Below are 72,089 nucleotides of genomic sequence, written 5' to 3'. Positions count from 1 at the left end.
TCTAAATGGCACTGCATCCAAACTTTCTGCAAGGCTCTGCAGATTTTTATGCATTATTCAATCCATTAAAAAAAAACACCTTAGAATAAAAAGCAAACACAATAGAAACTAAATGAGATAGTCGCAAAGAACATCAAAAATAGTAATTTAAGCTCCCATATGATAGCAAGCTTGTTCAGAGTCTAATTTTGGTTCTTTGGGTTCTCTTTAGAATCTAATTCAGTTTATATATGCATATGTCTGTAGGGAGTGAGGGATAGAATTAATTATCCCAAACACTGGGCACCCACTCCTCTAATATTTATGTTAACACACAAACCTGTTCTCTTCATTACTATTATACTGCATTCAAATTACAACACAATTAGAGATCATTAACTCTCTCCTTTATAATCAGCAGTTTTCACAGGCTTCAGATAGACATGCACTTCTAATATATTCCTATTCATCTTACACTTTCATTTACCAGAATGTCAAAACAACTTTTTTTACATCATTGCTATTTGTTTTAGTTTTTGTAAGCTGGCTGGTAGAAGACAATTATTTCTCCTAAATATCTCTTCCCCTCAATCTTGTTATTTACGAAAAAAAAAAAAAAAGAAAGAAAGAAAGAAAGAAAGAAAGAAAGAAAGAAAGAAACAAGAAGAAAGAAAAAAAACACTGTAAAAATCAGACACTTTGGTTCTGTAACTTTTATTTTATGCACAAAGAGGTTTATTTATGTATTCTAAAATGTCACACTAAGGAGGAAGACATGCTTGCTTTTTATTATTTCTTCTGCATTTTATAAAGGAAAAGTGTAGAGAACAGATTTTTTCTGAAGCATTATACTCATGCACTTTAAAGATTAAGAATACTCAGTCTGCCAAACAATTGCTGTTCACAAAAACATGTTTTATTGATTAATTTACCTAAATTCAGTTAAAGTTTCTTTCATCTTAATGTGCTTGTAAATTTGTGTGTTTACATTTTGTGGTAATGTGTTTAATCTGGTGCCACAATTCTAGTGTCCAATAGGTTTTATTCTGTTTCAATTTATTTGTTTTATGGTTTGCCAGAATGTGCTTATGGAAGGCGCTCTGAGTCATGAAAATGAAATTATAAGCAGGCTAGCACATAACTATTTTTTAAATTATAAACTTCCTGAGTTTTAGGAGACTGTGTTCTCTTTCTCTTCCACTCACCCAACTACAAGAACACAGAGGGCACTCATCGTCCCGCATGGAAAGGCAGTTAAGCGAATGATGGCCCCTTTTTCTGTCTCGTGCAGGGAATAAGCTCTCTCTGGTCTCTCAGTCACCTGAATTCTCCTCTCTCATCTATTTTGCACAAGGCAGCGAGAGCACTCCTCACAAACACACATCTGAACATGTCAGCTCCCTGCTTTAAAGAATCACTTTCACTTGTCATGAGCACGTTGTTTTGAACAGAATATAGGATCAAAAATAATCTGCTGAATATTGAATGCCCTCAGGATAAAGTCCAAACTTTAATCTATCTTCCCTTACCAGGGTTTGGTGACCTTTTAACTTCATTACTGATCATCACCACTGTCACTAAGGTGACGTTAGGCGTCTTCCACAGTATTTAACAGGAGAAGACAGGAAGGGGTGAGATAATTGCTTCAGCATTTAAATGTCTCAACTCAGAAGGGACACATGTCACTTCTGGTTATATGTCATTGCCCACTACAAGTCACATGACTGCCCAGTTACAAGGCAGATGGGGGGACAGAAGTGCCCAATACCAGGGAACACCAGACCTATGTGTTACAGTGACCGAAACACAATGAAACTTCATAAAAAATACTTAATGATTAGTAATCAGGACTCACTTGACTGCAAGACACAGACACAAACAGTTCGGCAAACAAGAATTAATTTTTTTTTGCAAAACCTTAAGAAAGTCAGGGGTACTGCTTGACTTTATGTTTCACCGAAAGATGGACTTCTCATTTTTAGATGAGTTTTCTACTGCCTCTCCAGGATCTCTGTCTTACCTCTCACACCCGCCTCTGCTGCAGCCATTGAGGGAGAATTGTTGCCACATTCAAGTTTCACATTCTCCTCTATTTTTCTAATTGAATCTTATTGTCTCTCTGTTCCAAGTTCAAGTAATAACTGCAGGGCTCTGGTTCCCCGTTTAGCCTCCTGGACCTAATACATTTATGGAAGTTGGGATAATTTGATTGATGCAGCTTGAATGAAGAACGGTTCTTTGGACGAATCGCCACATCCAGGAAGCAGAGATTAAGCACTATGTGATGTGACTAAAATCCTTATCACCTGGAATGCTGAGGCAGTTTCTGTCCTTCTAGAATGAGAAACTAAATATACAAATGGTCACTGGCCATGCCATATGTAAAAATAGAACACTGGCCTGCAACTGCAGAAACCTGTTTGAACCACAGCGTCAGTAGCATGTGGCCGCAGATGGTAAGGAATTGCTTGATAACTAACAGCTTCCCTGATTTTTGCCACTTCGCTCCAATTTAGGACCAACCACAAAAAGCCAATTATATGCCCTCACTGATTGTATAGAATGCTCCACTTCTGATTAGCCCACCTTCTGTTTCCCCGTGCCAACAGTCTCCAATCAGGCGCTACAGGAAGGTTTCCATTTTTTCTGCTACAAATCTTTCCCATTCCCCTGCTTGTCTTTTAGTCTCTGCCAAATGCAAGTAATGGTTGCTGGTTCCCTGGCTGCATCAAGATCAGGTCAATATATTTTGCTTGTTCTCGTTTGGGAAATTTTGAATTATTTTTACACTATTAAGGAGAACACCCTTTACAGTAAATGCACCTAATTATGCAATGTCTTTACTTTTCATGTAAATAAACATTGTTTTGGTCCCTATTACTAAAGAATGCCCCCTTTGACTTGAAACCTTGGATCGCTGCTAAATTAGTAGAAACTTCTGCCTTCCTCATTAATTTTCCTTTTCTCATTTGTGTACTATCTTACAGATTCCCTATATGGCAGAAACATTATTCTCCAAAGTAACACAGTGTATTTAAACCCATGATATTACTACATATGATGTTCTTTTTGATCTGTATGTCATATTATTAGCAAAAATGCGTTACTCTTAACCTGATCTCGTTTTCTCCCTTTAGGGATGAATTACAACCACATATTTACCTGGTAGTTATTTAAACTCTCATCTTCCAGACACAGCCGACTTGAATGGCATACCTTCGATTAATCCCTATTTCATATTATTTGTTGACAGTTTCTACCTTGGGTGGTGGGAGGGAAGGTAACCTTGATTTGGATATGCTGTTACTTCTGAACACTCAATCGCCTAGATAGTTGAATTATTTCATGTAATTGGAACATGCAGCCTAGCCTGAGGCAGCAGAGAGAGAGAGAGAGGGAGAGAGGAGAGAGATATGGACTTTTATACAGTACTAGGGTAGTATTAGTATGGTAAATACTAGGAGTTGTTGATTTTGTAATGTAGGCCCTTCATTTTTCACTCAATAAATAGCTGCAGGTAAAGATTTTTTTTTAAATTAAGAATGTACTTGATTCTTTAAGAATTACGTTATTAAGTTAAAAACACACCAGTTAAAAACACGCTATTAAAATTGAATAGAATCTAAAGTTAACTCTCTGGCATATTTCCTGCAGGAAATGCTGCCCTTTGTACAATGCTTCCCAAGGAAACAAAATGCCCTCTTTACTTGTCAGCATTTCTTCTCCTTTATGTAAAGTTACTTATCTGAAAGAATTGTAACAATGCAAATATTCTTATCTACTTGTAAAGCATTAAACCGTACTCTGAAATTATTTACCTGTTACAATTTCTATGACAGTTCAATGGTTGCCAACTGAGGGTGCCAAAATTCGTATAAAGAACTTCAGCAACTACACTACAGAGACATAACTAAAATACTAAAAATGACTTGGAATCAATGTTACCAAAATATCAGTGTGAGAGTTTGTGTGGAGAGGCACAAAGTGCCTTATTGGCAACCTCTGTCACTACCACAGCTCTGTTAAGTCTGTAAGTGTGGGGAAAACTGTAAACCAGTATCTCAGGCCCATTTAAAGCCTTATAAATGAACACTATACAAACACCTTGTCCCAAAGCTAATATATTCCTAGATTACTTGTAAACGACTAGCCATAGAAGAACATAGAAGGGAAGATGGAAATTTTTTTTTCATCCCTACAAGCCGTATCAAGTGGTGGAAAAACTCTTTTCATAAGAAAATCCTTTCAATGATTTTCACGATTGTCCTCTTTTCTGAAGTGTGATTATCCTTCTAGTCTGAAAGTATTGAAAAGGTAGAGAAATCAAATCATGTGTTCAAACAAATGTTATCTGACCTTTCAGAAAAATTTTGTCTCCCTTGGTCTATGGTGCTTCTTGTAGGTGCTTCTCTTTCCCTGCAGGTTTTTCCTCATGAGGTTGTTTCTGGGTGACCAGTTCTTCAGCACTGTGTTCAGTTTCTAAAATGCAGCCAGAGATGGATATAACAACTTCTCAATGTAACTCTCTGCGTAGCTCTCTTAGAATTAGAATTCAGGGGGTGCCTGGGTGGCACAGCGGTTAAGCGTCTGCCTTCGGCTCAGGGCGTGATCCTGACGTTATGGGATTGAGCCCCACATCAGGCTCCTCCGCTGGGAGCCTGCTTCTTCCTCTCCCACTCCCCCTGCTTGTGTTCCCTCTCTCGCTGGCTGTCTCTATCTCTGTCAAATAAATAAATAAAATCTTTAAAAAAAAAAAAGAATTAGAATTCAATATTGAGATGGTTGTTATCGGGACACCTCAAAACAGATTCAATTGAATTTTAAAATGAATTTGGAGATTTTACTTTACAGAAAAGAAAACTGGTTTGGTTGATTTGCCGCCTAGGTTCCTAATTTCAGTCTGAAGTCGGCTAACCCCTGGATGAAGGGAGGAGGATTCTGGCCAGGCAGGTAATTTCAAGCGTTTTTCAAGGGTCAAATTTGAATAACTGTGTCCCAATTCTTCCTCTTCCTTTTTCCATTCTTCCTTTCAAAGAATCTTTCTCCCACAAGATTTTTCTTATTTTTCAAAAGAGAAGTATATCTCAAACTCCTTGAACTTTACTTTGATGCTTTGCCTCTGGGTGTCGAAATATCCAGGATGGAAAACAAAGAGGGGATTCAAAATATTCATCTCCATTAAAAAAAAAAAAAAAAAAAAAAAAAAAGGTGCCTGTGTGGCTCAGTTGGCAAAGTGTCTGACACTTGATTTCAAGTCAGGTCATGATCTCAGTGTTGTGAGATCAAGCCCCACGTCAGGTTAGGTGCTCAGTGAAGAGTCTGCTTGAGGATTCTCTTTCTCCCTCTGTCCCTCCCGTGTTCACACTTTCTCTCTCTCTCTCTCAAAATAAATAAATAAAATTTAAGAAAAAAAGCAGATGATTCTAATGACCAGGTAACCAAACCTTTTACAAGTGATTGTTTAGATTTTTACATTAAATTCTTTCAAAATCTTGAAGATATAACTAATTGAGGTATCAATGGACACATAATTATAAATTAGTTTGTATGGTAAGTCACTGTAATTTTTGTTATAATTCTTTGAAGGAGTTCACAGAATTGAGTGACGTTGTCATAATAAAGCCTCTCTACTCCCATATACTTAATTCTGAGACTAAGAATTCTCAGAGCTTAAATATGTAAAAATGAGACTATAGGAATAGGTGTAATGCTGACCCAGTCACATTCTACCAAAAAGCAAGATTCATGTATAGAGATGCAAACTTATAGGGGAAACATTTTTTAAGAGATTAATTTTCCCCAAAAGCCTTTTTAAATTAATTATACTTCGAAATCTGCTATGTGTTCATATTTTGGTTCAAGCTTTTAATAAATAATAATTAAATTAATAAGCCAAAAGAAAAAAACACATAAAACTGTATGGCAACAGAAAATTGAAATCATGAATTATCTTATTATCCTTATTATCAATACATGGCTTTCAAGCACTAAAAAAATCAATTTAATCGGTAAACATTTTGTAGAGAAAGTGCAATGCCATGAACTCTGGAGCTGATTGCTTTTGAATGGCCCATGAAGGCCTGAGTGGTGGCAATCTCGGGAATCAGAAACAAAAGGCAAAATTTCCAGGGTTTTTATAATACTGAAGGAAGGGAAAGGGACCTTTAAAGGAGTAGGTATTTAATCTCTTCACAAATTAATTTAGGTAGGGGTAGAGCCATATTTAATTTTATTTAGAAAAGTAAGCAAATGTGGCCTTTCGCACCTGAGCACTGTGAAGAAACTGCACTTTTAACACTAGAGGTGCCAGCTTTTCCGCGTCCTGAGGATAGTGAATTCCTCATCTTAGAATTCCTACGTGTTGACGAATCACAGGCATCTCCTTCGTCACTCTCCCTAATGAGTCAATAGGAAGACTGTTCAGTGGTGAGGAAGGACCATCCCTTGGAGAGGCAGGGGTTAGAATCCATGTGTCCTCACGGAAGATATCATCTCCCTGACATCTTTTTCTGAGAGCCCTTTCTCTCTGAAACTTCACTTGCTTTCAAATGGTTAAATGGACAGTAATTTTACAAGTGTCCTCTTTCTTGTCTTTTCAGTTGAAAAACTTTGAAAGTAGTCTGAGCAGACATTGTAGAATTTTATATTTTCTTAATAGAAATATTTCCTGGCATGAGATTTTAAGTGTCTTTTTAAACAAAAACTGAAAAGCATTGTCTGTAGTTATAAATTTCTACCAGTTATCTCATTGAGAGCATTTGGAGGCGGCATGCTCTTCCTGTGTTAATTTTTATTTAATATAGCTGTCTGGAAGGATAGACTGTCATTTTCAGGAAGTGAAAAATTGGATATTGATTTGTACTACTGCTGTATCAATGCATTAGTTTCAATTAGCTGTAATTGTGCCTTGGCTAAACCTCACTGTCTACTGTACTGCCCGTGTACGAAGCTTCAGTGCATTAGATCGTGGGGAAAGCAATGGGTATAGGACCAAGAACAAGGACTTTGCATATGAATAGTACCAGATTTGAATCCTGATTTCTTCACCTTTTTTTGTTGTTTTGTTTTGTTCTGTTTTTATGTTTATTTTTTATTTAAATTCAATTTTTTTAAAAAGATTTTTTATTTATTTATTCGACAGAGATAGAGACAGCCAGCGAGAGAGGGAACACAAGCAGGGGGAGTGGGAGAGGAAGAAGCAGGCTCATAGTGGAGGAGCCTGATGTGGGGCTCGATCCCATAACACCGGGATCACGCCCTGAGCCGAAGGCAGACGCTTAACCGCTGTGCCACCCAGGCGCCCCTATTTTTTATTTAAATTCAATTAATTAACATATAATGTATTATTAGCTTCAGAGGTAGAGGTCAGTGATTCATCAGTCTTACATAATACCCAGTGCTTATTACATCACGTGCCCTCCTTAACGTCCATCACCCAGTTACCCCATTCCTCCACCGCCCCCTTCCAGCAATCCTCAGTTTGTTTCCTATGATTGAGAGTCTCTTATGCTTTGTCTCCCTCTCTGACTTTGTCTTATTTTTCCCTCTCCATCACCTTTTTTTCAACCATTTATTTTAGATAGTTAGTTAATAGTTATGTAATTGACACTTCATAATTTAAAAAAAATCAAACATTGCTGAGTTGTGAAGATTAAATAATTTATATTTATATAAACACATATGTATCTTATTAACTTATATATTCCAGAAATAGGTCATCAAAGGGGTGGGAATCAATATTAAAATGTAATAGTTTTCAAATTTAATCATTATTTTTAAAAAGATTTATTTATTGATTTTAGAGAAAGAAAGAGAGAGAGAGCACTCACAAATGAGTGCAGGGGTGGAGGGAGAGAAATCCTCAAGCAGGCTCACCACTGAGCCTGGAGCCCAACAGGGGGCTTGATCCCAGGCCCTGAGATCATGCCTAGAGCCAAAATCAAGAGTTGAAGCTTAACCAACTGAGCCACCCAGGCGTCCTGAAATTTAATTATTTTATAATAATAATAATAGATTGACAAAAATAATTTATTTCACATTATAAGAAATAGTATAATAGAAAAGAGCTTGGACAATTCACAGGGTTCTCTACCTCCTTTCTTTGTTCTTGTTCTTGTCTCTTTTAAATAGCTGAGTTGGATTTCTTCAAATTATTTTTGAATCTAACATTTGGTATTCCTCACCACAGGAATCAATTTATTCTTAATCTCATGAGATGTATTTTCTTTGATAGAAAATCTAAGAAAACACTTATTAGAGCTCTAATTCTTCCTTATAGTATAGGTCTCCTTTATTCTGAGTCACATTTATAAACCTTTCTCTTCTTTTTAAAATTTGTGTTGATTTAGTACTTTTAGGTATTAAATATGAGTAAAATGATACAACATCAAGGGAAGAATTATATTACACCAAATTCATTATAATGGTAACCTTTTAAAACAAGAACATTAATTCTATCCTTTATCTTTTTTTTTCCTTTTTTAAAACGTTTTTCTTTTTTTTAATTCTGGTTTGTTAACATACAGTGTAATATTAGTCTCAGGTGTACAATATAGTGATTAAACACTTCCATACAACACCCCATGCTCATCATAACAAGTACCCTCCTTAATATCCATCACCCATTCAACCCAGTCCCCCACCTACCTCCCTCTGGTAACCATCAGTTTGTTCCATAAAATTAAGAGTCTGTTTCTTAGTTTGCCTCTCGCTCGCTCTCTCTCTTTCTCTTTTTCCCCTCTGCTTGTTTGTTTTTTAAATTGCATATGTGAGAGAAATCATATATTTTGTCTTCCAAAATATATGACTGACTTATTTCACTTAGCATAATACTCTAGCTCCACCCATGTTGTTGCAAATGGCAAGGTTTCATTATTTTTGATGGCTGAGTAATATTCCATTGTTCATGTTTTTGTGTGCTTGTGTGTGTGTATGTGTGTGTATCTTCGTTATCCATTCATCAATAAATGGACACTAAGGCTGTTTCCATAATTCGGCTATTGTAGATAAAGCTGCTATAAACATCACGGGCCATGTATCCCTTTGAATTAGTATTTTTGTATTCTTTGGGTAAATACCTAGTAGTGCAATTGCTAGATCAGTATCCTTTATGTTAGATATGTTTTGGCATCTTTTAGGTTCACCTACTTTGAATGAATAGGTTACAAAAGCAGGTGTTAATTTAGAATGTCCATATCCTTATGCTCCAGGTTAACAGCGTGATTTCCTTTGGGAAATACGCAGTTTTCCAACCACGAAAAGTGCATTTTAACTCTCTATACCTTACCAGTATCCCTTTGAGCTTGAATACACAGTGTGAAATTCTCAGTGCCTTTCTAGACGTGGTTCAGGGATCAAATCCAGACTAAGTAGAGGAATTGCTGTGCTATTACTAAGTTATAGTCACAGATGTTGACTTTAGGTCTGATTGAAATTAAAATGATGCATCTTCATAATTATAAAGTTCTAGGAGAATAAAGTAGCATTTCAGATACAGAGATACAGATATAGACAGCAATATCATCTTGTAAAATAAATGCTGTCATTTAGTTAATGTGCTTGTCATTACCTAGTGCTAATTATGTTTCAGAAGTTAAAATTGTAAACGTTGCTTTTTTACCTTTACACATTCCTTCTTCAAACACACGTGCACATGCATACACACACAATTACGTGGTTGCTACGGTAAAATGATTTCCCTGAAAAAAAATGTTTGCTTCAATTTGGTATAATCAAATTTATTATATTCTCAACAAGATTTGTGCTTTTTAGCAGATAAATTTTAACTCATGTGGGGATGATTGTTATTCAACTGACATACAAAAAATCCAGCATAAAGGCTTTTTTGTCTTCAGTAACAGTTATGAGATCCTTGCCAAATGCAAAGAAATCTTTTCTATGTTACTAAATGTTGTTTTAACACTTGAAGATGTTTATCCTATATATTTATAATTTACCAAAAGTTGTTTAAACTTAAATTATCTTCTACTTGGCTAATGTTCCTGGAATTCAGATATAAAGCTGTCTTTATAATTTGATAGCCTACCCTATTATTAAAATGGAAATTGAAATTAAAATCTAAATAGCCTAATTTTGTATGTTGATTTTTAAAAAAATAATCAATGAATTTCTCTGTGATTTGAAAATTAAATTAAAAAAACGTATATTTTTGTAATTAACCCTATTAATTCCTTTGGCTGACCATATATGGGTCAATGGAAAGAAATATTTCAGAAATAGGCAACACCTAGGCTTTTAAAATGAACCTATTTGAAAAAGACAATAACAATAAATATAACTCTCTCTCTTACCATGTCAATGAAATTTTAATTTTGTAATAATTTATTAAATTTTGAGTAGATTCTATGCTAGGAATAGAAATTAAAACTATTTTCTCAAGGAAATGCATGACTTATTGTAGTCTTTCAAATACATAAAACATTCACACCACTTATACTATTATTTATTTAGTATTTTAATGAGTCATTAAAACTAACACTGAAATGTAATAAGGAAGTTTAAGTTTTACTAAACAGAAGAAAACATAAAAATAAATCACAGTTTTTAATTTATAAATATACAGTTAGTTACTGAAATTCTACTGAATCAGATCATATATGGAAATTGGCTTTTAAATTTGACTAGTAAAAAGCTGTCAAAATTCCTCTTAAAATCTCTTCAGGAAAAAAAAATCTCTTTGGACTATTCCTCATAGGAAATTTCTATACTGTGTGTAATATGTCTATTAATTTTTTCCTTCTATGTCAGAATATTTTTTCTTTAGATAAGCATCAGTTGAGTAGTTGTTTCGCTTAGAGTCAACATTCCACTTAAAATACGTGCTGCTAACAATAGAATCACACTCAGATTGATAAGATGCTAATATAACAAAAGCCTGAGAGGATTTTAGACCAACTGAGTGAGCATCAGGTGTAAGTGGCCTTTTTCACCCATCTTATATTCTTTTCTGAGACGAGACAGGATATGAATTTACAATTTATATTTTATTTTCCCTCCTTTTTTTTATATTTTTGACTGAGTTGACTTATATTTCAATTTCTCTAAGTTAAATATATATACATATATGCACTCATATATATACATATATATAAAATAAGACTCCCATTATAAAAATTTTTCTATTTACAAAACAAATAACTGATCATATGTTTCTTAACAAAAATATTGAAAATATTATCAAACAATGTAGTTTAGGTTAACATGTATACAAGTTTGTACAAAAATTTTTAAAAATATATTATTTTAACATACTGCTATTTTTTGTATGAAGTTAGAAAAAGTAAAGATACTCTTACCAACTGAGTTGGCAACAACTGAGAATATATTTCTAAATCAAATGCAATATATATCTTGTTCAAAATGTTTTCTTTGCAGTTAAAGTGAATCTGTATAATGTCTTCTGAATATGTTAAATGATTTCTCAATGTCAGCCGTGTGATGCAAAATGTATTTTTTTTATCTGCTCATCACTACTTTCTTTTTTGGAAAAATATTTAATCATATCTTTTATAATTTCTGAGATAGCTTCAGTGTGGTACTCAAATGAATTACCAAGTTTTTTTTTCAAATAATATAAAGGATTTTGCTTTTTGTCAGTTGTTGATCAAATCAGTAGGCTTAGAAGTCTATAGGAGACATAGTCTAAAGACAGCCACCATCCTTTCCTTCCCATCCTGTGTTTACATGCAAGTATATTCAGTCAAAAACTAGAGTCTGTTTCACTTCTTAAAGCTGGGCTGGCCTTGTTACTTGTTTTGTTTGGCAGAATGCAAGGTACTGATGCCGTACAGTTTTCAGATCTGGTTATTTATTTGTTTGTTTATTTATTTTAAATTGAAATACATTTGATATATAACACTGTATAAATTTAAGGTGTACATGTTAGTTTGGTACATTTATATATTGTAAAGTGATTGCCATTATAGGGAGAGTTAGCACCTCTATCACGTCACACAATTATCATTTCTTTTTTGTGGTCAGAGTAATTAAGATCTAGTATCTCTTATCAAGTTTAGTTATTATAATACAATATTGTTTTTTATATTCACTTTACTGTGTATTAGATCTCCAGGACTTATTTATCTACCAGTTGCAAGTTTGTGCCCTTAACGTTATTTCACGTGGTAGTCGAAGTGTAAGAAGCCCAGCAGTTTCTGTAGAAAGCCACCTACCATGTAGGAAATTCCACTTTCCCAAGACTACCACATTGTGAGGAAGCTCAATCAAACTACACAGAGATGCAACATGGACCAGAATTGAGGAACCTAGACAACAGTGAGAACTGAGACTCTGACTTAGACCCCAAATGAGTCTTGAGACCTCAGCTGCCAACAGCCATTCCAGCCATCCTAACCAATATCTCAGATACTATAGAGAAGACATAGCCCTTGCTGCCCTGCCCTATCTGGATTCCTAATCCAAAAAAAATCATAAGGAACTAAAATAATTGTTCTTTGGGGGTAGCTCACTATGCAGCCATAGATAAACGTAGAACCAGATCTGATAAGCGATAATAATGGTAAAAATAATTACTATTTCTTGATTTCTTACTTTGTTTCAATAAAGAGTTGATATATAAAATCACATACAATTCTTATAATAACCCTCAGAGGTAGATGCTATTACTCACCTCACTAAACTGAGACTTAGAGAAATGAGTGGCACAGAATGTATGAGAGGTATCATGAGGAGAAGTTTCCAGAACTCCCACCCTATTCTCCTGAAAGAGAAGTGAATGCAAGGATTTTTGGTGACAGAAAAGACTAAGGCTCACAATTTATAATCTTGAATTTGCTTTTTAGAATAACTCCATTGAGAGAAGCCAGAGGCTGCGGCTGCCACATAACTTCTTAAAATATCAAAATCTAAGTACTTATTTTCTACATGAGTAAACCATAAACCCTTTCCAAGAGCTTTCAGTGTTCTCAGGCAACCCTTAATTTAGAAAGATGAAACTTCATGACCTGAAGGAGAGAAGAGAAGTCATAGTAGTCATAAATTGGCAAACTTCAAAAAGACTCCTTAAAAGGGTACTGAAAACTTACATTTGAAGATCACAGGTTTTATACAGAAAAACCCATATGATATACAAAGTACTATTTTTTTCCTTGTGGATTAAATATTGAAAATCTATTCAATCACCACCATGTCTGGAAAACTGAAATAAAAAGAATCTTTTTGTTGCCCAAGATGTAGAAGTTTAGAATATATCATGTGGTCCTGGTGATTATAGAAACTGATTTCCTCCACAGAATCTTTCTATCTCAACAATGGCAAGTCCTGGTACATCCAATTTCAGCTATTTTAGGAACCCGACGGAACTGCTCTTCTCTTTGGGCTTTGGCACATGCTGATTTCAGGTTAACAGTACTTGAGAGAGTAACAGAAACTTCAGAAATACAGCAAATGTCATAAAAAGAGAATTTCTTATGGGATAAAAATCCACAGAATATATGCTGTCAAACTTCAGAACCAAGTATGAAGCTCTGTTAAATCGAGGAACTATTTTCTCTCTCATCTACTCCATGCTCAAGATGTTAATCTCATGTTCATCCTCTTATACAATAGTAAATCTGCTGACAATGAAACAGAGTAACTAAACCAAGTCTGAAGTCTGTAAAGAGAACAAGAAATGGTAGTATAGTTAGAAAAGGCTGTTGGAATTTGGAAGAGGGGTGATTTCCCTTCTAATCAGATGAGGAGTGTTTAGAGCAGCTTTTTTAGAGATGAGTCTACTGATGAATTTGGAAATGAATTAGTAAAATTAAGGTCATCTAAAATTATCTAACTCTTGGGGTGCATGGGTGGTTCAGCTGGTCGGGCATCTGCCTTTGGCTCGAGGCATGATCCCAGAGTGCTGGGATCAAGCCCCACATCAGGTTCCCTGCTTAGCGGGGAGCCTACTTCTCCCTCTCCCCACTGCTCATGTTCTCTCTCTCTCTCTCTCTCCCTCCCAAATAAATAAACAAATCTATAAAAAAAATTATCTGACTCTTCTGGAATTTTTGTGTTCAGAATTGCATTACTTAATTGTGGAGAAAGAGACTATCATTATTATTATTTGGATTAATATGGGATAGAGTTTGAATTCCAAGTCTATCATATTTTTAATCTGTGGCTTAACTCTCTAAGCTAGTATTTTCACCTTTGTCATAAAGGTCATAATTTCCAAGTGTCTAATTAATTTGAGATTGTTTCTAAATATAATCAATCACTTAGATTATAAAATAAACTTTATCCAAAATGAAAGACTGAGTATATGGTTTCACTGATTTAAGTAATTTGTCACATTTGAACCATTTTAGTTTGAATATTTAGGCATTATGTAATTATTTTTATAGATTTACTTGAAAACCTGTACTTTTTATCCTTTCCTTGAGGTGACTTCATGTTATGACCTTCCAAAAATAGCCAATGTTTATGGTAGTGTTTTTAGCAAAAAGCATCATCCTCAAACCCTCAGCTATAGTCTTGGGATTGGAATAGGGGTGGAGGTTGGGGCAGAGACAAGTTGTTTAGGATACCTGCAAATGTTCCTACTTCATAACCATTAAGAACCTAATAAAACTTTTATTTTTCCCTCTCTGCATTCATCAAGATGGTGCCAAAAAAATTCCTCAAACAAGCAAACAACAGCATCCAAAAAACCAGGTCTGGTCCTGCAGTAGAAAGTGGTATTCAGTGGGCCCAACAATTCAGTAGGAAACTCATGCCAGCTAATTCAACCTTTCATCTGAAGATTGAATACTACCAGTGCTATTTCCAGCACCTGTGGCAGATGGTCAGTGGAGGAGAAACTGTCCCAGTCAGCACATCGCCATCTTTAAATCCCCACATACAAGTCACAGATGGCAGTGGGAGTGCCGCTCGGTGCAGCAAGGGTTCTGAAAACAGACCTCAGCCCACCTGAGACAAGTCGTTAAAGATATGCCTGCCTTGACGGAAAATGAGCCAAATCCAGACTCTGCTCTGGGATAATCAGAGCACTGAACAAAAGACAGTGTAAACTCTAAGTGTACATCTTCAGACTGAGTACTTATACACACACAATATATTTAAATCTCTACTCCAATATATGTAAAAATCATAAGAGACACAAAAAGCTAACTTTCTTAATTTCTTTTTGAATCTAGTAAGAAAAAAACCTTACAGACAAAAAAGGAAACAAATGTGTTCTCACTCTACCCTCCTCCACACCCCTTTATTGTTAATTAGAGTTTACAGTAGGATGGAACTGTCCTGTAAGCATGTTTTATTTGGTCAGCCAACAATTCTTAGAATTCGCTACCAACATTTAAAATTCACAAAATAGGGATGCCTGGGTGGCTTGGTGGGTAAAGCTTCTGCCTTCAGCTCAGGTAGTGATCCCAGGGTCCTGGGATTGAGTCCTACTTTGGGCTTCTTGCTCAGCGATGAGCCGGCTTCTCCCTCTGCCTTCCACTCCTGCTTGTGCTCTCTTTCTCTCTCTCTCTCTCTGACATATAAATAAAATCTTAAAAAACAAAATTCATGAAATATCCATCTACAAATCCATTTTGCTTGTATACCTTAGAAAAATAAAGACCATTTCATATTAGCTAGTGGGATTGTCTGGCCTTGTATCAGTGGAGATATATGCCTTCTCTAGTTTGCTAAGATGCCTGACTTTTCCTGTTGACTTAAACCTGGGAGGCATCACTCATGGATGTCACATGCCTGGTCCCTAGTTCAGAACATTTGAAACACTTGTTCTCAAACTTAAATGTGTCTCGGATCACCTGGAGAGCTTGCTGAACAGACTGCTGTATCCCATCCCCAGAGTTTCTGATTCTGTAGTGTCTTGAACTCAAAAATGTGCATTTCTAAAATGTTTCCAGATGATACTGATGATGCTGGTCTGGAGATGATAACTGAGAACTAGTCCTCTAGAACTAAATTTAATCAACTAGTATTTATAGTATGTGCTTAGTCCAATATCACATTCTATGGGGCACAGGAGAAGAAAAAGTTCCCTCAACAGATTTCCTTAACAGAATTTTTTTTTTTAACAGTTTGGAGGAAGGAAATTGAAGATCAAAGTGCCAGTAGAGTTGTGTTCTTCTCAGGCCTCTCTTCTTGGCTGGCAGATGGCAGCCCTCTGGCTGTCTGTCTCTTCACATGGTCTGCTCTGTGTGTGCACCTCCCTGCGTTGCCAAGTGAACTAAAGAGACCCTGGGCCCTGGGGCCTTAACCAAGCCCATCCCAAAGGTATTGCTGAAGGTTCTTGGTCTTATCACAAGAAAGAATTCAAGGATGGACACGCAACACAGTGGACTAGCACTGGACTAGCACAGAAACAGGAAAATTCATTAAAGTGAAAGTGTGCTGTAGAGATTTGAGAGAGAGAGAGCTGTGCACCCTGAGGGCTGAGTTTCTATCTTTTATTGATAGTTGTTAACTAGAAGATGGAATATTTACTACTTGAGGTGGAGATGAAGGGTTTCTTGCTTTTTCTTCCTTATTTGGTCAGCGGTTTCCAATCATGGCACCCACCGTTTTTGCCCTGTCTGGTTTGATCTGGCTTCTTGTGGAATGTTGCCAGGACAGCCCTCTGACTTTCCAGATAGCTGGCCATGACATTCTCATTGTTGACTTCCAGGTATCATGTTAGAAACTAACTGCCATTCTAATACTCGGTGTCTTCCTCTTTTTATAAGGATACCAGTCATAATGGAATTTGGTTCCACCATAATGGACTCATTTTAACTTAATCACATATTTAAAGACCTTATCTCCAAATATGGTTATGGTTACTCTATTAGTTATGTTCTTCAGAGAAACAGAACCAAGGGGATAAAGACAGAGAGAGGGATGGATTTTATAGAAAGTGATTATGGAGGCTGCGTACCATCTCATGATCTTCCAGCTGCAAGCCTGAGACTCAGGAAAGTTGATGGTGTAATATAGTCCAAGTTCTAAGGCAGGAGAACCAGGAAAGCTGATATTCAAGACTAGGGGAAGATAGATTTCACAGCTCAAGCAAAGAGCAAATTCACCTTTTCTCTGCCTTTTTGTTCTATTCAAGCCCTCGTAAGATAGTATGATGCCCTTGTGCTTTGGTGAGGGAGATTTTTCTGTCTATTGATTCAGATCTCTTCTACAAACACCTTCATAGACACACCCAGAAGCAATGTTTTACAAGCTGCTTGGGCATCCTTTAGGTCAGTCAAGTTGACCCATAAAATTAGCCAGCACAATTACATTTTGAAGTGCTGGGTATTGGGACTTCATCATGAATTTGGCAGCGGACACAACTCAATCACAACAGTGAGGTAGAACAAATCACAGGAAGTAGAAACTTATAAAACTATAATCATTTACTTTTTATACCAACTTGAGACTTGCTTAGTCATTTCCTCAGAGGAACTTGAAATTCTATCTAGGCCACTATCTGGTATTTGAAAAACATTATCACAGGCTTGCAGTCAGTGTCTCTGAATCCTGTGGTTAAAGTCTGTCCTAGAGAATCCTCCCTTTCTTCTCTGAGTGTCTGGAACTATCCCTATCCACATGGTATGCTAGTGGGTTTTAAATTGGTCCAGCCGTACATAATGGATAGTTGTCCAAAATTCCATTAAGGCAGATAAATATAAAGTAAAAATCAGTATAAATTTCACCATCCATGTGTCTCCACCTTTAATTGTTGGTGAACATTTTTTAAAAGTTTAAAAATTTCCTAATGCATTCCTCTCTTTCCTCCCCCTCCTCTTCTGCTTCCTCCTCCCTCTCTCTCTCTCTCTCCATATATATATAGACGCCTATATAGGAAAACTATTTTATCGCCAAGATTATATTGCTTCTAGAATCCAGGATTCTAACCCAAGCTCTGTGATTCCAGGGTCCAGGCTCCTAACCCCTTTTCTATACCTAGACAATACCTGTGGAGGAAAAAATAAGTAAGAAAATAGCATGACACAACCAAAATCATATTTTAAATTTTATTTATGTATTTTAGATGTGGGAGGGGAGGGAAAGAATTTCCAACAGACACATGCTGAGCATGGAGCCCAACATGGAGCTCGATTTCACTGCCCTGAGATCATAGACGGCTTTAGCTGAAGCCAAGAGTCAGAGTCAGAGGCTTAACCTACTAAGCCACTCAGGTGCACAAAAATTGTGTGTGTGTGTGTGCGTGTGTATACACACACATAATTTGGCAAATTATGTAAGAAAAAATGTTCAACGATGAGCATATTGTTTCGTTCTATTTGTTGAGATATATTTCAAAAAATTTTCTGAAATACCAGAGATGTTTAGAATTTTATTGTAGAATGTGATTTGCATTTTATTATGAATTACTTATATAATGCTTATAAAATAAAAGAAACATGTAGAAAGTAATTTTATTAAAAATACCTAAGAAATCTGGAAAATATAAAAGCAAACATACAGCATTTCACACTACATTAAAAATAAATTATATGCTTAGGAAAAAAGCCTGGATGAAAACACACAAAAATGTGAATGGTGGCTGTCTTTTACTAGAGGAAATAGTCATATAGGTTTGCATTTCTGTAAGTCCTGTAATTGTCATGGGAAAATATTTGTGACAAAGTTTATAAGTAATAGCAGCTTTTCTTCCTCCAAAATTTTTGTTTCCTATTCCAATTAATAGGCTCTGATAATAAGCAGATCTACCAGTGATATACCTTAGTATGACACCAGGAAGTGGGTTTTGGGGGGCTTTTATTGGTTTGTTTGATTATTTATTATTTTCTGTTATGGATAACGATAAGAAGCTACTGCTGGAGAATTGCTGGCCTCATTTCTATGAGAGACTGCAAGCCTGATGTTTGTAGCATCCTTTGTTGAATTTTCACTGCGTGCCACTTCTGTTTCTTCACCAAAGTATGCTCCTTGAAGGCTGAGATGAAGGGAAGCTAAGGATTTGCTCCAAACTACACAGTAGTAAGAAGGAAATGCTAGGACTTTCCCCATTTCTCTCCAATTATATCATCTCCTTTTTAGTCCCGACATACATTCATTCAATTTTATTGAAGCCCATGATTATCTTTCTGTGTATGTAATGGAAAATAAAATGATGCATCTCTTCTGATCATTTGAGTTTATAAATATTCCTTTAAGAAAAGCTATTTAGAATATGTGCATGTGATGGGGAAATACTGATTTTTAACTGAACTATAGTCTAATATAGGTATGCAACTTTATATTCCAATCAAATAGACATCTAGAGAAAGGTATGCCTAAAAGCCAAATTGAATCATTTAAATAATCAATACTAGACACTCTTTAAAAAAGTATAAATTGTTACATATTAGAGAACTTAAGGGTTATCTGAAGAAGAAGACAAAATTGAAGGATATATACTGTCAGGATTGATGAGGGTGCCCAGAAAAATGTACATTCCCCATGGAAACCAATTCTGCAAGCACACAACAAGTATTAAAATTGGTGCATTTATATATTCTCTTCTAACAACTCTGCAAGATGGTCATTATTATTCCATCTCCTGTAAAGGAGCTAAATTTCAGTGCGGTTAAACGGTTTTCTCAATTCACAGAGCTATGAAGTCTTAGACCTGGAATTCAAATATCATTCTGACACAAAAACCATAATATAAGAATTGAACGTTGGGATTTAGGCATCTGAGTTTGTGACTGAAGTAGTAGCATATAGCTATAAGATACAGGAAATCCCTAAACAATGGCAGTGACAATGGGGGAGGAAAAGAAACATATGTTATATGTGACACCCAAAGAAGTGATACTTAACCACCCACCAACCTATTTTTTCCTCAGAAATTTCAGTTTCAGCATAGAGAACCGTCATCTGTTCGGTCTAATCCAAATAGAAAATCAAACAAACACACAACAAGAAAATTCTAAAAGTCTTTCTTCTCATTTATAACTCCTCATGTAATCCATCAGAGACCTTGTCATATTCTATTTTCAAATATAGATTTCTCTCATTATTGAAGTCAGAAACATCCTTGAAAAAAGAGTTGAATAGCTACATTTTGGGTCTTGAGGGCTTATATTCCATTCTGTCATTTTATTTTTTTTAAAGATTTATTTATTTATTTGAGAGAGAGAGAGAGAATGCAGCAGGAGTTGCAGAGGGAGTGGGAGAGAGAGAATCTTGAGCAGATGCACGCTAAGTGCGGAGCCCCACCTGGGCTGGATCTCACGACCCTGAGATCATGGTCTGTGCTGAAATCAAGACTCCCATGCTTAACCATCTGAGCCATCTAGGAGCCTTCTCCTGCCATTCTGTCATTTTACAGAAGGGAAATAATAATGCCATCTTAATCAATCCAAAGATCCTAAATGATTTGGCTAGCAAAAAACACCCTAAAATATCCATATAATTACTATTCTATAATAAATATCTAATAATTTTCTTTATTTTTCACACAGGAAAACACTGCACACCTGGTAGGTTGGGTCCTATGTACTCCCAGTCTTAGGATTTTAGATTTAGCCTCTTTCAATGCATTTTATCCAGTCTAATTTGTTCCTAGTATGTGAGCCTTTCTATGGCTCTTAGGCTCACTTTCTTCACCCACTTTTGCAAGGGCTTAGAAGACATTTTTACATTTTATTAGTGTAGGAAAGATTATAACTACAATGAACAAAATATTTTAAGAACTAAGCATGAAATTGATTCCAAGGGGGAGCGTAGTGACACTATGTGTGTAGAGTAGTCTACATACTGCCCCCCAAACACGTGTACAACTAGATGTTTTGATGACCATACACTGAGTGGCTTAAACAACAGAAATTTATTCTCTCACAGTTTCTAGAGACTGGAAATCTGAGATCAGGTTGCCACTGGCGTTGGTTTCTGGTGAGAGCCTTCATCCTGGCTTGTAGATATCCACCTTCTCACTGTGTCCTCACGTGACCTCTCTGCTGTGTGCACATGGAAAGAGAGTAAGCCCTGATCTCTGTTCCTCTTCTTACAAAGTCTCCAATCCTATTGGATTATGTCTTACCCTTATGACCTCATTTAATCTTAACCTCCACAAAGGCCTTATCTTGAAATACAATCACATTGTGGGTTAGGGCTTCAGCATCTGAACTTTGCAAGACACATTTGGTCCATGACATTTCCTCCCTGGCTCACCAAAATTCATATCCTCACATGCAAAATACATTTATTTCATCCCAATAGCCCCCAAAGTCTTAACTCATTCCAGCATCAACTCTAAATTTTAAACTCTGAAGTCTCATCTAAAAAATGTCATCTAAATCAGATATGTGAGAGACTCAAGGTTTGATTCACTTGAGGCAAAATTCCTCTACAGCTGTTGAACCTGTGAAACCAGCAAAGTTATGAGCTTCTATGATACACTGGTAGGACTGAAAGAAGATTGACATTTCCATTCCAGAAGGAAGAAATTGAAAAGAAGGCAGCCTCTATGTCATTGGGCAGGATCTTCCTTGGCCACTGAAACAGGACAGGTGGCCCCAGCCCTGGAAACTGAGGAGGAATAGCATTGGCCCTGGGTCTGTGGTGTAAGTGGTAGTTCTGATGATCCCTGAGTTGTCTTTAGGGTTGGGACCACAACATATAAATTTGGGGGAAAACAAACATTCGGTCCATAAAACCTACAAATTCAAATTCATTGTAACATTTTTTAAAGATTTTATTTATTCATTTGAGAGAGAGAGAGAAAGCATGAGTGAGCCCAGGAGCAGGGGGAGGGGCAGAAGGAGAGGGAGTAGCAGACTCCCCACTGAGCAGGGAGCCTCTTGTGGGGCTCAATCCCAGGAACCTGGGATTATGACCTGAGCCGAAGGCAGACACTTAACCAACTGAGCCACCTAGACACCTCTCATTATAGCATGTTTTCAATAGCAATTGTGAATTTTGGGCAAGCGTTGTCTCAAATTTGTTACAGGAAAAATTAAGCGGGCCAGAGTTCAGTTAGCCAGGAATACCAATCTACGTATATATCCATATATTTTTCACTTACTTCCACGTCCATTTCTCATTTGGACTTAACGCAACATCTTTCAAACTGGTCTCTGCAATACTTAAATTTTCCAATGGTTTCCCGTTTAACTTATAAAGCTATGGGACATCCTTAACATGTAACAACCTCAACATGGTCTAGCTCCTAATCTGCTTGTTTCTGCAGCCCCACTTTCTGCTTGCCCAGGCTGTTCTACATTAGATGTATTCATTCAGTCACTAAGTGATTCTGTAATTTTGTCTTGCCCTGTTCTCTTCCCCTCACTAGGAATGCTATTTCCTTTACTCTATATGGTTGATTTTTCCTCTGCATTCAGTTCTTAGAATGTCTATTCCAGACCACATATCAGGATTGGCACCCTCCCACGCACTCGCACAATATTCTCCGCTCTCCACCTGCCTCTTTCTGTCTTTGCAATTTTTTTGTGATTATTTTTCTCCCATATTAAAGTGAGTATACCTACCACCTCTGTTTTACTAACTGCTTTATTTTCAGCACTTATCACAGAAAGGTTGGTACATAATACATATTCAATAAATATTTAATAAATAAATTTAAGAAGTCGCAAATTGATTAAATATTTAGCAGGTAGGTTTCTATAGCATTTGGTTGTTAATAGATGTAGTGGGAAGAAAGCAGCTTTAAAAACAAACCAACACACACACACACACACACACACACACACACACACACACACACACACACACAAGATTAGGATCCAAATGAATGTGTCCATTAGGGTTAATGGTGAAACTTAAAATAGGTTAAAATTTAAGATTCCTATTGCAAATCTTTAGAAGATGGATTTGGATAGAGTAGTGTAAACTCTGATGATGTTTCTTCCCTTTTTTTTTTTTTTTTGGTAATGCAAATGCCTGAGTTAAGTTTTCAAAGATGTCTATCTGAATGAACACATTGCCCCGCCTGCCTAGATAAAATGTCAGGCCACCTCCCACCCCTGAGAGTCCTTTGTTTTAGAGATCTTAGTTAATTTCCTTAACTGACTCTTGGGGCCACTTGTTTTTTCTCCTCCCAGGCTTTAAATCCCCGCCAAGAAATCTGTAGGTCCCCACCCTCGAACTCCATGAAAGCAGAACTCCATCCCCCTACCTCTTTTCTCCCTGTACTTCCCCCTCTCCACCATGGGCCCAGGTGTAATTTCCAGGACTTGTTAAGTAATAAACCTTTCTTTTCTTCTTTTTTTCCCCAAAGTCTCCTGAGAGTTATTGCTGAGGGTATCTTGAAATCACAGTAAGAATCACAGGGCGGGTGGAGGTGTGGGCGAGCGGTACCTGGCTGGCTCTGTTGGTAGAGCATGGGACTCTCGATCTTGGGGTCCTGAGTTACAGCTACACATTAGGTGTAGAGATTACTTAAAAAAAATAAAAATTGGGGCTCATGAGTGGCTCAGTTGGTTAAGTATCGGACTTAGGCTCAGGGCTCAGGTCATGATCTCAGGGTCCTGGGATCAAGCCTGAGTCAGGCTCCCTGCTCAGTGTGAAGTCTGCTTCTCCCTCTCTCTCCACCCCTCCACTTCCTTCCCCACTCCTGCTCTCTCTCTCATAAATAAATAAATAAAATATTAAAAAAAAGAAAAAGAAAAGCAAAGCTGATGTTCAATACCTTAGAGTTATGTTTTAAAAAAAAGCGTAGCTCTATGCCATGATTGCTGGGGGTAAGGGATTAAATAATGAAATACAATCATGCTGGAAGCATTACTTTGAAATATTTAAAAAATAACAATAAAAGTTCAGTATTTTAAAAGTACTGTCAAATTATCTGAGGTGATCTTCATAGCAGTCCTATTAGATGTTTGGAGATTGTGACAAAGAAAAAGACCTAATTTGGACTTGGACTTTCTGATTCCAATTCTCCCACCTATCACCACTGACAGTTTCAAAGGATGATATATTTTTAATGAAATTGGACTGTATTGGGATTTGGAGCTCTGTCATTCCCTATTTACCTGAAATGTACCAATATAAAAAAATATGAGTATTCATTTGATGGGAAGAATGGTGCCAGAACCTTAGTTCACATCAGACTCACCATGGGAATATAAAAAATTTTGAGATCCATGATCCTTACCCTAAGCAATTCTATAAGAAATTTTGAAATATGGCACAACTCAGAATACAAAAAATAAACGAGAACTTTCTACTTTATCCAATCTTTGAGAACTAATGACAAATTTGTGACAAAGTTATTTGGCTTATTCTGTCAAATTCTTAACATTTGGCATTCTACTTATGAACAAAAAGGATCATAGAAATGACCAATGAAGTTCTTTTTGTCTATATTTATATATATAATCTCTTTCTTTCTCAATTAGATATGATGCCCCTAATTCTGATGCCTAATTTTGTGTTTATTGTCCATTTTACCCTTGAATTATATAATTGGAAATTTAGTAATAATAGGAAATAGAATAGATATTGATATTCTTTTTTATTAATAGAGATATGAGATTAACAAAGATTAAAATTTATGTATCAGCTCAGGAACTATTTGTTGAACACTTATTACAGGTTAAACACTGCAACAGATGCTGGAAATATAAAGCCAAATAATATGTGATTCATATCCTTAAGAGTTTTAAACATTATTAAAACAAAATTCCATTTAAGTGTTATAGGTAATATTAAAGAAGTCTACACAGGGAGAAAAATTAGGATAAAATTAGGAGTGGGGAATGGTATTCAAAGCAGAGAAATCATGGACTTAAACATGAAAGTCATACACTAGTTTTTGGTAATTAAAGATTAGTAGCAACTCCTTATGAATTTACATCCAAGATTTCTTATTCATTTATTTATTTTAATGGATGTAGGAGTTTGTTGCAGTGGTTTACATGATAAAGCTAGAAAAAAAAGTAGTTGAGGTGACAAAGAAGAAGGAAATCCTCAAAGAACATTTTACAGATAAAAGAGACACACTTTATGATGTATATGAGGACGACAAAGAGGGAAAAGAAAAAAAAAATGAATCTGAAAAACCAAGTCAGTAAATGAGAGAAATCTCTTTTCACATCTGAACTTGGGTGGGGGGTTGGATATTGGGGAGAAAATATTTCTTCAATGCCATCACTTAAGAAATGTATACGTATGTTCAAAGTAGATTGCAAAAATTCAACTGAAGGAGGCTTACTTCAGCCTTAATCACTAACTCAACCTATTGTTGCTACTGACAAGGCACCAATAACATTCTGGGGCACCTGGGTGGTTCAGTGGGTTGAGCATTGGACTCTAGATTTTGGCTCAGGTCATGATCTCAGGGTCCTGGGATTGAGCCTTGCCTGAGCTTTGCAGGAAATCTGCTTGAGATTTTCTGTCTCCCTCTCCCTCTGCTCCTCTCCCTGCTTGCATGAGCATGTGTGTGCACACACGCGCGCTCTCCTTCCCTAAATCTATAAATAAAATCCTAAAAAAAAAAAAAAAAAAGAAAAAAAGAAAACACTGTTTTCCTACTCAGGTTCTAAACTAATGGACAGACCAAAAAAAAAAAAAAAAAAAAAAAAAAAAAAAAAGAGGTAGATGATGGTCAAAATATCCAATAAATATCCAGTAAATAGAGCAGTATGTAATTGGGGGATGAGAGCCTAAGAGCCCAGACTTACCCACCCAATGGTAGGATGGACAGGAACATCCTCCTTACATGGTATCTTCTTCCTAAGAGCAAAAATATGGAGCTGAATTGGTCAATTATAGTTATTTTTTCCTAAAGTATATGAATTAGATAAATCACTATCTCCTCTCAGAGGCAAAGAGAATCTAGGGGCAGAATCTGTGAAAATTCTCTATAAGCCAGAGAATTTTCTATTTCTATGAATATCTCTGACTTTCTGTTTATTACTTTTGTCTACAAGGAATAAAATACTCACCTAAAATTTGATAATCATTAAAGTTGTTGATTATCCCTCTGAATGCAAGTTCTGGAGGAAGTTTTAGAGTATTTAGTTCAATAGCTCAACAATGGAAGAATTTAAATTTCTGCAGTTTTCCTGGGTTAGCTTTCTTGGGTTAACATCATTGTTCGAATAGAGCTGTCACTGCTCCAAGTCTTCATATGACAGCATCTCTTATCCCAAAGCAAGTAAGTGGTCTTCTTTTAATGTTTACCTACATTCACTTTAATTTAGTGTAATCTTTCCCAGAAGCCCCACGTAAGGTATCTTTCGATGTCTTAGTGACTAGAATTTGGTTGTCTTCTCAACTCTAAACTAGTATCAGGTAAAAGGGAGTGGAATTAAACTCTGAAAACCATCAGAGTTTGTTCCTTCGAACTGCTGGAGGAAACCAGCATTCACTCCTGAACTCACTATTGCTCTCTGCATATGTGAAAAGGGGAAACAAAATCAGAGATATTTTGGCAGGAAGTTAAAGAGATCAAATAGTGTTTATCAAATCATCTTTTTCTCCCTACCCCCCATTTATTTGTCTTCTTAAAATGCAGATTTAAGTTTTTGGAATAAATGTAATATCATTAATGTATGAACAGAATGAAATGCTGAAGTCTGCAAGTATTGTTTCATGTAAATGCAAATCATTAATATAATTCAACTTTAGGTTATGTTAAATTATTCTAACATAAATGAAAACTGAAACACTATCAAAATCAATTTAACCAACTAATCAAATAGAATCTCTTAGAAAAGTAACATCGACTATACAATTGAATTCTTTAGCCATTTTAACTTTTCGAACAAAGCATTCCTTTCTTTTTCTTCAGGCAGTTGTGAAAAACAAGCATCTAATACAAAGTAAAATCTTTGTAATATATCAAATTAAAATAGATATCTGGAATTCTGTATTTTCTACATATGCAGCTAGAGGAAAATTCCACACACATTATAGTAAAATGTGGCACAACTGTTATTAATTAATTAACACGGCACCACATTTTGACTGGTTAAAATATTTGAGCAAGGAACAATATAGTAGCCGCCTTTATCCTTGAAGTATAAATTTAAAAAAAAGAAATCACCTTTTGATTTAAAAAAAAAAAAAGCTTTTGCAGAATGTATTTAATTTAATTGCTATGCTTTAAACAGGATGTTGCAAATGTTCAGAATACCATGTGGTTAGGTGATTACCACAGTTCTGTGATTCTTAATTACCCATATGAAGGCCAAATGAATCAGTAGTCAAATGGGGGCAATTATCACATTTACAGAAGAACATGACTCTCTGGTTGGAGTTTTCTGCAAGCCTCATTTGCTATTACAAAGTCAGTAGTAGATCATTTCAATACAAATGAGAATTGGATGATACCATATAAACTAAATGTCATCGGTTTGGGGGATGGAGACAATATGGTAGAGAGTCACAATTTTTCCCCAAGTTTATTTTGGCAAATTTCTGGGTACAGAAAATGTGGAACTTGAAATTAAAATAAAAACAATTTCCTTCTGAAAGGCTTAGTTATGGGAATCACAACTCCTGGTGCTATACGGTCCACTAAGATATATCATTTCATTAAGGCACAAGGAAGGAAAGAAAGTTCAGAAGGGCTGCCAACAGTAAATTGTCGTCTTTGTTGCCTGGCTATGTCGAAAATACAGATATTGAGAAGATTTTTCTGTCTGGAACAGCTGTAAAAATGCAGCCCACATGTCCCAAATGTCCAGCCGAATAAACTCTCTGTGGCAATTGGCATATGGGCATGCAGTTAAAAATCAAAGAGAAATATAGGCTTTTTCTTCTAATAATTATGCTTTGCTATTAATCAAGAGTAATGAGTCTCAGCAGCACTGCTTTAGTAGAGTTATAAAGATAAGAAATATAATTGACTCATTGATGCCTTGGACGTCCAAAAACTTCTCATGAGTCAGTATATTAAATGTGTAATTAGAGGCAATGATAATTCTTTTTCTGAGACATGTCCTGGCAGTGGTTTGGATTGTAGAAGCAAATAAAAGGACTAAGAATAACTATGTGACTCATGTGTTAAAATGAATGCCTCTTTTCCTATGCAGCAGATGAACTTTCCTAAATAGCCAGTAGTACCAAATGTTGTTTGGTTAAACTTATGCTATTAGAAGATCCCAAATAATTTAGATGTCAGTAACTCTCGAGGGAATGAATACTTCCTTTTGTAATAGCCCCCAAATAAAAGTCCAAGCTCACACACACACACACACACACACACACACAACCACCACCACCGCCTCCACCAAGAACATACATACACACACACGTATATGTGCATTCACACACACACACACGCACACACACACCTGTCGATGAACACACAAATCTTTCAGAAAGCTGGAGATAAGAAAACAAGATTGAAAGGGCATTCAGTTTCTAAGAAAATAAAGCGATTTATATTTTATGGTACCTAGGGTCTGAATTTTTTGTCAAGCCACCTAAATTTATATTCTCCCCCACTGCTCCCCACTTTTATATGTCTTTCTCCCTTTCTTTTTAATTAAACCAGAGTAAGATTATAAAATCAAAATTTCATTGTAATGACCACTTTCTTCATACAGATCTAGCCATATCAGGATTGATGGACTCTATCTTCATTGCCACATGATTTATGATTCCAATTGTTGCATAACTCATTCAACCTTATAAGATTTCCACAAGTAAAGTAGAAATATAGTGAAACATTCAGAAATAAGCGTATTTATTGATTTAAATACTCTCTCTCTATAGGAGTATAACTCAAAAGAAGCATTTATTGTTTTATACATCTCTTACAATATCTATGATGTATCACTAACACAAATAATGGGCTCATTGAATGAAATGGATGCAATAGTGTGTGAATTTAATAACCAATTTTATTATTTCTGCTTTGCCAATCTGTTCTTTTTACACTTCTGCATGAAATAAAAGAACAGGCCCCTTAGCTTTGTCAGTTACTTGCAATGATTACATAAATATTCCATTTGTTTTGGTTTTAAACAAGTCAGTACGAGTCTAAAATAAGTCCAATTCAGTCCAGTGTAAATACTGAATATTTTAAACTCTCATCCAACTTAGTCTCGACCCAATTTTGTAAGCTGGGGGGAAGGAGCAGGAGTATAAAAGAGATGGGTACAATTCAATATGACTGTTTTTCTTCTAATCCGAGCAGCCAGTGTTGGCACGTAAACAGACTCCTTGGACAATATATGCAAGGCATCATTTGTCACAGTTATTTTGGTTCTAGCAATGCTTTAGGCTAGTACCTTGTCATGGTTCTTGTAGTCCCTTCTGACAGTAGGGGTCACATCCTATCTTCAGGCTGTCTTCTGGGACAGAGTCCTTTCTCTCCCCCTTTATTTATCTTTCTCTCAGTATACACTTGGTTTCCAAAAGAACAGAGAATTGTTCGTCCATTAGTGGAAGTGCAGTACACTCCTAGGGAAGCCTACACTTCACTTGCTCCCAGGAAGAGGAAACTCTATCCTTAGATTTACTGGGTTAGAAGTCAGTTACGGTTTCCCCACATGTATCAATCTCCAGGACACCCATGTCAGCCTCTCCAAATAGTTTCTTTGAGTGCCTCTCCCATGACTGAACGTGCAATATTAGGGTCCATTCTTGTCTTTCCTGCCTCCAAGAGCTGGAGAGAATTATAAAGACACTGAAATCTCTGCAACTCAGCATCTTCCACCAAAACTCTTGTATGGTTCATGTAGGTGATAGACAGATGCTGGCCAGACCAATTCCACAAAGCCCAGTGCATCCTGACTACCGGTTCAGCACACGGTTTCTACTCAATTGCTCTCTTTGGGACCACAGCCCAACTAGATTTTGTTGACATCTTTTTATATTAAGCTGGCTAAACTTTGTTGGGCCACTGTATATGATAGGCATTCTGCTAACTACTTTACATATGCTATCTAATTGAATACTCATAGCATTCATATGCTGCCATTAGGATTCTTTGGTCGATGATAAAAACTATGGATCAGAGATTTTACAAATCATTCAAGATCAGCCATTTGTACATGGCAGAGCCAAGATTAGAGCCTTTGTTTCCAAGCCTTAGAAAAAAGGTTGAAGAGATTGGACATTTTTGAATGCTTACTATGCACCAGGCATTGTTCAAGTCTTTTACGTTTGGTTACCTCACTTCGTCTTACAACAGCTAAGAAAAAATAGATTATTTTCCTTTGGGAGGAAAACTAGAGTGTGATTACATTCATCTTCCAAGGTCATAAAGTACATGAGTGTACAACCTAAGTTACATTTAAAAAAAATATAAAGCCTATGCACAATTACATCTTTTTGCCTTCTGACAATTGTATCTTGTTTACTTCACTGCAATGCCTGCAATGCCTGCCTACTGCCTTAAGCTTTACTGCAATTGATTACTTTTATTAAAGTGGGTAGGCAGAGATTTTCTATGACATGATTCATGCAAAGGCAGCAACATTCATTAGTTTACTCACAGCACCAGGAATTAATTTAAAACTCAATCAGGCACTATGGAAACAGGTAAACCATTATAACTAAGATGTTGTATTGGTCTTAATTAGCTCACATTTCCAGAGGAGAAAGAGACACTAAAATACTTACAATATCCTGATGAAAAGATGCAGTAAAACTCGAAACAATTATGGAAATGAGCACTGGACAGGGAGCAATTTGCAGTGTAGCTATCTGAGGTGAGATTAAGGAATGAGAACGTACACAGCCCAGATAAGGAGAAGGACTGAGATGGGAACACTGGAAAAGTAATAAGGATGAGAATAGGGAATGGCAAGTAATTTGGTATGGCTGTGGCATTGAATACATGGAAAGAAAACAAGATTGTGGTGGCCACAAAGGAAAGAAAAAGTCAATTGCTCTAATATTTGATTATTTTTCATTCATTTAATTGGTCATTTATTCTTTCAATCATCTCTTTGGCTTATATTTCTTGAGTTCTTGCCAGATACCAGGGACAAAATGGAAACACAGCATATATGGCACTACTCTTGGAATTATAATTGTCATGAATGCAATGAGGACTTAGGAGGCAGAGTAGGAGGGAGATTTTCTACATGCACTTCACAGAATTGCCTCTTGTAAAGCCTTCAAAGCCTTGGGAGGGGCCCTAGGAATGTTCCATGGTGATTCTAATTTAAAAAAAAAATGGAACAAGTTATTTTTTAGAGCAGTTTTAGTTTTACAGAAAACTTCTACAGACAGTACAGAGAGTTGGCATATACCCCTTCCGCAACCTCCCACCTAAATGTAGTTAACCTATTATTAATATCTTGCATTAATGTGATACATTTGTTATAATTGATGAACAAATACTGATACATTATAATTAACTGAAGTCCATAGTTTACATTAGGGTTTACTCTTTTGTCCTACAGTGATATGGGTTTTGAGAAATGCATCTCATGTATCCACATGATAGCATTGTGCAGAATTATTTCACAGTCCTATAAATCCTCTGGGCTTCAGATATTTCCTTCTCCCCTTCTCTTCTGAATCCCTAGCAACCACTGATCTTTTCGTCCCTATACTTTTACATTTTCATCACTTTTTCGAGAACACGATACAGTTGGAATCATGCTGTATGTCACATTTGCAGACTAGTATCTTAGCAATATGCCTTTAATGTCCCCTCACATCCTTTTGTGGTTTGATAGCTCATTTATTTTTTATCTCTGAATAATATTCTATTTTCTGGATGTGCCACAAGTTAACCATTCACCTACTGAATGACATCTTGGCTGCTTCCAGTTTTCCAGCAATTATGAGTGAAGCTGCTATAAACATTCATGTGTGGGTTTTTCCATGGACATAAGTTTTCAACCCATGTGGGTAACTGTTAAGCGGTAAAATAGTTGGATAATATGGTAGGACTACACTTAGGAAACTTCCAAACCATTTTCCCAAATGGCTGTACCATTTTGCATTCCCATCAACAGTGAATGACAGCTCCTCTTGCACTACATCTTCACTAGCATTTGATATTATTAGTTTTTTGTATTTTAGTCATTCTGTTTCATGAACAGTGGTAGCTCGTTGTTTTAATTTGCAATTTCTTAATGACATCTAATATTGAGTATGTTTTCATACGTTTATTTATCATTTGCATATCTTTTTTGGTGCCATATCTATTCATACCATTTGTCCATTTTGGGATTGGGTTGTTTTCATATTGTTGAATTATAAATATTCTTTATAAATTTTTATACCAATCCTTTATCAGATATGCATTTTGCAAATATTTTCTATCAGTAAGTGGTTTCTCTTTTCATTTCATTAGCAGTATCTTTTTACAGAGTAGAAAATTTTAATTTTAATGAGTTCTAAATTACGTGTTTTGGGGTTTTTTTTCATAGAATGTGCTTCTGGTGTTATACTTAAAAACTCATCATTAAACCCAAAGTCATCTAGATTTTCTCCTATGCTTACTTCCAAAATTTTATAGATTTTCATTTTACATTTAGGCCTATTATCCATCTAGAATTATTTTTTGTAAACAGTGTAAGGTTGGCATCCAGATTCATTTTTTTAAAATGTAGGTGTCTGTTAGTTCCAGCATGATATTTTGAAAATACTGTCCTTTATCTATTGAATTGGCTTTCTTCTTTGTCAAAAATCAACTGACTATATTTGTGTGGTTCCGTTTTAGGGTTCTCTGTTCAGTTCTGTTGATCTATTTGACTATTATTTTGCCAGTACCACAGTGTCTTGATTAAACAAAGTCTTACAGTCACATGGTATCAGTCCTCCAACTTTGTTTTTCAGTATTGTACTGGTTATTCTGAGTCTTTTGCCCGTTTCACATAAATTTTAGTATCAGTTGTTGATATCCATAAAAATAACTTTCTGGGACTTTGATTGGAATTATGCAAAATCTATAAAACAAACTGGAATGAATTGACATTTGAATTAACTGTTCTTATCTGTAAACATGGAATTTAAAAAATTTATTTAGAGTTTAATTTCTTTCATCAGAGTTTTGTAGTTTTCCACCTATAGATTTTGCACATAATTTGTTAGACATATACCTAAGAATTTGATTTTATTTTTGTTGTTAATGTAAATGGTGCTGTATTTCTAATTGCAAATTCCAGTTGTTCATTGTTGGCATTTAAGAAAGCAATCGACTACCTAATACTATTACATTGTTGTTTCTAAGTTGATACAATAGAAAAAGATGTCAAGAAGGAAAGAGTTCCTTTTTAACTTCTACATCACAAAAATATCTATTTTATTTTTGCATCTTTCTTTCTTTCTTACGAAATGTATAATGCAATCTAATGTAGTAAAGATGTGGGTCTGAATTTAGCTAAATCTGCATATAAATCTTGTCTGTGAAATTACTAGTCCTGTGACATGGGGGGAAATGTCATAGGCTTTCTGTGCTTTTATTTCCTTATCAATAAAATGGCATATTATTTCCTATATCCTGTATATTTTTAAATATTTAAGAATAGGGTGTTTGTGAGAAATCAGTGTGGTAAAACACAGTAAAATGTATTAATATATACTACCAATATTGTTATAAGAACGGGATTTCATTGTGATTTCAAAAAATAAAATATCTTTCCATTGTATAAATGTAATTATTTTATGCATTCTGGAGCAATATTTGTGTTGCATTTTCTGTTACATTAAGCCAAATTCAGTGTGTGCTGTATTAGAGGATAAAACGCCATCTACCAAAAAATAGTCCTAATGTGCATAGACACAAAGCTATTTAACAAAATATGAATAATGAAAACAAATTCAGAATCTCATTTATATTAGTATCAAAAATATAAAAATTTAGGCACATTCTGAACAAACTATCTGTAAGACGTGTATTAGATTTATATTCCTGTAGGACAAAACCCTTCAAAACTTAGTAACTATAAAGTACAGCAATAATTTGTTTGTTCATGTGTTACATGATTGATTAATCGGTATAAGGTATTAGTAAGATGCCTTACTTCCTCCACCGATGAGCTTCTGTAATATTGCCATGGCATGGTAGCTAGCTTCCTCTAGAATGAGTGACCCAAGAGATTGAGAAGCACCCAGAGCTATTCTTTTTTTGATCTCAACTCAGAAGTCACATAGCATCTCTTTAGCCACATCCTTTTCATTTACATCGGTCTCAAAGTCTAGTACACATTCAAGGAGAGGAGAATTAGGTTTCCTCTTTTGAAGGGGGGAGTAGCAAGTCATTTGTGGACGTACGTGAAAACCACCACAACCTGTATATTGGAAAACATAAACATTTTGAGAGAAATTAAAGAAGATCCAAATAAATGAGGAGATACAATATGCTTACAGATTGGAAAATACTGTAAACATCAATTCTCCCCAATCTATCTATACTCTAAATACAGTCATAATAAAAATCCAGCAGGGTTGTGAATATATGTACGTGTGAGAAGAATTTGGCCATACAATTCTGAAATGTATATCTAACACCAACACTTATTGAGAAGTTATAGGAATGAAGATACTGTGCTGGTAAATGTATAGATAAATGAAACTGAATAAAAAGTCCAAAAATAAACCAACACATATAATGAGTTGAATTGTATGTCCCCCAAAGATAGGACGTTCTAACCCCCAGTATCTGAGAATGTGATCTTATTTTGAAATAGGCTCTCTATGGATAATCAGGTTAAGATGATGGGTTCTAATCCAGTATGACTGTGTCCTTACAAAAAGAGATAATACAGACAGGGGCACGGACATACACAGAGGGGAGACAACGTGAAGACACAGGGAGAATGCCTGAGGCCACGAGAAGCTCACAGAAGCTGGAAACAGATTCTCTTTCACAGCACTTAGAACCAATGGCCCTGACACCCTGATTTCAGACTCATTTTCCTCCAGAACTGAGAAGCAATACATTTCTGTTGTTTAAGCTCTCCAGTTTGTGGTACTTTGTTTCAGCAGCCCCAGGAAACTAATGCAATGGCAAATTGATTTATCAAGGGAATTCAATGGGGAATGATGGTTATTTCAACAGATGGTGCTGGGATGACAGAATATATATAAATTCTCATGCTCACCTCATACAGTAAATAAAATTATTCAAATGGATAATGAACCTAAACATTAAAGGTAACATTATAAAAATTCTAGAAGTAATAGCATGTAGTCTTTGTTTATTTTGAGGTAGGCAAATGTTTTTTAGATAGGATATAAAAAGCAAACACTATCAAAGAAAAAACAAAACTTCACTGAAATTTAAAACTTCTGCTGTTTGGCGGATACTGTTCAGGAAAATGATAAATGATAAAGTAAGATACCAAATTTGTAAAATATTTCAAATCTTTATGCCTTATAAATGATTTGTATCCAGACTATTAAAATCAACAAATGTGACTATCATCACTCTGTAAGAAGGCAAACAGCACAATTAAAACACAACTTCCAGCTACTTTCTAGAATATAGAAATTTAGAATGAGCAGAGATTCCACATTAACAAAAACTAAAATGTGGCCAATCGGTAAAATTATAATTTTTCTTGAACCCAGAAGAGAGCTGAGTTCATGGATACCATAGCCTGAAATCCAACTGAAAAGGCAACTTCAAGGAAAGGCTTGCAGTCTAAAAGGAAGGTGGCCGACCATACAAAGAAGTAAGAGGTGTTAGCAGCCTTCTACAGAACGCTAAGGGCTGAGTGGAGAATGGTGGCGATGTATAAGCCCTGGGTACAGCAGACACACACAAAAAAGTCTTCATCCACTTTCAGGGTCATCTTCAGCAGATTTCCACTGGGCCTGAGAAAGATCCAAAGCAAAGGAAGCCTCCACCAGTGAGTGGCCCCAGGCGCAGGAAGTGCATAGTCAGAGCTTCGCCCAGGATTCCTTCTCCTTTACTGGGAAAAAAAAAAGAAAAAAAAAAAAAAAGAAAGAAAAAAAGAGAGCTTTAAGCTGCTGAGTGAAGACCAGTAAACCTTGCATTCCCAGATACTGGGGAACACCTAGTAGATCAGGGGTCTGGAAAAGAAAATAAATATGCAAGCAAATTCCACCCTGGGAGAAGGGCAGGAAAACTTTCCCAGACTAGACTAGAGAGCAACTGCTGCTCTTGGACCCTACTGACTTCCCTGCAACCTTTCTGCATCAGGCATTTAATAAACAGCTAGTAGATATTATAGATGTAATTATTTAAATTTGCTTGGAAATTACTGAGATGGCCTGATAAGCTCTTTCAGTCATATGAACTATAACTTAGAACATTTCTGATGGGTGTATTACCTCAAGAAATTAAATATATGCTGGATAGTTTTTAGGTGGTTTTACAAACACTTGGGAAATACAATTCCATTAAAGAAAATATTAATTGTTGGCCTAAATTTTGTTAAACAGGTGCTCCTAAGAAAGACAAGTTGCAATGTAAACTCTGTATTAATGATCTTAATTATTTTTTGTTACTAATATTGGTTTTGACAGCTTTAAATGGCCCTTCAATGTGTCCGATAATGCTACATTCAAAAATACATTTTTAACATTTACTCTAGAAATATTCTTAGAAGAAATTAGTACTTACATAGAATTCCATGTAAATATCAGTATAGAGGGATGTGCTCAAATGACTCCTCAGTGTAACACTTCTAGCAAATTATGTATTCAAGTTGAGAGAATGTTCTAGAATAAAAGAATATAAGGTGAAACAACCGATATAATGGAAGAACTAAAATCAGATCCTAGTTGGGGATAAAATTAACAAAGCTTTAGATTCATTTATATACTATTGAGAAAATGTGAATTTATGCTGAATTATGAATGATATAGGTTATGTTAATTGAGATGTGGTATCAGCTTTGTGATATATAGAGATATGCTTTCTCTTAGGACATGTAGAGGTAGATAAAAATATATATAAATATAATAATATCTAAAATACTGAATTTATATGGTAAGAGTGATAATTGTACCATTCCATATTTTTATATGCTCAAAAATATGTCTAATAAAAAAGATTTGGTGAAAAGTTTTTCTAGAAAGAATTTTTTGAATCTGCATACCAAATTCATTGTCTTTTGGATTATCTATAGTCTCTAAGAATTGAAACCAACACAATTCTAGGTCTAGGCAATAAAAAGAGAGAGAGAAAAAAAAAACAACAGCTTAACTGTTTGCTCTGCTGGATAATAGCTCTTGTAAGATGGGACTATGAACCAATTAAACCATCTTACTTTTCAGGACTAACAATTTGCTCACCAAGGTTCACTCCAAGACTCTCATCTCATTGTACCAACTATTGCAGAGAAATGCAAATCAAAACCACAATGAGATATCGCCTTGTACCTGGTGGAATGGCTATTATTAACAAAGGTAAGAAATAACATGTGGAGAAAAGGGAACACTCGCATGCCATTGGTGGAAGTGTAAATTGGTACAGCCACAATGGAAACAATATAAAGATGTCTCAAAATATTAAAAAAAAAAAAATAGAACTACCATAGAATTCAGCAATTCCAGTTCTAGGTATTTAACTGAAGAAAAGAAAAACACTAATTTGAAAAGACATATGCATCTCTATGTTCATTGCAGCATTATTTATAATAATAGCCCAAATCTAGAAACAACCTAAATGTCTATCAACAGATGAATAGGTAAAGAAGATGTGGGTGTGTGTGTGGGTGTGGGTGTGTGCCCACAGTCTTCCCCCTATACACACACCCACTTCCACCTACACACACACACACGCATATATAATGGAACATTACTCAGTTGTTAAAAAGAATGAAATCTTGTCATTTGTGACAAAATGGATGGACCTAGAGAACATTATGCTAAGTGAAATAAGTCTAAGTCAGACAGAAAAGACAAATACCATATGACTTCACTTATGTATGGATTATAAAAACAAAACAAAACAAAACAAAACAAGTGAACAAATAAAACAGAGACAGACTCACAGATACAAAGAACAAACTGATGGTTGCCAGAGGGAAAGAAGGTAGGGAGATGGATGAAATAGGTGAAGGGGATTAAGAGGTAGAATCTTTCAGTTATAAAATATATAAGAAATGGGGATGTAATGTACAGCATAGGGAATATAGTCAATAATATGCTAACAGCATTCCGTGGTGACACATAACTAGACTTATTGTGGTGCCCACTTTGTAATATAAATAAATATTATATCACTATGTTGTATACATGAAACTAATAGGATATTGTATGTCAATTATTCTTCAATCAAAAAAAAAAAAAAAAACCAAAACATTCGTGTCCTAAACTGATATATCCCATCCAACTTCTTGATTTTTCAATGAGGTCCTAAAAAGCCATAAATATCTTCTCTTAATTTTCTCTTTTTAAAACAATACGAAAATCTATCAAGGTGGTTTATTACTGCAATAAACCTAATAAATTATCTTTGCTCCAACAAGTGGGTTTTTTTTAAAAGATTTTATTTATTTATTTGACAGAGAGAGAGAGAGCCAGCAAGAGAGGGAACACTAGGAGGGGAGAGTGGGAGAGGAAGAAGCAGGCTCCTAGCAGAGGAGCCCGATGTGGGGCTCGATCCCAGAACTCTGGGATTACGCCCTGAGCCGAAGGCAGACGCTTAAAGACTGAGCCACCCAGGCGCTCCAACAAGTGGGTTTTTTGATAGTTATTTTGAAGAATTGGCAGTTGGCATTTCTCATAGCTGGTTTATTAAATTAGAACACAATCACTAAATATAATGTGTAAGTTTCAAATAGATCTTAATGCAGAAAAAAATAAAACAGTTTAAGAGAATTTCATGGATACTGGGAAAATTTAAATATTATCTCGCTATTAAATGACATTATGGAATTTTTATTTTATAGGTGTTATATATGATTTATAAATTATGTGGAAGATTGTTTTTATTTAGGATGTGTTAAAATATTTTTTGGAAAAAATAAAATAAAATATTTTGTGGCAAATTCTTATTTTTTACAGTGGTTATGTGCAGTTTCTTTATTATATTTATCATTGTTTAGTTGACACATGACGTTACATTAGTTTCAGGTATATAACATAATGATTCAACAACTTTATACATTATGCTATCCTCACCACAGATGTAGCTACCATCTGTCACCATGAAAAGCTATTTCAGTACCATTGACTATATTCTCTATGCTGTACCTTTTACTTCTGTGGCTTATTCATTCCATAACTGGAAGCCTGCATCCTTCACTCCCTTTCATGCATTTGGCCATTCCCCCCACCCTCTCCCCTCTGGCAAACTATTATAGCAAAACAAATGATGTATAGGTAAATAAAAAATAATTAGTTGTATGCAGAAAACTGTTAAACTTCTTTAATATAGCTCGAGGAAAATATGCAAGCTTATTGTATTAGTTTGCAACCTTTGAAAATTTCATTAAAATTTTTGGGAAAACATTTCCACCAAAGCTTTGTAGAAACACAAACCAGATTTATTGCCTTCTGATTGTTGATAGTGTCTCCAAGATGGCTATTTTGAGAATCCTGAAGTTTACTGAAAATCCTGCATTTTGATTTTTCAGGTCAAATATATAAAGTATATATTTGCAATAACCCACCAAAGAACTTTTCCAATTTGCTCACATTCTCACACCCATAATACGAAAAAAACTCACTCCACACACACTCACACACCACATATATTTACAATTACGCATCACTTCCTTTTAATGTTTTGAATTAGAGAGGAAGAAGGGCCAAATCATACACATACCTATTTTTGCCTTTAGTGGGGGAAAAAAAGGTGTTTTAGAAGCTTGAAAATGACAGAGCTCTTCACTGAAACACTCCATGAAACTCATGAATTACAGTCTCTGCGCTTCCATAGAGTTATTAAAATTTGAAAAGGAGAGAAGGGAAAAGAAAAATAAAAAATAGTTTCTATCCTAGCCTATAGAAAAGGATTAAACATCATGGCACTGACATCTGGACTTTCAAGCAGGTGAATAGAAGGCCTACTCAGGATTGACAGCCCACTGACTTATATTTAATTCAAAATTACTATTCACGTCATCTCAAATTCCAGAGAAAGCAGCAATCTGGTGTCACAAATGCTGAATGTGAGCAAGATTGTCACACAAAGGCTAGTACCATATGTCAGACTTAAAATAGAAACATAATTTTCTTTTTGGGCATGGTTGACAAAATGTCCAGTAATAGTGACTTTTGTTGGCATTTGCAATGCTAAATAATTTTAAGGAAGTAATCATGGCTATGGTTTTCTTTTTTAATATAGCATAATTTTAGCATGTGCTTATCATGAATGGATAATTTTATCTAGGTATAATTGTATATAAATGCATAGATATAAATATGTATATATAAATATATATGTGTGTATATATAAAATATATATACACAAACTCATGTTTGTGTAATTATAAATGTGTTAACTATAGATATCTATAAAATATAGTATATATAATTGTATCTATTGTTATATATCATATATCTGCATACATATATAGGAATGTATTATATACATTATATATGTCTGTATTATGTATTGTATCCATATACGTGTGTGTGTGTGTGTGTGTGTGTGTGTGTGTGTATTTCCTTGTTGGAGGACAGCCCCCAACCACAACGAAATCCATCTGACTCAAATGTCAGTAGTGCTTGTTCTATACATTTAAAAATTTAAGGACCCCCATTACTCATTAAACATTTAAGAAGACTGCCTTTTTGTAAGAATTATATGCTTGGAATAAAGAAATATTTGGATTTCAGATTGGTTTCTGTCTTAAAGATTTACATATCTGTAATTCTAAAAGAACTAGGGCTGAGACTGAGGAAAAGGGTTAGGGAGGCTTATGTATACACAACCAACACAAAATCAACAACATATATAAAATTTGTCAGAACAGAGGTAGGAAACTCTGTTCAGAAATATATTGGTTATTCACTGCTGTTGAACACATTCCAGAAAACTTAGCAGCTAGAAACAACACGTATTTATTATCTCACAGTTTCTGTGGGTCAGGGGTCAAAACACAGCTTATCTGGTCCACTGCTTCCGGGTCTCTTATAAGGTTAAATTGAAGATTTTGGCCAGGGTTCTTATTTGAGGCTCAACTTGAAAAGAGTCTGCTTCTAAGCTCATACTGTTGTTGGCCAAATTCAGTTTTTTTGCGGGTTTTAGGATAGAGGGCTTCATCTTGTGGGCTGTTGGCTGGAGACCACTCTTCATCCCGAGCCACCTGTTAGGAGGAGGCTGCCCTGTTTCTTGCCATGTGACTCTTGCCAACATGGCTTCTTGCTTCATGAAAGGATATAAGCCAAGAAGGATAATAGAAATATTCTGCGAAACAAGTTGTCATTTTTATAACATAACATAAATATAGAGTGGCATCATATTTGACATGTCCTTTTGGTAGAAACAAGTTAAAGGTCTCACCCATGCTTAAAGGGGATTACACAAGGGCATGAATATTCGGATGCAGAGATCATTAGGGTCATCTAAGAGTCTACTCACCACAAGAAGTAAAAGAAGTAAACGATGCAGAGAATCTCCTATGCTCTCATTTACTGGAATCTGAACATTATAGACAGAAAGTAGAAAATGAGGAATACCAATCTTAGATGAAATCACCAAAACTGCATACAGTGAGTTAATTGTAAAGTAGCAGAAACTGTTTTATCCAAGGATTATATATATATATATATATCACTGGGTACATCGAATAAAGTGGTCTGTAAAGTAATACTTTGAGTCAATGATTTCATAAACATAGCAAAGTTTAGATCAATAAGTCTAAATGTGTTAACATGAGTGTTTTAAAACTAGCTCTTATATTAGAACATATGTTGCCACTCACCTGTACTAAATAAATTTTTTAATCACTTTAAATAAATTACATCAGATATTTTAGGATTCAGAAAAAATGCTCAAATATAACTGTTTATGAAATGCTGTTTTCTTTTTCCTTTAGGATTGATTAAATACATCTGGAGCTAGTGTAGGAAAGAAGCATATTAACTAAATTGGTTATATATGTTTATTTTATTAATATAGATCATGGGGAGCCTGGGTGGCTCAGTTGGTTAAGTGTCCAACTCTTGATTTCAGCTCAGCTCATGATCTCGGCGTTGCAAGATCCAGTCCAGCTTCAGGCTGGATTCTCCCTCTCCCTCTTCCTCTGCCCCGACCCCACCAATCTCTCTCCTTCATGATATGTATTTATATCTATCATCTATCTATCTATATCTATCTATCATCTATCTATCTATCTATCTATCTATCTATCTATCTATCTATCTATCATCTATCTATGATCTGTCTCACATGTGATATATCAATGCCATGTTCAGAAAAGTTGAAAAGGAAAATAAAAAGACAAGACAAAAAGACAAGGGTAATGGGGAGGAACAGATGAAAAAATTTTTACTCTGTAAAAATTATAATGTAAAATTTGATAAAATCAGAAAATTATACTTTACTCATATTTGAATAAGAATGAAGTAAAACAAAGCTTTAGGAAATACATAGTATTGTTTCCACCAAACCATTTTTCTGTTCTCTTCTGTGTCTCATTGGGATCTTACCAGTTTTTGTTATCCAAGAATATTGTGTATTTATGACTAATAATGAGTAAGTGCGCATTCTTAATGGGACTTATGATTTTTTATGTCCCCTTACAGTATTCATATTTAATTATTCATATCTAATCATGTCTAATCTTTCTTTAGTCTCTTGATTTGCTATTTAAAGTCTGTATGATATAGAAAAAATAGAGATAATAAATCTCAAATATATATTGTCAGCCCTGATTCCACTTATAAGGACTTTATCCTCATTTTTACTCTATCTTTTGGAAACCTTACCTGTCCATAGTAAGCCTAAGTTTTTGCTGTCAGATCATGAGCCATTCCCCTGTCCCAATAGTCTCTATTTCAATAAATAGTACTAAAATCCACCCAATTTCTAAGCCAGAAAGTTTGAGGTCCTCTTCCCTTGTCCCTCTCTTATACTTTTTGCATCCAATTGCTCATTATTATTATTTTTAAATTTAGTCTCTTCTTATCCGTACAGATGCTTCCATATCTATAGCACCAACCTAAGGCCTCTTCTGTGGTTGAAAGTTGACCACCTAACTGTATTTTCTATAATATCTTCTTAGATGCATAATAAGTAAATCAAACTTAAAATATCCAATCAGAACTTGCAATCATTCTCTGCAAACCCACCAATTTTTTACCTTCTGCTTACTAGATAGTTTCACCATCTGTTCAGTTGCTCAAACTACAAATTGAAAAGTAATGTGTTGATTTGTGTTGTTTTGTATTGTTTTTTATATCTAACCTCCAGTCATTCAATAAATCCCCTAAGCACATCTACATTATCTCCCAGATCGGAGAACATGGCCCTGTCTCTACCGCTAAAATCTAGCGTAAGCCACAGTAAACTTGGATCTGGATATAGCAACAACTTCCTAATTAATCTTCCTGTAACCAGACTGGTACTTTATAGTTCAGTTTGAGTTTTCCAAACAACACATGTGACTGTGTCACTCTTTGATTAACATCTACTGAGATCACTGATCCACTAGTAGCTTACAATTGATATCAGAATAAAATGCAAATCTCTTACTTTGACTTAAAAGAACAAAATAATCTGACTCATCACCTCTTATTGGACCTTCATTTCGAACACTTTCCTTTCTGTCCCTCTGTCTCAGCCACCTTGCTGTGATAGTGTAATGGGCTCCAAATTTGCATATATCCTAATCCCTGTAACCTGTGAATGATATATTACATGGAAAACAAAATTTTGTGGCTGTAATTAAGTTAAGGATCTTGAGATGGGGTGATTATTCGGATTATCTGCATGAGCCAGAAGGGCAATCACAAATGTCCTTATAAAAAGGAGGCAGACACAGATTAGACCACAGAAGAGAGGATCATAGGACCATGGAGACGAATCTGGAGTGTCGTGGCTACAAACCATGGAATGCTGGCAGCCACCAGAGCTGGAAGAGGCAAGGCCAAGGCCAAGAAATAGATTCTTGCTTAGAGCCTCTGGAGATAGTGGAGCCCAGGTGACACCTTGATTTTAGCCCAGTGACTTCAGACTTTTAACCTTCAGAACTGTGAAAGAATACTGTTCTGTTGTTTTAAAACACTAAGTTTGTAGTAATTCATCACAGCATCCATAGGAATCTAATACCCTTACCATCTTCTATGTCTTTTTCAAGCAGTTTACATTTATTACTTTGATTTTGAATGTTTTCATCCAGGTATTTACATAGGTGGCTCTTTCTCATCGATTAGATCACAGCTCAAGTTTCCTTTTAAAAAAACTTTTCCTAGCCAACCTGGATAGTAACATCTGTCTCCCAAACACCTTCAATCAAGGAATCACTAGGCTTTCCCTTTCCTTTCTTAGGAATGTGTCTTTCACTCAGAGTGTGCCTTATCTGCCATGTATTCAATGTCTCTCTTCTCCCACAAGAATGTAAGATCTTTGAGATGTACAGTTTCAACTTATTAAATTGTCTTAAGATGATTACTTTCTGAAATATTGTCCTCAGAATAGGTTATTGAATAATGAATAAAAATAGGTTAACTGAGACCATGTCTATTACCTGTTTTTCCCCTAAAGATTGGCTTTACTCAATCATATCACTACCAAAACATTACGAAGAGTATTTTGTGATTACAAATTTCTTACCCGACTTAACTCTTCCAATTATTGCCACCGTCTAAGGATTGATTTAAGAAATAATAAATAAGAAGCAATTATATGCACTGCCTTCTGCAGCATTAATGAAATTTTAAATTTCTTCTATGAAAAATAACATAATTATGCATTTCTTTAATTACAATCTTGTATTATTTGCTTTTATAGGATGTTCATATAAACAACCATTGATATTATTGTTCAAGTGAAGAAAATTCTCCTAACTCCCTCCTATCAGTTTTTTTATTATTTCAATTTAATTTGTTGAGTGATGCATTTTGTTTTTCTTTCTCCCTATTATTCCTCTTCTCCTATCTCAAAACTTTTCATAATCTTCTCTCTGGGGATATACAAAGCAAACAAACTTGATTAGATTAGCAGTTGCCATCTTTTAAAAATTCCAAGTATAACAAATAGTATGTACTAGGTTTGATTAGGAATGGAGAGATGGGGGGAGTGTTAAGGGCCTTTAAATGAATATGAAATGGAATATTTTTTTCTTCCCTGACTTGGAAGGGGATAGAGATCTGCATGTCTTTCTACCAGATAGCAACTACATAGATAACGACCTCAGGTGTTCCCTAGCATCATCAAGTTTCCCTTGTCCCATGAGTTACCCCAAAATAGAAGATTCCCAGAACTTGATGGGAACTTTCCAGATGGGCCAACATGTTTCTTGGTAGTAGTCAGTAGGCAGTGATCACTGTGATTGAAGAAGCAGCAAAGTACTTTGGAGATATGTATAAGAATTTAGTATTTTTGTACAGTCCTTAAGCAGACAGTCTCAATCATAACTGGGATTGGATTTCCCATTAGCTCATTACAATGTAGTTTTTGTATTAAAGAAACTACAGTTTTTTTTTAGTAAATCTAAGAGTGAATGAATCATTTATGAGAGCAAAGTCTGAATTAACATCAAGTGGTAAGTCGAAGCTCAAATTATATGCATCATCTGAAGTTCTAGAAAACATCTGACATTTGAAGGTCATATATGAAAGAATCTTCAAAAAACAGAGACTGCTTTACATATATTTACACAAGATTGAAAGAACTGCATATTTCTCTATAGAGGTTGAAAGTTTAGAGGATAGAGGAGACTGTTGTGTATTCAACTGCTTCTTATTATTTGTGACCATTTCTTGCTTCATTACCTTTCTTTAGAAAGAGGTAATAAATGCAAAATCTTCTGTCAAAACTCAATCTTCGTTTTTACATTACTCATACCTGATTTCAGCATAAATGTCATGCACTATGTAATGTGCATTTTTCAATAGAGCTGAACACAGATTTTTTTTTAAATTGAGAGAAAACATACCTACTTGCATTTTTCATTCCCAAAGTCACTCAATCCTCTTTCTTTTTTTTTTTTTTTTTTTTAAAGATTTTATTTATTTATGTGACAGAGAGACGGCCAGCGAGAGAGGGAACACAAGCAGGGGGAGTGGGAGAGGAAGAAGCAGGCTCATAGCGGAAGAGCCTGATGTGGGACTCGATCCCGAATCGCCAGGATCACGCCCTGAGCCGAAGGCAGACGCTTTAACGACTGCGCTACCCAGGCGCCCCACTCAATCCTCTTTCTAATGTGAACATTATACATTCTGTAAAATACAGTTCATATATGCGTGATAAAATACAAAGACATTATAAGAAAACAGTGGGAAGCTTTTCAATATATCATACCAAAACATGCTACCCAGAAATATAACTTTTATTTAGAAACTCCCACATAGGAACCATGGCAGCAACTTGCTCAATAGACCTTCTTGTCTGATCCCAAAGTGCTTGGACCCACATTGTGAATTCAATAATGGACTATAATGAATTCTTCCCAAACAACCATTGTGTTGTTTGCACATCTTTATGAGAAATTCGTCTTTAAGGAGGAAATTGGAATTCAATATTTAAGACATTTGAAAGGAGAAACTCAATAAAGTGATAAAGATGAGATGGATGGCAAGATGGAAGTAGTGACCCTGAGTCTTCATAGGTTGAGTTTGTGCAATGTTGCATAGAAGCTTATTGAGAAGGGCTTTTAAAAGGTCATTATTCTATTCTACTGAAAGTATTGAGAAACCATTTTTTTTTAACTGAAAGTTTTTAACTGTCAAATTTTTCCTGTTTGGTGGTTTCTTCAATTTCTCAACATTGATATAGTATGCCATGTTGTGTTTGCTCTTGCTCAGCAATTCTGTGACTAGGATATGATCTACTTGAAAAGTACTAGAGGCCTGTTTTCATGAGGGAAGTATGAGACCCTTTCTCCTAATATCCAGGTACAGTATTGCTGGGAGAGGATCTTGTACCATCTCCATATGGGTGTAAACAGCCAGGAAAGCAAGTCTGGGTAGAATTTATTTCCTTACAGGAAGTGGAGAAGAGCAGGAAGTCCCCAATGGCAGCCAAGATTATTCAACCCAACTGACATATGACTGCAGGATGTTTATAAATAAAAAAGTAACTTTGATCCACTGGAAATATGAAAATTACCAAAAAAGCAATCACATGTATGTTCATGTATTGGTTTACTTGACCAATCCTGATGTATTTCACAAATCTCCTCTTGTAGCTAACACCTGCAATCTACTCTCTGCAAACTCCTGAAAAACCCCATTCATATTCTAACATCCCAACATCTACCTTTGCCCTTTCAACCTCAGGGACATCCTTCTTTCCCTCTATGACCTTGAACATCCCATCCACTAAGTTAGTCTTACATTTAGAAGTCCTCCTCCCTCATCTTGTCCTCTAAACTCCCATGAGGCTGCTGGAGATCTTCACTATTCCCCTTCAGCAAGATATCTGCCTACCTTTCTCAACTGTAAATAATTGTTTTTGGATCTAATTGTTTCAGAAGGGAAGGAAAGGCAACAATAGAGAGGAATAGATAAAAGTCAAGATTTTGCTTTTTTGTGCTTCAGAATGATCCTGAGTGTTTAGATGACTAAGAAGTAGCAATAGCTAGAAGTAAGAATAAAGCAGTTGCAATGGTTAGAACCAAGGCTAGGCTGACATATGTAAATATTGGCTAGGCATTCATTTCCATTTAGTTGATTGTGTATGTGTTGACTTTGTTGTTGTTGTTTTCTGCTTAATGATTTGTTTTTTTGATGACTATTCCATTGATTAATTGTATGTGCTATTTATACCAATGAGAATTCTTGGCATTTAGGATGGAGGGCAAAAAAATTGATCAGTTAGTGGAATAGACATGTAAACTTAAGTCAACAATATTAATCAGAGTAACAAGATCTAGAAAAACAATACAGTTTAGTAGTGGAATGAAGAGAAAAAGGATCAGTCAAAAAAAGAATCATGTAGTCAAGAATATATTGGCAAATGATAAAGAAGTTATCCTATGGAAGTGCTTATATTTGGACCAAGACACATATGAATATTGGGCGGGAGAGAGAGAGAGAAAAATGAGGAAGGGAGACAGGGAGAGATAGTGACAGACAGACCCATTTTTTTATGACCTTTTATCTCAATGCAGTTTAAGAATTCCTGGTTGTCAATATTTGCCAAAATAGAAAAGTAATGCTATTTAAAATATTTTAGATGTATCATGAATTCCACCAATCATTTTCATCTCATGAACCAAGTCAATGGTGAAGTCATGTTCCATCTTCATATTTAAGAATCATTAGTGATTTTAACTGTGCACTTTTCTGCTGAACTGAGTTGCCATAGTAGTAGATATTATCATCAAGACGTTCTAAAATCATTAGCATTTTTTTATTTGCAAGTCCGTTTACTCATGAGAAGCATTGGTTTCACTTTTTCTTTTGGTTGTTTCCAAAGCTCATTTCAATATTATAAATATCTGTAATATATTCATGGCTTATTAAATCACTATATCACTTAAATTTGATTAAATTTAAATTATATGCTTGAGAGAGGAGGATGTTTGTCTGGTGAATATTATGTTTCATTCCTTCCTTTTATTTTTCAGAATGAGCAAGCTATATCTAATCTCTCAAAGTTGTCGTGCTCTATATCTAAGTTTTAATCTAAGTTTAACATGAAGAAGAGATAGAGATTTATTGGACTGATCTTTTGTTTAATTGGCATGACACTCATGGAATGGTTTACTATTCATATCATCATTTATTAAAACCAACATTATATTAAAATAACACTCTGCCTCAACTAATTATAACTCCATAAGGTATGACTTAATATAAGTAAAAATAATCAAATAATACTCAGTTTTCTTTTATGAAAAAGTATAATACATTAAAATACTTGGATAAAAGTCAGATAATATGTATGACGAGCTCAGGCATGACATTAAATAGCAATATTTAGAACAAATAACTCCGGTTATTAATTTCCATCTGTGAGAAATTAAAAAGTTGAAATGAGTTATCCCCAAGATTCCTCCAGCTTCAGAATTCCTTGATTCCTTTCCTATTTACTTATTTTGTCTTCCTCCATCTCCTTTCATTAACTGAAGCCTTTTTTATACATAACATAAAAGACTACTCTATTTTTCTCTTTTCCTTTAGATCTATCTCTAGCTTTCTAAACACTGGTTTACCAAGGTTACTTTTTGCTATTATTGTTTTTGTGCATGTGTGAATGTGAAAACAGAATACACCTATTACTTAATGTATTAGTTTTTGCTACAATAACCCTGCATAATGAACCATTTCTCAAATTCACTAGCTTCCCTCTGGTGACCAGATGACTCAGCTCTCCTGCCACATCTAGTGCATGGAGTCATTTAATCAGATTTATCCCTCAGTGTGGGCACTCACAGGGATGAAATAAGGTCCCAGAGTTCCAGTTTCTTGTTCAGCATGTAAGGAACTTGGAAGTTACCACTTTGTCCTAACAACAAGTAAAAAACCGAACAAACTGAAAAATTAGCAGTTCTTTGCTCTGTAAGAGAAATTAGGTCACAGGCAAACTGCTGTCCCCCAAATCAGAGAGACCAACAGGGGGATACAGAGAATTATATCTTACCAGAACAGAAACCCACTAGTAGTAACCTCCATGGGAACCACTGCCGAAGTAGGAAAACCTGAATCATAATTGATTAATTTCTGGAGTCTCAGTGTGAAGAAGTCTGAGAGATAAAAACTCCAGGAAAAACAACCATCTAGATAGAAATGCAGTCACGGAGAGGGGGCACACTTTTGTGATTTTTACCTTGTGGAACTCTACTGGGCCTTGCAGCCAATATCAGAGAAAAATCTCATGCTTGTGGCAGAGGGAGGAGAAAGAAACCATTCTGAGATAAGTCATAGCATTCTGTTCGAAACAAAGTCTGCTCTCAGGAGAAACTGTTTCACCAGAGCTTAACCTGTTGACATCAAACATCAAACCTAATTGACTCAGGGGAAGGGAAATACCCAACCTTGGCTTTTTCTAGATTTCCATGTGGGAGAAGAGAAAGAGAGGACTCCAGCCCACCATTGTCCCAACTGAGCTGTGTGTGGGTAAGACTGATACGCACTAGTGAAGTGCACAGTCCAGAGGCACAGACACTTTAATCATAAGAGTAAAGAATGCTTCCCCACTGCCCACACCTTATTACTACACTGCTATTTACTGTAGTTCCTTTACCTGGTACATTATGTCAGACTATTGAGAGAAAATTATAAGGCATACTAAAGGCAAAAAGCACAGAACAAGCATCAGAACAAGATTCAGGTATGACAGGGATACTGGAATAACCTGACCAGGAATTTAAAATAACTATGATTAAAATGCTAAGGGCTCTAAAGGATAAAATAAACAGCATGCAAGAACAGATGGACAATGTAAACAGAGACATGGACATTCTAAGAACCAAAAGAAATGCTGGAGATCAAAAACACTATAATAGAAATGAATGTTTTTGATGGTAATATTTTAGACTGATTACAGTTGAGTAAAGAATCTCTGAGCTTCTGTCTCTTGAGCAAAGAGAAAAAAAGTGAAAAAAAAAAGGAACAGAATATGTAATAATTGTGAGACAATTACAAAAGCTGTAACATACATGTAATGGGAATACCAGAATGAGAAGAAAGGAACAGAAGATATTTTTGAAACAGTATGGCTGAGAATTCCCCCAAATTGATGTCAGACACCAAACCATAGAACCAGCAAGCTCAGAGATAAATATATTAAAAAAAAAGGATAAATGTATAAAATAAACAAACAAAAAAACCATACCCTTAGGCATATTATTTTCAATTTACAATCAAAGTTAAAGAAAAAATCTTGAAATAATTCAGAGGAAAAAAAATCCACCTTACTTATAGAAGAACAATGATAAGAGGAATTCTCCTCAGAAACCATGTAAGCAAAATAGAGTACTGAGAAAAAACAAAATGAAACATAAAACCAAATTCATTGACTTTAAATCGTTCAATACCTTTATGTAAATCGATGTTGTCTCAATATAGGCTTTAATATAATATTTAACATAGACAATATTATATATAATCTTTAATATAGACATCAGTTAAAAGTCTTATTATATTTTAACCTTATCCTTACAGGTCACTGTTCCAAAATGAATCTCCTACAAAATGTATTATCTATTCTACCCGTATTTCCTATTTAATGTCATTCAATATTTCCAAAAATGACACAAGTTCCTGAATATTTTGTGCAGGTTTTTTTCATCATTCATGATTTCCACAACTTTACTTTCTCATATAAATACCAATTTCATGTTCTGTGCATACAACCCCCCCCCCCCTTTGGGGAAAGCACATTAACATTACAACAACCAGTTAACAGGTATCAGCTCTTTAATCAACCCTTACCTGAATTTTCTATAGAGTTAGAAACTTTCTTCCAAACCATAAGAGACTTTTAATTATAGAGAACAAACTGAGGGTTGATGGAGGGAGGTGAGTGGGGGATGGGCTCAATGGGTGATGGGTATTAAGGAGGGCACTTGTGAGGAGCACTGGGAATTATATGTAAGTAATGAATCACTAAATTCTACACCTGAAACCGATTTTACCATATATGTTAACTAACTAGAATTTAAATAAAAACTTGTAAAAAAAAAAAAAAAAAGGAAGAAAGAAACTTTCTTCCCTTCTTCCTAATCCTGTATCTTGTAAATTTGTATATTATGTCCGAAAAATCTAAGCATTGCTCTTTTTTCTTTTCAAATTATAAGTCTACCTCTCAAACCAAAAAAAAAAAAAGAAAAAAAGAATAGATAGTGACCTTTTTGTACATTATTAGTGTTTCTATTTCTAGAAGATGTGCTTGTTAAATAGTGGATACTCATTAAATGATTTATTTTTGTGGAATTTGAAGTACATGCTATGCTGTTACAAAAACTAAAAAAAAAAAAAATTTCACTCTTTTGTAAGGTAATATTTAAAAAATGCCATGTCTGAATCAAGGTTACAATATTCCCTGCCTAATTTTGTTGAAAAAGATGACTTTTCCTTTAAGGTTTTATATAAATAAACAAAATGCATACTTTCTCAGTAAGTTCAATTTATCCCTTAGACTCTGATTATAATACAGTGAAACTAAATTCTCTAATATCAAATATTTTCTAGGAATTTCAAGAAGAAAATATGTTAAATTGCAAAAACATAAGTGAAGCTATTGCATTTATTTGGCATGTTGACTTCATATGTATAGAAAATCAAAGTTTAATTATCATTTATTTTGATAGCACTGTTTATAGTAGCTCTGATGGAAGTAGAGGGGATTTTCATGGTAAGCAATAGAAATCCATCTGAACACATGTAATAACTTTTGCTTTCTTGTTTATTAGATTTGTCCTTGTTAGACACTCAACACTGTTTCCATTTCTATGTTCTTTATTTTTCTGTCAAAATATTAATTAAATCATTTTTGATACCATAGATGGAATATTAAAACCATTCCTCAATGTCCATTTTATGGATTGAATAATACATCAGTAAAACATAAAATTCTGCATGATTTCAAGTCTGTTTTATTTAAGGAATGTACCTTTGCTTCCAGGAGTGGTTATGGCTATGTGTTGCCATAATGGAAAGGAGGGTATTTGACCTAACTTTAGTCCCTACTCTCTTAAGTATTGATATGAAAACATGTTAAAGAAAACTTTCCAACTGTTTCCAGCCCATGACACCCACTCAGGATCTTTCCAAGACACTTAGAAAAGTATTGCTCTAAAACTGGCATTTCTGTTCATGTTGTCCCTTAATCTCTGAATTGATTCAAAAGTCTAACCCTGTCTCATGTAGAATCATGGTCGCCAAATCATTTTTATTAGGTATAAAGGAGACACAAAACACTTGTCTTTGTTTTGTTGGTTTTTATGTTACTTGTGATCTATCATATAATTGGATTGCATGTTATTTTTTTTTAGTGACAATCACTTACAAAGTATCTATTTTATTTTTAAATTGTAAATTCACAAGCCTGAAAAAATATTGAATTATTTGGTAAACCCATATACCCTTCCCTTCTTTGTGAATTGTTTCTGCAGTGCTTCCTGAATGTTCTGAACATTAAGCCATGTTTCACGTTTTGTCCTAGTAACCCGTTACCATGTTTCAAGAGCTCTCAAAATCCAGGCCACTGAAATCATTTCTCTCGGGCGGCACTATAATCACTGTAAGCACTCATTATGGCCATAGTCTGGAATGGACATTCAAGTTTATTAAGTTATTTTAATGTATTTTTTAAAATTTTTTTGCTACAGCTTTCCAATTTTTGCTTGCGTTTATATGTGTATGGTACAAAGCAGTTGGTTATATTAAATAAATTGACTTGCTACTAACATGTATGTGTTAAATTATATATATATAAAATTCTATATTTTATATAAATAATTAAGATTTTATTATATATATATGTAAATAGATTAAACTTACTATTTAAACTTGCTGGGATCATGAACAGAATCATCTCTTAGTATATTATATCCTGCAATATCTTCCAGTTTACCATAATAGAGATTTAATTTCCATTAAAAAAAAAAGCTATATTCTTAAAGAAACAACCGAAAACAAAAGATGTTTTCAAATGCTAACAAAATGCATTGCGATACCATGTAGATCTAAAATGGAAGATAATTGCACAACAAATATTTGTATTAAGTTGTATATAAAATCTACTCTGATTCTCTTAATGTCATGAAGATAGTCATTTGCAATTATATATTTGCCTGCAGGTCTATTTCACCAGGGTCAGAATACTTTTTGCAATACAAATAATGCTTGGGGGTTCCTAGGTTATGGTAGAACTATTGAGTCCATCTTTGAAAGGGAAAATGTACAAAAATCTGCTTCTCCAATGAAAAATAATTAGCTTAATAATAAGTGAAGAAATAAACGAAATCATTGAAAATCAAATAAAAGTACAAAAGTGCTTAATAGATTGTGGAAAAGCCTCAAAAGGATTATATTTAACAATATTCATCATTTAGTAATTACATATCTTATTTGGATTCTTGACATCCATGATGAGGTACAAAAAATACTTTGCTGTCAAATTGGTCACATTGTATGCTGATTAAAAGCAACAACTTTGGAGCCAAAGTATCTGGTTGAAATTGTATCCTTTTCACTTGTGACCTTTATGACCTTGGGAGAGTATTTTAACTAGACCTCAGTTTTCCCATCTGTAAAATGGTATGGTGATACCTAACTCATAGAATTATTGGAGGATTAAATAGAGTTAATAGAATGGAATTATGTACAATGTATCACATAAGTTTTAGCTATTTGTAATTTATTAAAACCTTTTACCCTAAAAATCTGACATTTTAAAAAATCATCTTTACTTGCATTAATGCCTTATGACAAAAATGTTTCAGTCAAAAGTTGTCATAAAATTTGGCTAGCATAGAAGACAACATAAATAATAATATCTATCTATTGTAGATCCCTCAGTAAATCCAACTTTTGTTCTTCCATTTTTTCCTTTGAATTGTCTTTGTTATACTAGTATAAAACACCAGTGCAAATTGTGATGTGGGCCTTAGTTATTACAATTATTGTCCCTACTATATTTCTTTATTGCAAGCTTGAATCAAACTAAAATGCTGGTTCACTGGAAAAATTTTAGCCCAATGAAGATTCAAATTTTATTCATCTTATGTTATAGAAATAATGTGAACCTCAACAAAACTAATATAGTTAGGGTTAAAATATTTGGTTAAAAGATAATGTAAAAAATGTAGTCATAACTAGTTTATGAAATATGTATGTCTCTGTCTTATATTTAAGAAATATATATGTATATATATAGTCTAGCCTACCTTAAACATGCTCAGAACACTTAGCCTATAGTCGGGCAAAATCATCAAACACAAAGCTTATTTCATAATAATGTGTTGAGTATCACATGTATCTTATTGAATACTGTACTGAAAGTGGAAAAAAGAATGGTTGTATGGATACAGAATAGTTTAAGTGTACAGGTTGTTCCCCCTCATGGTCACATGGCCCATGTCCAGCATCATGAGGAACATCAACCACATATCCCTAACCTAGGAAAAGATCCAAATTCAAAGCACTGTTTCTACTGAATTCATATTGCTTTTGCACCATCAGAAAGTCGAGAAAATGTAAATCCAACCGTCTTTAAGTCATAGACCATCTGTATGTATTTTTAAATATCTGTGGTGGTAGTTCTTTTTTTTTTCAGATACACTAGTAGTGTAAACAATCATAAAATACACATATTTGCTTAAAGCTAGCCGTGAGGACCATGAACACTGAGATAATAATGTTCTCATTTTTCTCTATTTAAATCTATAAAGCAAAAGAAGAAAATTCAGACTAAGGGACTGTTATATTTAAGTCATAGTATAATTTGGTACAAATAGAAACTGTTTTTTTAACAAAGTAACATGAAAATGAACAGATTGTGTGTGTGTGTGTGTGTGTGAGAGAGAGAGAGAGAGAGAGAGAAACAATCTATTCATCTTCAGGCAATAACATAGTAGGCTACTCTTAGGAAAACAAATCAAAGGAACACATAGAATGACTTAAATATTGGCCTATTAATCATGTTTTAACAGTCATATTCCTCATGACCTAAGTAAAAGGTTTTTTTTCCCCCAAAATTAAAGAATGCTTCTGAAATTTAATCAAATGAATAACCACAGATGTTAAATTAGCATTGCATATTTTCAGACAACATCATATTTGATATTATTTCCTGACGATGTATTTTGCTAGAATCACTCAGGTTAGGCTTACATTATTTTTGCTTTGGGTTCACATTCTGAATGTTTATGTATTTTAACACAGTGCATATTATTCTGTATATTATTTTCTGTATTATCCTCTTCCTCAGCCATTTTCTCTCTCCTAATGTCTTTACGGAGCAAAAGTTGGACAATTGAACATACAATGATAATGAATCCATCCATTAATAATAACTTCAGTATCTTCTAAATTGTTCTGGCTTTTCTGTTGTGCAAATAAAGACAAAGATGTCTGAGAAGATTGAATGATTTTGTTACTTTATGCACCCTAAAAAAACAAAGATTTTATAAAATCACATTATTATAAAAAAGCACAAAAACTATGCTTGGGGTGCCTGGGTGGCATAGTCTGTTAAGCATCTGACTCTTGATTTTGGCTCAGGTCATGATCTCAGGGTCTGGCACTCACTTTGGAGAGGGCTTGAGATTCTCTCTCCCTATCCCTCTGCTGGTCCCCCAGCTTTCGTGTGCCCTCGTGTGCAAGTGCACTCTCTCTTTCTCTAAAATAAATAAAAATATTTTAAAAAATATGCTCAAAGAAAGGAACACTTAAAGAAAGATTTTATTTATTTGACAGGGAGAGAGAGAGAGAGAACAGAGAGAGTGGCAGGCAGAGGGAAAGGGAGAAGCAGGCTCCCCACTGAGCAGAGAGCAGGACATGGAGCTGGATCTGGGGACTTAGGTTCATGACCTGAAACAAAGGCAAATACTTAACCTTAACCGACTGAGCCACCCAGGCACCCCATCAAAGAAAGTCTCACTTATTTTATAGATTATAGCCGGATGAATACAAAACCACTAAAAACTATTTTCTTAGTGAATGATGCTATTAAGTGAAAAAGATATTTGGATTCAGAAAAGTTCTTTATAGGTACAATTTTTATTTTAAAAGTATACAGCTCTTGTTTTCTGTTTTATTTACATATATTTACATATAAATATGCATGTGTAGTTATTTGATACAGTTGATGAATGTGAGAATTTGATTTTATTATTTCAAAAATGTGATCAAAATTTAACTTAATTATAATGACAGATCGCTGATTTTAATGTGTACTATATAACTTAACATGGTACATGTCAGAATGTTGACAGGTTTTTTACTGATTATATGAGTTATATCTGCGGTAAAATAAAGATACAGGGCCACTAGAATTGTGGAATGCCTTCTTAATTGTCTTTTTTTAGTAAATTCATATGATTTGTATTGACATTATTTCTGTTCTCCAAAACTAAATCAAATAAACACAAAGCCTAAAAATGTCAAATCTTAGCAAACAACTGAAATGTAACCAAGGGGTAATTAAATTAAAAGTAATAGAGATGTAAGACAACAGTGATAACACCATCAATATTTGTATCACAAAATAAAATACCATGTCATTAAATTGTATTTTTTACTATTTTACCATATTTGAGAAGATACTAATTTATTATATATAAGTGAGGATTATTACTTCCTTTCCAAATTCTCAAAGAATGGCTCAAAATAATACTATGAACATGACCAGTTTATTTAATTATATGATGAGTTGCATATTAAAAACCTTTTTTGAAACATTTTAAGGATTTGGAAAAATCAAGGTTATAACTAATGACCATAAAGGAACAGGAGAGCAGTTTGTTGGAACTAATTACCTTCAGGAATTGTTCTGTGCAAAAATTGGGATTTGATTACTTTCATTTCTCTTTTTTCATTACTTTATTGCTATGACCTCTGTAATTTCTAACCACCTGCCTGAAATTTAGGTAGACAGAATGGATTAAAGTGGAATTAGAAGATGATGTATCTGATTCTTTGCTTTTCATATATACCTGAATCATATATTTCATTACATTTATTCAGCATTACCTTTATGAGAATTATATGATCAAATGGATGAAAAACTTAATGTGGTTCAAGCTTGTAGAAAATAAGCGATTTTGTTTAATTTAGAGGTTCATATAAACATTTGTGAAAACTGAAAATTAAATAGATGTATGCACTTTTGAATAAAATACATCACTTCACATTTTAATTTTAACCTGGTTTTAATAATTTGTGCCAGTTCCAAATGTTACCTGCTTGTGAAAGATGGCACATCATGACTGCTTCCTACAGTCTCCTCATCTATGTATTTGTTCTTATTTTTTCCTCTTAAAGTCTTAGTTAAATCTCGTGATGTCAGTTATCATTTGCAGATTCATAGTTCCCCAATTAAAATTTTCAGGTCTTCCTATGTTATACTTTACTTGGATAACCAGTTAACAAATGAAATATCAAAATCACATAATTAAAATAAAATCTTATTGTAATGAAAGAATGTTGCAGAAAATAAAAATCAGACTGGTGAGAGACCAAGTGACACTCAGAGAAGTAGGAGAACTCGGGTTTATTTTACCCCAGTGGACCCAGACAAGCTCGTACTCAAAATTCTGGGTCCTAGGCAGTGGGGTTATAGAGCTCTTTATAGGGCAGTGCAGGGGTCAGGTTACAAGGGCTGTGCTGACTGCTGGTAGGTGGGTTTAAACGGGAGGGGGGGTGCTTTAGGCAGGAACAGTGGTCAGCAGGTAAACCTGTTTACCAAAGCAGAAAACGCTGGTTATCTCTTGCTCCCAGTGGGACTTCTGGTATCTCTAGCTATTATTAGTTACTTCCCATCTTTTGGAGCCTGCCATCCCTGGCCGAACTGGGTGATTTTCTCTTCACTACCACCTTAATGATCCAACTAGGGTTGGCAGGGAAAGCCTCTCTTCTCATCTGGAAAACAATCCCATATATATATATATATATATATATATATATATATATATATATATATTTTTTTTTTAAAGATTTTACTTATTTATTCGGCAGAGATAGAGACAGCCAGCGAGAGAGGGAACACAAGCAGGGGGAGTGGGAGAGGAAGAAGCAGGCTCATAGCAGAGGAGCCTGATGTGGGGCTCGATCCCATAATGCCAGGATCACGCCCTGAGCTGAAGGCAGACGCTTAACCGCTGTGCCACCCAGGCGCCCCAATCCCTTATATTTTTTACTGTTACTGACTACATCCTTATTTTATTTTTTCTATAAAATTGATAATTAGTAGTTTACTTTCAGCCCTCATTCCCTTGCTCCCCTGGAGCACCTTTTTGAACTTTCCTTAGCTTCGAGTTCTGCTCATCTTTCAAGCCACAAGAGATGCTGTGTCTTCCTTGAAGCCATGTCTGGAATTCAGAGTCAATCAATGTTACCATCTTGTGCTTCACTAGTTCCGTTTGCATATCTTTATCACAGAATTCAGTGTATGTCCTCACAATTTAGGAGCTTTTCAGTGACAAAGAATCAAGTGTTCAATAAAATTGGATTGACCAAACCAAATTAGGCAATGAACATTATGTAGCTCTGTGTAGTAGTCCTGTTATTATTCCACTCAAGAGCCAAACCACTTTAAATGTAAAATGTACACTTTATTCTTTTCCCAAGGCCTCCAAATCTAATGATTTTTTTTTCCAGGAACAATGTTTATTTGTAAGAATAATTTCAATTAATCACTTCTTATTTAGGACAACTGTACTGACTGTCAATTTCTTTGCCAATAAAATCATTACTTAACATGCTGTCCTTTGGGAAAGCTCACTTTTTCTTTTTTAAAGATTTTATTTATTTATTTGACAGAGATAGAGACAGCCAGCGAGAGAGGGAAGACAAGCAGGGAGAGTGGGAGAGGAAGAAGCAGGCTCACAGCAGAGGAGCCTGATGTGGGGCTCGATCCCATAACGCCGGGATCACGCCCTGAGCTGAAGGCAGACGCCCAACTGCTGTGCCACCCAGGCGCCCCGGGAAAGCTCACTTTTATACATAAATCATTTGTTCTCACATCCGAGAATTTATATATTACCATGTACCGATAAAAGGCTTTATACCCCACACTCATTCCCTTTTCAGACTGTTATTCAAAAGGCAATTCATGGGTCACCTTTAATGAGTGAAGGCCTCTGGCACTCCTGTTGCTAGCATACTAAGTTAGAATCATATGATTTTGTGTGAACACATAATTGTGTAGATACTTTTAGATTTGAGAAATAATGTTCTCTATCAAAATTTTTTTATGAAAAGAAAATTAATGAAAGTTTTTTAAAATTTTGGTGAATACTGTCTTGGAAAAACTAAATCTAGCCAAAACAAAATAATAAACTCATTCCCTAAGGAGATAGATATCTACTTCTAAAGAAGGAGTAACTCGAATTAACTTTAAATTGCTTTGTTTCCTCAGGCTGGAGTTAAGTTTCCAAACTAGATATTAAATTGGTTCTTAAGCTCTTTTTTCTTAAATAAAGTCATCAAACTCACTCTGAAATGGAATTTGAAGCCCAAGGAAGAAAAAGACAAAATGAAACAATTTCTGTCCACATATTTTTCTTTAATTTACCTCTTTTTACTTCTTATGAAATCTCTAATAATGAGAATCAGCATTGTTTGGTTTAAAGTTTGTTTTTTCTTAAGTGGTGGCACACATGGAACTAAACTCCTGTTAATATAAGGCATTTTTTCACTGTTAAAATACACCTTCAGTCAAAAGACCATGGGAATACAATTTAAATATAAATAAAAATTCTAAACATATTTATCAGTTGATTTCTGAATTATGAGGTTAAACAGATTAAAGATTGATTACATTTTACTGTGCAAAAGGTTTTTACCTTGATGAAGTACCAGTAGTTCGTTTTTGCCCTTGCTTCCCTTGTCTTTGGCATTGTGTCTAAGAAGAAGTTGCTGTGACTGAGGTCGAAGAGTTTGCTGCCAATATTCTTCTCAAGGATTTTGATGGATTCCTGTCTCACATTAGTTCTTTCATCCATTTTGAGTCTGTTTTTGTGTGTGATGTAAGGAAATGGTCCAGTTTCATTCTTCTGCATGTTGTTGTCCAATTTTCCCAATACCATTTGTTGAAGAGACTTTTTTCCATTGGACGTTCTTTCCTGCTTTGTCGAAGATTAGTTGACTGTGGAGTTGAGAGTCCATTTCTGGGCTCTCTACTCTGTTCCATTGATCTATGTGTCTGGTTTTGTGCCAGTACCATGCTGTCTTGATGATCACAGCTTTGTAATAGAGCTTGAAGTCTGGAATTGTGATGCCACTAGCTTTGCTTTTCTTTTTCAACATTCCTGTGGCTATTTGGGGTCTTTTCTGGTTCCATACAAATTTTAGGATTATTTAGATCATTTCTGTGAAAAAAAAGTTCATGGTATTTTTATAGGGATGGCTTTAAATGTGTAGATTGCTCTAGGTAACATAGACATTTTCTCAATATTTGTTCTTCCAATCCATGAGCATGGAACATTTTTCCATTTCTTTGTGTCTTTCTCAATTTCTTTCAAGAGCATTCTATAGTTTTCTGAGTACAGATTCTTTGTCCCCTTGGTTAGATTTATTCCTAGGTATCTTATGGTTTTGCGTGCAATTGTAAATGGAATCGACTCCTTAATTTTTCTTTCTTCTGTCTTGTTGTTGGTATATAGAAATGCAACTGATTTCTGTGCATTGATTTTATCTCCTGCCACTTTCTTTAATTCCTGTAGGAGTTCTAGCAGTTTTGGAGTGGAGTCTTTTGGGTTTTCCACATAAAGTATCATGTCATCTGCAAAGAGTGAGAGTTTGACTTCTTCTTTGCTGATTCAGATGCCTTTTATTTCTTTTTGTTGTCTGATTGCTGAGGCCAGGATTTCTAGTACTATGTTGAATAGCAGTGGTGATAGTGGACATCCCTGCCACATTCCTGACCTTAGGAGAAAAGCTCTCAGTTTTTTTCCCATTGCGAATGATATTTGCTGTAGGTTTTTCGTAGATGGCTTTTATGATATTGAGGTATGTACCCTCTATCCCTACACTGTGAAGAGGTATAATCAAGAAAGGATGTTGTACTTTGTCAAATGCTTTTTCAGCATATGTTGATAGTATCATATATGTTTCTTGTTCTTTCTTTTATTAATGTTGTGTATCACATCAAAGGAAATAGTCAAGAAAGCCAAAAGACAACCGACAGAATGGGAGAAGATATTTGTAAATGACATATTGGATAAAGAGCTAGTATCCTAAATCTATAAAGAACTTATCAAACTCAACATCCAAAGAACAAATAACCCAACCAAGAAATGGGCAGAAGACATGAACAGACATTTCTGCAAAGAAGACATCCAAATGGCCAGTAGACACATGAAAAAATGCTCAACATCACTCGGCATCAAGGAAATACAAATCAAAACCACGAGATACCACCTCACACCAATCAGAATGGCTAAAATTAACAAGTCAGGAAATGACAGCACCCCTCCAGTGATATATTTTTATATAAACACTGGCTTCTTTTCAGTCTGTATTTCTATAATCGTATGTTTCAGAGAAGAAATGCTTGTTTTGGTTCCATAAAAACAGGAACATCTGTGAACATTGGGTCCATGTGATAAGTTCAAAAAGTTTCACATTTTAGCTTTGAAAGTAGCCAAGTTTCCCCTCATACTGATGTTTGAGTGTTATGTGCCCTGATAGGCCCCACTTATTACAGAGAAGTGAATGTAACTTGTGTAGGATAGGGCAAGGGATATGTTATTACTCTCACAGCTAACATCAGAATTATTCTTAGGAAAGAAACTGTGTTTGTGGAACATATTTTGAAAGGTCATTTAGAATAAATAAGGTGCTGAAAGTGGGAGAAGAGAACAGGAACCCAAACAATATAGACAGATGAAATAGATACACTAAATTAGAAAATATCAATAATAATGGAGAGGAACCAAGCCAAATCATTAGCAATTTTGTTACAGATATTTCATCCTCAGAGGGTAATTTATGGGGAGATCCTGTTGCTTTGGTTGAATACAGTCTCAGTTTCTGAAGATTATGTTGCCAAGAGGAGAGGATAGAAGGCTGAAGTAATTGGCCTCTCCTTCCTGAAATACCTTTCCCAAACTCCCCCATGCACAATCTACTGACTTATAAGGGCAAAGGGACCTTATTGGTGTAACAGAAAATTGTAGAAAAATTTTGTTTCTAAAGAAGGAATTTTTATGCCCTGTAACTTTCTCAACTACCACTCTTTCCCACAAGGTTGCTGAATACTGTTGTAAATACTGCAAGTCAACAAATTATATTGATCAAAAGTGAATTACATTAGGAAGTGTTCATGTTTGCGGATTTAAAATTTTTTTTTATTTTTTGTGCTCTTCTTTTTTTATGTTCAGTAAGTGTTTATGTTTTGCAAACATGTCTGAGAACACAGTTTTGTATTCTTTAAAGTCAAGTGCTGAGTCAACAGAAGGATTCTGTGTCTAGGCCTACAGACATACTGAGGTGCTTACTGATGAAGAATTATAGAGTTATAAGTCATTTTGCTGCCCTCATAAACAAGGAATTCTCCCCAAATTAGTATTTGCAGTGAAATCTTCTTATCAATGAGTTTTACATGTGTTGATAATCCAAATTATTGAGTTCAGTTGGAAACAGTCTGAAGGGAAAGGTGGTGAGGAACAACTTGTAAATGTGACTATGGCTCCAGAAAAATTTAAAAAACACTGAACTATAGAATAGCACCCCTTATAGAATAAAGAAAATTCTCTTTCTTCCCAAAAAATGAATTTCCTTGGAGAGAGATGCTATTGTCAAAATCTTTGGAGATTAAATTTAAAAATTGTGAATGTTGCTACAAAAAGGCTCACATTTATTAAATTAAAAACTAGTTGATCTGAGTATGTTTAAGAAAAAAAATGTCCCAAAACCTCACTTTTAAGACACAAAATCTCTGCTGGTAAAGATCTGGTATGTTATCAAGAGATGAGTTTTCTATGTGGGTGTTGAGCTGAAAGGTAAAATATATGAATACATGTAAGGAAAAAAAATAAGCAGATTTTGCTGAGTGCTTGGGAGATGAAGAATAGCTACAAGACTAGCTCATTTACCCATCTAGCCCATTGAGCCAGTCTCTGCAAGACCCCAGAGAAAATACTTTCTCCTGGTGTAAGATTTTTGGAATGTCAAGGAAACAAAATATAAAAATCAGGCTGCAAGAGGAAATCTTGAATTATTCCTTTTACTGCTTAGGATAGAGAGTAGGTGACTATCAGTAAGCCATAGGCTTATTGTAAGCCAACTGGGAGATCTGATCCACAAATTTATGCAATATATTTCCTTCCTTTCATCACAGGTGTGTAATTGTGTAGTGTTTCTTTCTCTGACTCTTCCGCTCAGCCTCAAAACTTGGCTTTGAGAGAAGAGGAAGATTCTGTAAGATGAATAATTAAAATAGTTGTTTTGGATTCCTTATCTTCTAATGTCAACATCTATATTATCTAGATTTTTGACTCTTCTGATTATTTTTGTCTCTTGAGAACTGTTAATACTGTCTTGTTTCTTGATATATTTAGTAATTTTGAAATGGATCTTGGAAATTTTGAATGCGATGATGTAGAAAATCGGAGTCTGGTATAGTCTTCCAAAGAGTACTAATATTTTCTGCTTTTAGTGGGCAATTAAATTAACAGTTCAATTATAAAACTCTTCTTTGTAGTGAGAGACAGCTCAAACGTTCATCTTATGTTTTGAACTTTAGCTGGCCTTTTGAGCTCAGTCCTATGTTTGTCTGATTCAGGTGTCAGCCATATAGTTAGGCAGAATACACGGAATTTGGAACTCCCCTTCCTTGGCTTTTTCCTTTCTGAGATTTTTCTTTCCATTTTCTATTATCAGTGATTCCTATGAACTCTGTCTTCTGCTTTGTCAAAAAATGAGGCTGTAGGTTTTACTACTGAAAGTTTGACAGGTCTGTCACATGTAAATCTGGACTTGTCTCAGGCTAAAAGCTAAATACAATATAAATGAGAAACTCACTAGGACCCTGTGTTTTTCCTTGTTTCCAAGTGTTAACTCCCCTCCAGTATCAGTTTTTTTTTAATATATTTATTTTTCCAGAAAATGTATTTATCTTCTTTTCTTTATTCCATTTAAATCACTGAAATACATCAGTTAAAAAAATATTTTACATATCATATGCTAAAAAACATACTGCACTAGAATATCGTATAGTAGCAATTTGTTACAAGATATTTAAGCCTATATAGATAAAAGAAAACTATCCAGTAGGACTTCTATGTTGTTTTTATGAAAAAAGTCTGAAGGAGGCTGAAATTTCTTTTTCCTATATTAAGAACTCACATGGAAGTTGATGTTCTTGTGGGAGAGAGATTAAATATAAAAATAAGATTTTAAAATTGGCCTAAATAAATGGACCTGTGTTGTCTAAATAAAAGGGGAACTGAAAATTATTTTTAGATTGTTATATCTACAATTACTGGTTATTCTTATGTATGGTGAGATATATAGATATCTAGAGATATGTAGAGATTCCCTGAGATTTAGTCAGTTTCTCAAAGATCGCTGCAGATTAAATAATAATTATAATAATAATATCAATTATTTTCAATTAATTCGTTTCTTAAAATTAAAAAATCATTTACAATTAATAAGAAGCCATAGAGTATTATTAAATAGGACTGTGAGTTGACATTTAAGTTTTGAGTTTACAGAGCTCAGTAGCCACTGAAGAAATTTTATTATTTAAATTTCTCAAATTTACCCGCTGACAAAATTTAATTGAAAAGAAACGAAAATTTAATTGAAAATGTATCATTTTGGCACCACATTATGCTTAGAATGGGGAATTTTAATTGGTATATGGTGGGGATTTTAGTTTCTTCATGCAATTATTAGACTTATTTATTTTTTTTTTACATTTTCAATAGATTAAATCTCTTTTTACTGTCCTGTTTTGACAGTATACTTGAATTGTCAATGTCTCAAGCATATAGGTGACAGTTTGCCACTGAAAGATTTCAGAGACAATGACACAAACCTCTAGACAAAGAGAAATTGTCCCAGGGGTAGGACATGTAGGTGTATTTGTCTATTCATATTGATAACAATTTACTATGATGATAATCCTTACTGGCTTTAATTGAATTGAAAATGTTTTGAACAATGAATGATCATTTAAAGGTTGAAACATTTAAGGCTAACCCCAACATTTCTTAGATTCCTCTTGGTACTGAAATACAAAATACTATGAAACATCACTTATGCTATTTAGACGATTTCCTTTTTCTGTGCTTGTGGGTTGATACTTCAGATCAAGTGCTGCAGATTACACTCTGAAAGCATGCAGTTGATTTTCAAACCCTTTACATCCTGATTGCAATGTTTTCACAGTCATATGAGACACATTTCCTGAGATCAGATAGTCTGCTTCTCATTTTACATGGGCAATAGTTTAAAGGATAGGTTGACATTTAAAGATATAAATATTCAAGTATGAGGTAAATTTGAAAGTCATTAGATTAAAGGTTTACCATAACATATTATCATTAAGTGTTGAAACAAATATTGTATCACATTTATTTGACACTAATCTGGCTAACGTGAAGAATGAAAGCATTGATTTGATTTTGACCCAAATAATGATGCAAGTATAACCTTTGTAAGAATGAGTTAAAGCATATTCTAACCTTTTCATCATTTCACATTTTCACTCTCAGAAGACCATTACTCAAAACGAAAAGGAATGATTTTGCAGTGGGCTTTTGCTCAGAGTTATGTTTCAATTCTGCATTATAATGAAATGCAAAGAACAGGAAAAGGAAGGTGAAATTTTACCAAAACACAACTTGCAGTTTTTTGTATGTAATACTCAGTAAGGTTTGAGACAACACATACTGTTTCCACAGCAAATCTGTTGATATGTTGATGGAGCAGATGTATAATATATGTTATTTGAATTTGCAAAATGCAAGGAAGATTTTACTTTAAAGGGAAAATGTTACAATATAAGTGTTTAATTGAAAAATACCAAGTGAACAAAAATTATGAGAGCCTATGAACATTAAACTAGATGAAATTTGCAAACCATTAATATGAAAAATTAAGTTATATTATTCTTTGATTTGTTGAACATAGTAATGCTTATTGAAATGAGTCAAATTACATTTTTTCCTATGAAGGTCTTTCCAATATATGGCATTTGAAACTTACTTCATTGTTCATGATCATTAATGCTTAATTTCAAAGATCATTTAATATGTACTTCATAATATGTACTTTAGACTCTTAGATTTGCTTGCTTGAGTGATTCAGTGAACTTAAAGAAAGACACTGCTTCATCAAAATTCAAATAACACATGGGATCTAAATTGCCCAAAGGTGAATTCTCAATTCTAAACAATTTGCTCATTTAAAAAAAAAGAATGAAAGAAAGAAAAAAAGATTGTCTAACTTTTGTCCTATTGTTTCCAAGGGCAACTGACAGTTTAATATGACCATTTAAATTTGGTCAAAGCATGATATGTTTTTGTCTCTTTTTCATGTAATTCAACTTAAAAATACATATCGGTGGTTCACAATGAGCCGTGTTATATTTTCCAAAGACACTTAGTGAACCAAAAGCAGCTGCCTTCACGGAGCTTATATTTTAGAGATGATGTCAAGACAGATGATGATAAGCATAATGTATAAATGATATTTTACACTAAAAGGTGATTTTTTATGGATTGAAAGATAAAGTAGGGCAAGAAAGGGTTTGTGATTAAATGCGGGGACTGGGGGTGGGTTGCACTTTTATTTAGGCTGAAATGAGTAGGCCTCCTTTTGGTGACATTTGACCAAAAATTTGAAGGGACAAGGGTGTTCATCATGAAGATAAGCAGGGAAAATTGGCCCAGTTAGATTCAGAGGAAAATCCTAAACGTGGAACCTGCCCGGTTCACGTGGAAGGAGCTCTGAGGCTGTTGTGGGAGGAGAGGGAGAGTTAACAAAAGGGAAAGTAATTTTAGATATCTGAGCACTAAAAAGGGTGAATCATGTAGGGTTTGAAGTCATTGTAAAGAGTTTAGATTATACCGCGTGAAATGTGGACCTAATTCAAAGTTTTTAGCAAAAGTGAAAGACTGAACTTATGTTTTTTAGTGATAATCTGGCTACTGTGTAGAGAAGTCATGGGAGATGGACAAGGGTCAAATCGGGTCAGCTAATTATGAAGCTACTGTTGTAAGTCAGACATGAGATGGTAGAAAATATTGCAAATCCAAATAAGTACATCTATTTGAGGAAATTCTCTAAAGCGTCTTTGAATCAGAGGCTCTCTAGTTTACACCCTGGTCACATCCAATATTCAAAGGATTTTAAAAGGTTATTACTCTAAGTTATAAGTTTGACAGCACACATTCACTCCTCTTCTGTGGAGAATTGCTTTTGGCGAGATATTTTTAATACAAGAACTACATTCCCGTGTGAATTATTTGGTGTGCAGATTCTATGAAATACTTTGAAATACGCTATCCCAGGACACAGCAAAATTAAAGAGAAGAATTGAGGCAGGGCTTAAGTCATAAGCAAACTTCTTTTCCTTTTGTCCTTCCAAAATATGTTTCTCAGAGTTGGGCCCCATAGGTTAAGAAACAAGCAATGATCAGGTATAGCTCACAGATGATTCCAGAGTCGATTTATCATCTTGGATGAGATTGGAAAAATACCACACTTTTTTATGTCACTTGTGTACATGTCATGTATAAAAGGGACTGTCTTCCAGATCCTTTCAGACAAATTTAATACTTAGCTAACTAGCCATTCTCCCCTACTCCATCTAGTAATGGTTTCAATTGGCACCATTATAATTTTGAACCATTATTCAACATCTTAACTAGTGTATATTTATGAATAAAATGAGTTTGGCAAGCCTGATATTTTCATATGGATTCCTACAAACACAGTTCAGGAAAATTGCATACATTAAAATGGTTCTTTTCTCCAATAGTCCAGGATATATTTGCTATGAAAAGATTAGATTATCATTCAAACCCTTGATAATATTTTTTATAAGATTACAAAAACATTTTAACTAGTAAATAAGCTAGATATTTTATAAAATATAAATAGATATTTATAAAATGTCTATAGATGTTGCATCAATTACTAATTATCATTAATTAGTGGGTAATTAATAATTAAAACTTAACCAATCCTAGCATTGCTGCTCTGACACAAATTTTGTAGAGGAAAAACAGAACAACAAGAAACATTGGTGGAATACAGAGCCTTTTCAGCTCCACCACTAATAACACTACCTAACCTGAAGTACCTCTTGCATTTCCTCCAGCTGTCAGCATCCTTTGCTAGAAGCACTCTCTTTTTTGTTCCTCTCCATGTATTGAAAAACAAAGCACAATTGTAATTGTTCACTCTAATGGTTAAAAAGTAATATGCAAGTAGACGTCATCAGGAAGGAGAACTATTTGTCAAATCTTGTGAATCATGTCTTCTTAGTATGAAAACTAAAGAGAAACACAGGGCATATATTAGAAAAAAATAATTTAACTATAAAATATAATCAGCACTCATATTCTGAGTGTCTGCTCCTTGGAAAAAAGCTTTGCTAGGTCATAGCCTCAATTTGGAGGACTTTACAATGTATTAGGATGAGAAACTGAATAGATATGAGCATCACTACCTAGAATACAAGACACTGAGAGAGAAGAGCTAGAAGTTAGTACTTTAATGCCCCAGGCTGTAATAGACATTTATTAACTTTTTACCATAGGATATCTCTTTCACTTTACTAAATGGCTCTCTATAAACCTAGTGAAATAAATGGTTTCCTTGATATTGTGAAGAGGGTAGAACTTCGAGATTTTGTAATGTAGGTTCAACTCTTGGCCTGACTCCCACAGCTTATAGTCTAGACTCTTGGAGCCTTAACAGATGCCCTGTGATGATGTTCAAAGCAAAACAGTTACAAATTTCCTGTAATTCTGTGCCCTTGTATGTCCAGCCAGGAGGTGCTGAAAGGACAGAGAGTGTAAAGCATCACCCTGCTGAATATCAGCTACTAGTTCTGTAATACCCATAACAACTGGGCTTTGGTTGCAACAAATTACTTGGAAGTAATATATTTTCAAGAAACATAAATAGTTTGAAGCTTTTTGCATCTGAAAATTTAATTACCCTGAGTGCAATTCAGCATAATTTTCTTTTGGAAAAATATTTTATATTAAAAGCCAGACTGTTCACTGATTCCAGACAAATGATTGTCCCCTTTGTGACAGGTTACCTTTTAATTTGATTTAATTAATCTTTTGCTAATCCTGCTAATAAAGATAAATTTGGAATATATTATATGGCCTTTTATTTTCAAAAATTGAGATACATTTAGAACTAAAGAAGAAACAGGGAAGGTAAATATTCCTGCAATTTTTCACAGTTTGGCTTCTTCTGTTCTAAAGACAGGGACAGCTCCCAAGAAAGACTACACTGTGAATTAGGCTAAGAATATCAATTAGGCTCAGACACTTCCTCTTTCCCACCCTCCAGCTAAACACTATTTTATATCCAACCTTAACGAGCTGTAGTCTACTGGCTGTCAATGGTCATAGTCTCAGAGTTGACAAATTAATTTACATTAAGGCATCGTAGCTGGTAATATCAGTGCTATTTTCTCAGAGAATGTTTGCATTTCAGTAGAGACTCCATGTTACCCCAAAGGAATGACAATTAATAGTGAAGATGCAGTCAGTTTTGACAAGGCATTCAAAGGTCTCTTTTTTGAAAACCTTTTTGAGGGTATAGAATATTACCATATACTGCTTCATCCCCAAAGATGAAATTTCTCTGATCAGAAATATGTATGCAAACGGGGTAGTATTGAGATAGATAGATAGATAGATAGATATAGATATAGATGATATACACACACATATACACATATACACACATATCTGCTTCTATAATTTCTAGCAGACAATAGTTTTCTGTTTTCTTGCTTAATGGATATTTGTTGCAAAGAAGCAGAAAGAAGCTTCTTAAAGCCAAAGATTCTTTTAATATTTTATAAAATATTGAGTAAAGAAACAGACGTTTCAGATTAGAAATGAAGAGGATGATAACTCTGTGAAAGGCAAGTCAACAATGGGTTTGTTTCCCCAAGGCTGAACATAGGTTGGAAGGACTTGAAACTGTGAGACCTATGATGGTCTCCACCAGATTGCTGGGGCTGCAGTAGGGGATGGGCTTGGGCTTATGGGAAAGGATTGAAATGAATCACGTGGAGGCTGGATCCATGCACAAGAGCAGAGATAGTGAGCAGAATTCCGGAGCATGGCCCTGAAGTAACAGAACCCCTGGGAGTGTGTCCTCCTGATACATTGATGCTGCATAAACAGGTAAAGCACTGCATTGTGCAAGAGCACAAGTGTGTGAGCCCCAATAATAATGGGGTTTAGGTTGTGCTTCTGGGTCTAGGTCGTGCTTCTACCATTCCTAGTAACAGCATTTCTATATTCAGACTCCGGTCTCTCACATCTTATCTTTTCATGGATTTCTCTCTCTCTGGCACCCTATGGTACATTGCAACACTTTGTCCTTCACTGCTCCTTACCTGCAACCTCTTTTATCCCCTCATTTTCTTCCAAACTGTAATCCATGATCCATAATAATCACTCTCTTTCACAACTCCTCAAACCCTTTGCTCTTATCACATATCTCCATACTAATTACCTGAAAAACCTCAACCCTGATTAATCTAACACTCTTCTGACTATTCTAACACCTGAAGGTAGTTGGGGGGGGGGGGAAACACAAACAAACAATCTTACTATAAATTTATAAACACTTTCTTTATTGGTTTCTGGGATTCCATTTTGGTCATCCCTATTATTAGGTACTACCCATTTCTACTCTATTTCCATTGGTTGTCCTCCTAATCTTCCTGCTTTCTCAATAGTGGGGTGCTGCAGGAATCGAGGCTTGAAAATGAATGTCTCATGCAATGTTTCTACCACAGGTTTCCCCATCCAGATAAATGGTAATTCCGTTCTTTGAGGTGTTCTGATCAAAATCCTTGGAGTTACAACTCACATCCCATTTATCCACGAGTCTTGCCAGCTCTACAACTATCCTGAAGGAGAGATGATTATACATATTTCACCCATTATAAATTTGAATCTCAGAGCACGTAAGTGACTACCACAAGGTCAAATAATTAGGGAACACTACATGTATTTCTTTTGAGCCCAGATCACAAGCACTATTTGCTACATCATTTTGTCTATTATCATGGGATTAATTATATTAGGTTATATGGAGAACATTAACGAAATATCTATTTGGCTAACACCAACACTCATGAACTAGAAGGATCGGTTCAATTTATGGGCATCAAAACAGGAGACATCTTTGATAATAAAGACAAGATACTTAATATGAAATTTAGAAGTTGAAGAGCACTTGCTACACTTATCATGAACATGGTGTCCTCTAGCCCCAAACTTGCCCTTTTGTCAATGTGAGTAATTAGTGCTTCTGACTACATTTAGTAATGATCTATTTTTTAGAAACACTAACTAATTAAA

Source organism: Ursus arctos, unplaced genomic scaffold (genome assembly GCF_023065955.2).
Source record: "Ursus arctos isolate Adak ecotype North America unplaced genomic scaffold, UrsArc2.0 scaffold_15, whole genome shotgun sequence".
NCBI lineage: Eukaryota > Metazoa > Chordata > Mammalia > Carnivora > Ursidae > Ursus > Ursus arctos.
This window is presented reverse-complemented; position numbering follows the sequence as displayed.